At 41.0% G+C, this 71382-nt stretch overlaps 5 protein-coding genes across 8 annotated transcripts in view; 3 read left to right on the top strand and 2 right to left on the bottom strand.

Annotated features, from left to right (window-relative positions):
• Positions 1-510, bottom strand: part of LOC133915711 (GATA transcription factor 18-like) — a 4815-nt gene extending 4305 nt beyond the window's left edge. Inside the window, exon 1 of the mRNA XM_062358978.1 lies at positions 137-510. Within this exon, the coding sequence (XP_062214962.1) occupies positions 137-400 (264 nt within the window). The 5' untranslated portion in view covers positions 401-510. The remainder of the gene's footprint in view (positions 1-136) is intronic.
• A 3576-nt stretch (positions 511-4086) lies between these two features.
• LOC133915710 (uncharacterized) lies at positions 4087-11488 on the bottom strand. 2 transcript variants are annotated; one of them, XM_062358977.1, is made up of 11 exons: positions 11156-11488; positions 10811-10905; positions 10576-10717; positions 9327-9392; positions 9103-9242; positions 8229-8355; positions 5798-5946; positions 5169-5304; positions 4878-4962; positions 4532-4785; positions 4087-4366 (listed from the first exon to the last, which is right to left on the bottom strand). In XM_062358977.1, the coding sequence occupies exons 1-11, from the start codon at positions 11333-11335 to the stop codon at positions 4229-4231; spliced, it is 1512 nt and encodes a 503-aa protein (XP_062214961.1). In that variant the 5' UTR covers positions 11336-11488; the 3' UTR covers positions 4087-4228. The 2 variants fall into 2 exon arrangements, with proteins under 2 accessions (XP_062214961.1, XP_062214960.1); XM_062358976.1 differs by having other exon boundaries at positions 4520-4785; positions 11156-11485.
• Positions 11489-18687: 7199 nt separating this feature from the next.
• On the top strand, positions 18688-20819 carry LOC133914192 (uncharacterized). The gene is made up of 4 exons (XM_062357328.1): positions 18688-18915; positions 19007-19130; positions 19715-19782; positions 20515-20819. Exons 1-4 carry the CDS (start codon positions 18715-18717, stop codon positions 20632-20634), a joined length of 513 nt encoding a protein of 170 aa, XP_062213312.1. The 5' UTR covers positions 18688-18714; the 3' UTR covers positions 20635-20819.
• Positions 20820-40964: 20145 nt separating this feature from the next.
• On the top strand, positions 40965-47197 carry LOC133915707 (magnesium transporter MRS2-A, chloroplastic). Its single transcript, XM_062358971.1, has 13 exons — positions 40965-41448; positions 41655-41727; positions 41905-41975; positions 42547-42632; positions 42733-42823; positions 44091-44159; positions 45012-45092; positions 45177-45342; positions 45889-45934; positions 46019-46099; positions 46714-46796; positions 46915-46958; positions 47072-47197. The coding sequence occupies exons 1-13, from the start codon at positions 41080-41082 to the stop codon at positions 47165-47167; spliced, it is 1356 nt and encodes a 451-aa protein (XP_062214955.1). The 5' UTR covers positions 40965-41079; the 3' UTR covers positions 47168-47197.
• A 184-nt stretch (positions 47198-47381) lies between these two features.
• Positions 47382-50999, top strand: LOC133915709 (uncharacterized). 3 transcript variants are annotated; one of them, XM_062358974.1, is made up of 5 exons: positions 47382-48108; positions 49209-49499; positions 49570-49755; positions 49940-50046; positions 50666-50999. In XM_062358974.1, the coding sequence occupies exons 1-5, from the start codon at positions 47988-47990 to the stop codon at positions 50681-50683; spliced, it is 723 nt and encodes a 240-aa protein (XP_062214958.1). In that variant the 5' UTR covers positions 47382-47987; the 3' UTR covers positions 50684-50999. The 3 variants fall into 3 exon arrangements, with proteins under 3 accessions (XP_062214958.1, XP_062214957.1, XP_062214956.1); XM_062358973.1 differs by having other exon boundaries at positions 49570-49773; XM_062358972.1 differs by lacking the exon at positions 49940-50046.
• Positions 51000-71382: the final 20383 nt, after the last annotated feature.

Raw genomic sequence — 71382 nt, 5'->3', positions numbered from 1 at the left:
AACAAGATCAATCATATACCCAATCACCGCTGACTACTACTAAACACGTCAAAATTCAAATTCGCTCGCACGAATTCTCGAGCTACACTTTTCCATGTGAATTGCAAAACAGAACGAAATGAATCGAGGGGGAGACCTTGTCGGGGGTGACGGATTCGAACACGTAGACCTCGCCCTGGAAGAGCAGCGTCAGCTGGTTCGGGCTCCCGGGCAAGGCCGAGACCGGCGCCGGGGCGGGCGGCTCCTCGGCCGGCGCCGCCGCGGGCAGCTCCTCCTCGTCCTCGTCGACGTCGTCGTCGTCCTCCTGATCCTCGGTGTCTTCCTCGCCGTCGTCGTCCCCGGGTGCAGCAGCGTCGCGCATCTCGGCGTCGGCGTCCGGGGCGACTGCCGCGTCGGGCATGGCCGGCGGTGGCGGGGCGCTCGCAACCCTAGATTGGGGAATAGAAGGCGGAGATGCGGGGCGGGAGCTGTAGTGGTGCAACTGGGTTCCTGACTCGTGAAACGTGCGGTGATGCGAAGGAATAGGCGAGCCAGATATTCAGATTATTACCCTTTTTGCGTACACGACCTCCAAAAATAATGATTCTTGTAATACAAAATATTAAAAAAAGTAAGTGTGTCGATCGGATCAAATAATATCAGATATTACAGTTAGTAGATTTCATTGAGACAATTTATTTTGCTATTTAAATGTCTGATTTAGAGACCATGTGACACGTTGCGAGCTTAATAAATTTAAACCGTTAATTTTTTTAAAAAAAGATAAATTTGTGGATGGATTTGGCACCACCCCAATCCATCTAAACTCCTCCTGATCGAGCCGTCGGCTATCCCTAACTCCACATCACTGCTGCTCGCCTAGCCGTGCGCCGCTAGCTCGTTGCCGTCAGCCGCTACCGCGTCGCACCTCCCCCTCGCGATGCGTTGCCCTCCCCACCTCGCTGGCACCTCCCCTGCTACGTCGCTGCCCCGACTATGTGTCAGCATCGCTGTCCTAGCTGTGCTACCGCCGACCGTCATGCCATCTCTCTCCTAGCCCCTCTCTCTCTGTCTATGCTAATCGAGAGACAAAGAGATGTCGAAAGGGCAAGAACCAGAAAGAGAGGAGAGAAAAGAAGGAAAGAAAAAAGGAGAAAGAACATGGAAGAGGAGGTAGGAGATAGGGAGAAAAGGGGAAGAATTGTAATTCTTCTAATTTTGCTAAATTCCTCATCTCCTTTGAAGTTGATTCCTATGTAATCCCTAGACGTTTGTAGATGAGTTCAGTCAGTTAATTCTCGTCAGATATATGATCGGTAATCCGATTTGCTTACAATAACTATTGTTTGAGACAAAGATGTGACATCAGAAGTAATCTGTCCTTTCATTTTAATTGAGCAAGGACTAATTAGTATGGGAAGTCTAATTCGACCTTGAGATGGAGATGTCACATCCGTTCTTGCTGTATGAGTATTTTCTTTTGGCATACTTTTGAAGTAATGCCATATATCCCTTGCAAAAAAAAGAAGTAATGCCATATATGCGACATTTTTAGGTGAAAGAAGCGTCCTTATGTGCTATATGTGTTTCTGATGTGTTTTGGTACTAAAAATATACCTATGCAGGTGGTAGTACTTCTGAGCCTGTCTAAACGAGGTTCCTCAGTCGCCTTCGGTAAAAAGCAAGTAATATAGGGGATGTAATTCAGTGTTGTGTTTATATTCATGTCTTCTTTTATGAATAGATTGAAGTATTTGCCTTTTTCTATTTTACTCAAATCACAAACGATATTGCATTTGACGAATTAAATTTATGCTATTTTCATAGTTGTGATTATGTCGTTGGCATCATAGATTGGTAGTGGTGTTGTTCATCATGTGGAGTTATCAAAAGAAAAATTAAGAATTGATGTCAATTCACATGCATACATACGCACTTATGCATTTCATATAGCGATAAAGACCGATCATAGTCATCGTGCTGTGACTCGTACCGGTACATGGAGTTGTATGAGAGGTTGTCATTATCCAGCACAAAACTCTCAAATAGAGTTGTATCATGGCATTCATATATTTATCTAATATTTGAAGCATACAGAATATTGAAGAATCTAATGCTACGATATATGAGAGATTGTGTCAGAAATTGTTGTTGTTGTGTTGACAGATATATGTCATGTGAAAGAATACTCCCTTTAAATCCATATGTCTTGGCCTTTCTTTTACAATGGTTGTTTCTAAGTTTTGATCAGAGGTTGAATCGATCATCAGAAGAAGAATTAGGCTAAAAGTTAGGATACATTCTGGGAAAATGAAACTTTCATGGAGGAGAAGCAAATGAAACGCTTTCATAAAAATTCTCGTAGAATCGAGAATGAAGTTTTCATTCTGTACATGCCAGATCATGAATTAGTAACTGCATCCAATCTCCGAAAAGTCCCGATTGTTTTGATTTTTGGAATGAGATATTTACGGAATCGCCATGAATAGGATCAAACCTTATTCCATGCTATTTCCATAAGATTCCTCTTTCTTATTCTTAAGCAAGCCTCTGAGAGGGCTTAGTTGATCATGATTTCTGTTTTCTCTTTCTTTTTCTTTTTGTTTATTTTGAAAAAGATATCGTCCGATTCTCCTTCTATTGATTCTTTTTTAACTAGGTGAGATGTTTATATTCACAGTCGTTACTTGCTGAGTTTATCTTATCCCTATTAATTCTTTTGTAGGTACATTTATATCGTTTTGGTGAGCATAATGGACTTAGGGTTAGCTTACACGTTCCACACTATTTATATTCTGATTCACTTTATGAACTTAGCTAAAAGTGCTATGCTCGTTCTCGAAATAAGCTTTTGGTGTAAAGGAGCTTGGATCCTGTTTGCGTTGAAAAAGGCTATATAGCTTGATCGAGTCATAAGGAGTCTTGATATTGTTTGTATCATATTATGACTTGCTAGTGATATTTTACCAGTTATACCTCAAATTACAAAGGAGGCATTGCCAAAATTTTGTATTTTAGCTAAAATAAGCTTAAGTTGAAAAGTATGACGATACAATTCTCATCCAGTCCGACATAAGTGTCATTTTAGACATCAACACAATCCATAAAATATAACTTTGACTTATACTTTTTGTTATAATATATTGATAAAAATTAGCAAAAAATACTATTATAAAAATATTTTTCGAGATAAATCTACCCGTGTCATTTTTAAGTACTCAAACTCAAGTCATAAAAGGTAATTTGTAGCTAAAGTTTGAAATAATTAACTACGTGCAATCCAAAACAACACTTATTTTAGACTAATGAATATCCTACAAATCGATAATCTCAGCAAAAACAAGTCCTATGTGTAATAACATCTCTATACTTTGACCTCGTTTGTAACACAGCGATTATTTCAGCTTCGGCGCATCGTATTCTATCCATTTCGTACTAGTTAATTGATAATTTCATCAAGAAAAAAACAATCTTATATGTAATAAATCTTTGGTTCTTTCCTCTCTTTTTTCTCCTTTTGAATGGAATAGAGATAGAGCTCTGGTTCTGGTAGCGCTGTCAGGTCCGATCACTAGGCACCAGCGTTTGGGTTTAGGGTTTGGAGGATAAAAGCTTCTTCTTTGCGCAAAACCTTATCTCCTTTTTTATGCATATTTAAACATGATGTGCATGGATGACTTTCTTCAAAAAAAAAAATCTATGGGTAAGAATAGAATGAAAAGTAGGTGTACTTACACCTATGTGGCTGCATGCTATTCACAACCATACATTAATGCTAGATTTAAGTATGGCTAGAGAAGATATTATTACAGAAAACGGAAATATCTAAACCACTTATTCACAGTTTATCAAATTCAGCATATGAATATATTCATTGTACCCGATTCCCTGATGGAGTTGTTCTACCTCATTTTGCATCAGTAATCCTTTATGCTCAGCTGGGTTATATGTGCCAAAAAAAAAACAGTGAGTAATACTCCTGACTCCTCCCAAGCAGACAGCATGTTTCAGGAGGGAACTTGAAGTGTACCACGGTTAGCCATCAGCACGAGCTGCAGAATATACCCTCTACTACAGGAAAACAGCAATGCAAATTGACATATATAAGTTACAAACTAGCTTAGCAACTGATCTACTCCACAGCACTGTTGTTCTCTACAATAATATTATGCTTCAAAATACTTCTACGGTCCAGCAGCCGCACATTGCAGACTCACAGGTCAATTGTGTCCATTAAACTTGCAGAAAACTACAGATCATAATTCTGGCAGTAGCTCAGAATCTTTCTAGCATTTTCAATGGTGTTTTCAGTAAGTGAAGCGTCTTCTTTGCCCAGGGAGGTCTTCTCCGCAATCCATCTCTCCATGACACAGCAGATTGCCCTGAGCTGTCAAAAAAAAATTGAAGCATAGGAAAATCAATGTGGCGCTGCTACAATATGTTCAGCATGTTTGATGTGTTCATTTCGCAAAAGCAAATTGATATTTTTAAATCTCCACGAAGTTGCTATGATATCGAATTATTTTGTTGGGAAGGATACAGATGTAGATACCCCTTGCTTCAAGTAAGCATCCTCAGCTGACAAGTCCTCTTCTTTGTCAACTCTCTGACTCTCAAGGTCATCTTTGATGAGAGTGAACCTGCCTAAGAGCAGAGATACAAAATGCTCAAGAGATGAAGAGTTTGTGTCAATTCCTTGTGCTTGTGCCAGAAGATGTGATAAGATACACCAAAGTGCGTTTCGGGCTTGCTTATCATCAGAGATCAGTGGAAGAATATCAAACAGGCCCTCCAGGAAGGGTAAATCTGAAAGAACGAAAAGATCGAAGCATCGTAATAGTGCTAACAGGAACATGATTTTCAAATGTAAGATGGATTGCTCATAAAATGTGACCCACCGTGGGAGAGCATAGGCACAATATGCTTTCCATCTGCCAAAAGATTTGCTAATATGATCACCACAGAAGCGCAATAGCTTGGAACCTGAAGCAGGGTTTGAAAATATAACACGATTACGATGCTTGTATTACATATTATCTGAAGATATAGAACTTTTAGGTATCGCACTGACTTTACAAATTCAAGAAGCAAGAAATGCAGTACCAAAGAGGCAAGAGTAACCAAACTGTGTAGGCTGAATAGGATATTGCTTAATGGTCAAATAAATGAAATGGAAGCACAATGTTCACCTCAAATTTATCAGGTAATTTAACTATGCTATCGAGCACTTGAATCAGCTGGTCACTTGATGACATCTCTTCTGAACAGCTGTCTATGGCAGATAATTCCTCAATAAAATCAAGGATCAAATCAAGAGAAGCTGACCTGAATTGTGTTCATAAAACGTAAACTAATAATACTGCCTTCCTCTCCCAGGTTGTTAGCTCAAAGTTGAACTAATAAAGGTAATAACAAGGATAAATGACTACAACTAAGTTACAGATTAATGCAGCAAAACTAAAAGCAGGCATACAACTTACAAGAAACTAAATATTTCTCAGATCAATCTATTAGACAAAAAGAAATGCCTGCAACTCAGAAAACAGTAAAGGGTTTAAATTTTGCATTAGAAGACAGATCAAGAATTGCAAATGCTTCAAGTTTTAGATTTTGGTTGGAGCATAAATCCACATTTCTAGATCTTCGTAACATTGGATAATCAAATCAGCCATTCTTATTAACTAAAGAAAATCCCCTAAAATACATAGTGAAAACTTGAGGATGTCAAGAATAAATTCAAAATGTGTAACAGATAATGTTATATGAAATGAACATAACTTGAGGTTAGTTCAATTCATAGGAATACTGCTCAACATACCTGTCTAATTTGCTCTCATCTGATACTTTTTCAATCTCACTTGCTAACAAACTGATAGCATGATTAACCAAACCCATTTTTATCAAAGGCTGAAGAAGTACGGCAGTCACATCTTGATTATCAATGACAGTTGATAGAAAGTCAATGCTCTGCAACCAGCAATTTAGCCAAAAAATAAAAAAAAAGAGGAACCGAAGTGGTGAGTAAGTAAGCTCCATGGAGAACATAAAAAGTTAGATAATCTGAGATGGTTTCAGCTGAATCACATAAAAGAAGAAAGTAACAACAATTTTGCTCAATAACAACAACAACCTTTGTCCCAAACAAGTTAGGATAGACTAGAGATGAAATCCACAAGATCCAACTAAAAGATGATAAGAAAACAATAATGATAATAAAGGTACTAGTAATAGTACAAAAATAAAAGTAATAATGATACAAGGAGACTGATGCATAAGTTATGATTCTGACACGTGGATTGCTAACTTTCATACGCTTCTATCCGTGGATAGTTCTTTAGAGATATTCCATTTCTTCAAGTCTCTCTTTACAGACTCATCCCATGTTAGGTTTGGTTGACCCCTGTCTCTCTTCACATTATCAGCATGTCATAGTATCCCGTTATGAACAGGTGACTCTGGAGGCCTCCGTTGGTTATATCCAAACCATCTCAACCGATGTTGGATAAGCTTTTTTTCAATTAGCATTACCCTTATCCTATCACATATATCATTATTTCGGATCCGATCTTTTCTTATATGGCCACAAATCCATCGCAACATACGCATATCTGCTGCACTTAGTTGTTGGACATGCCACCTTTTAGTTGGCCAACATTCGGCGCCATACACCATCACGAATCGAATTGTCATTCTATAGATTTTACCTTTCAGCTTTTGTGACACCCTCTTGTCACAGAGGATGCTAAAAGCATGATGTCATTTCACCTATCCGTCTTTGATTCTATGACTAACATCTTCATCGATATCACCATCTTCTGTAGCATCGTTCCCAATATCGAAAGGTATCATTCTTGGGAACCACCTCTCCACCAAGACTAATATCTTCTCCTTCATGCCTAGTAACACTGAAATCGCACTTCATATACTCGGTTTTGGTCCTACTAAGTCTAAAATATTTTGATTCTAAAGTATATCTCAACAACTCCAATTTCCTATTAACCCCTATCCTACTCTCATCAACTAGCACCACATCGTCAGCAAAAAGCATACATCAAAGAATATCTCCCTAGATGTCCCTTGTGACCTCATCCATCACCAAAGCAAATAAAAAAAGGCTCAAAGCTGACCCTTATGTAATCCTATTTTAAGCGAAAAGTCATTGGTGTCACCTTCACTTGTCTAAACACTTGTCACAACGTTATTGTACATATCCTTAATGAAGGTAATGTATTTTGTTGGGACTTTGTGTTTCTCCCAGGCCTACCACATGACATTTTTCAGTATTTTGTCGTAAACCTTCTCCAAGTCAATGAAAACCATGTAGTCCTTTTGTTCCCTATATCTCTCCATAAGTTGCCTTATCAAGAAAATCGCTTCTATGGTCGACCTCCCAGGCATGAAACCAAATTGATTTTTGGTAATGCCCATCATTCTTCTTAGACGATGCTCAATAACTCTCCCCCATAACAATTTTGCTCAATGAAGTACAAAAATCAAATATGCAAATAAATACTAGTTCTAAGACTATAAACGGAACTTGTCTACAGTTACGAAGTTGAAATCACATTGCTAAATCTTTACACATTCTAGTATATAGTGTAATGGAATTATGGAAAGTATAATGAAAATGTTCACAGATCAAAACCACATTATTGACAATTACCAGTAATAATAATAAGAGTACTTCTAAATAAAGGGCAACTCCAACTTTGTTTGGATGCCCTGAACACAATATAACAATTGATCAAGAAGACTGGAATCTGGATTGTTGCGATTGGCAGGTGACAGGAATGAAATAGTCAATAGAAACTACTCCATAACGGCCTCCTTAATATTGCATCACGATATAGTAAACTCATAAAGAACTAAGATGACATACCTAATTGTCATTTAAAAAAAGATAAACTAAGAGAAATATAAAACAAATTAGGATCAAATGCCATACATATGTTCCAATTATAAGCACTTGTACATACTTTGGCTGCTAACCACCGCTTCTCCTGCAAGTGGAAGTGGGTGGAATGGAAAAAAAACATAGGGCGCCGGAAAGTTCTTTTTGTAGCTAAAAGTTGTGTGAACCATAGAGATTTCAAAATAAAATTTATCATGCAAAATATTAAAGGAATCATATCATATATCATCCTCACATATAAAAAAAATAAGTAAAAATGAATATATTGCTAAACTTTTTAGGATCAAACCGACTGATTAGTCACAAGCAGAGTGCATATATGAATTCAGTATTGTACCTTTTCTAGTAATGTAGAATTCAGTGTGTTTCCAACTATCCACAGAACACGTGAAAGAACTTCATCAGGTAAGAGAGCTTCAGCCCAAGAAGCAGACGCATTACTCCGAAGAACGGTGGCCAAAAACCTGTCATACAAAAAGTTTCAGCAACAAACTATTGTTCTAATTCACACTCTCTTGATAGGCTACATAGGAACAACAATACACAAATAGTCATCAATTAAAGCTAAAAGAAAAGGCACACGTAGATGAGGAGAAAAAGGCCACAAAAGCTCAATAACTTCAGGCAGAAATCATCATTATCTGCATTCACTGATTTTTTTCTCTATTATTTTCTTTTTAGATTGAAATGAGCAATTAGATAGACGGTTCTCGAGTACTAAACAGAAACCATGATCCAAAATTTTCAAAGATCTTATCCACAATTCAGCAAAAGGCAGTTAGTGGACTGTGTACATGCAAATGTATGTATACATAGAAGAAAGGTCATAAGCATGTCTATGCCTGTGTGGGGACATTTACATATTTCTATGGTAGAACCAAACTGGACTTTTTGCCTACTTAATACATATTGGACAAATTGATTGGAAATGTAAACACAAAACAATGTAAATAGTACTTATCAATCTAATAATAATGGCTCAGCTGAGATGCTAGATCTCTTTCACATGATATGTTTTCAGATGGCAGACCTTACAGCACAAAAAATAAAGGTGCCACAAACAATTTGCAGTGGGTTGAAGGACTGAATAAAGGAGAAGGGAAGCAATTAACAGTGTACAAGTTCTATTTTAGCAAAAAAGATACTAAGAAAGCACTACATGGTGACTATAATTAGTATAAGCTCTGCATCATAGTCCATGAAAACCCAACCTGAATGTTTCAGAAAGGCAAGCAGAGTCATCTAGAAATAGCTGATCCACAACTGTTGCAGTCAAACCATTTTGCAGACTGATTGTGTTAACTAGAGATTCATGACAAGCTAAGTTTCCCATGATTCCAAGACAGATTTCCTGTAGAGATCAGAAATCCATTTTTGTTTTAAAGATATGATTAGCAAAAATGTGGGGGCAAGTACAAGGTAAGCGCTACTTCACCTTCACTCTAGGAGATTGGGTAACATGGAAGTTTACCAAAATCACTTCAAGTACAAGATTATTCATCTACAAGAATTAAAGATCTGCATTGTTAGTAGCACTAGATCCATTTACACCAAAGCCTATAACAACATATATCCTTGATGGCAAAAATATAGTTTGAAAAGTACAACAAATTCAAGAAATCTTAGAAATCAATTGATCGACTTCAAGGTGTTAAGGAACAACACCTAATAAATTTTCTTATGAAGTTTTAATAATCAAATATTGCTATTTGAAAAATTGCTGCACGTACGCAATGAGTAGACTCTTCAGTATTAAACCATTCACCTTAGCTTGAAGTGGCAGAATATTGTATGATGCACCTCCAACTATGGTTCTAAAACTTTCAACATTACCAACAATATATGTTGGGGCTGGCACCCACCTACTGGACAAGGTGCAACTCTTTTTATTCAAATGTTGGTCAATACAAGCATATTTTGATGATATAAGCATTTCTTAGCATTTAAAACATGTACCGTTGGCATTAATTTACAATTTATCTAGCTCACAAGAGTACCATGTAATTTTGTAGAATAGATGGATACACTGCTTAAACCCAAGGACCCGATCTACCTCCACTATGGCCCTGTTTGGCACAACTTGTTGTTGGTTTCTGCTTCTCACAAACTATAAGCTGAAACAAACAGGCTAGCATATTGCTGACTTTTGAAAAGCTAAAAACTGACTTCTGATGAAATGAACTAAAAGCTGACTGAGGGTGGCTTTTCTGAAAAGCTAGTGTGCTGATAACTTAAATGTTTCTTGTAAAAGCCAACAACTTTTGACATAAGCCATATGCAGCTTTCAAGAAAAGCTGTTTTTCAGCAAAAGCTTATAAGTTCCAGCTGTGCCAAACAAGGCCATATATGAGTATAGGAGATAACATTATCCCACCTTCATCCTTCTCTTGGAGCAACAAAAAAGGCTGAAATAATAGCATTTACCTAAATGGCTTTTTTTCTTTCTCTAGTTTTGTGCATCAATCTAACAACATTATATGTTGAAATCCCTCCCCCCCCCCCCCCCCAAAAAAAATACATATATTAAAATTTCAGTGCAAGGTCCTTTAGTTTCTTTGCCTTTTCTTTTCTAAAGCCAGAAGTATATATGAGATAATCAAAATCTCACCAAAACATAGCAACGATAACAAGCTGCACAGAAGAACACATTGCAAACATATAGTAGAAAGATACTGATATCGTACCATCAGTTCTGCTTGTGGTTTACTAGCCGCAAGGTCCCATAGAATGCAACCACCCTCTTCCCATGGATCTTTATTCTCAGGTTGTGATGGTTCCCCATTATCAGGATTTGCATCATTCTCTTCTGGGACACCTTGCTTCACGCTGTTTTATTTGGTATCAGAAGGTATCAAAAAATAATACTAAAATCAGCTTGTTAGCTAGATATACCTTTCACTCCTAAAATCTAACACTCACCTAAACTCTTTCTCGACATTGGAACCCTGAGGTATTAGCTGTCTTATAAGCGAGATAGTGTAGCTGGGATCAACTGTTGTTGCATCATCAAGTAGCTGCAGGTCATACCAAGCAGGAGATCGAGCATCAATAGAGTAGCTAAATACCAGTGGAAGCTATTCATCACTTCTTTCAGATAATTCAGCTAAGCGAAAAGCAGCCATGGTTCCGCCATAGCCGCTGGCCACACGGCGGTCACTAACCGCTCGACGGAATGCCCGTGAGGCGCGCGGAGAACCCCGAGGCGAAACCCCTCGCCGCCATAGCAGCGGGACGTGAGCAGGAGAGCGGAAAGGGGGCACGCACCTCGGAAGAGGGCGCGAAGGGGAGGTGGGTAGGGGCCTCCTCCTCCTCTTCCGCCTCCTCGACGCCGTCGTCCTCTTCGAGCACCCCCGCTTCTTCCCGCTCTCGCTGTGGCTGCGGCACTTCGTCCTGCTCCGTTTCGCCCGCTCCGCGGGGACCCTCTTGTGGAGCTCCCGGGGCCATTGCAGCGTGGTGGGTGTGGTGGTGAGCGAACTGTCCGGGTCACCGGAGATTGGACAATGGACAGGGAAAACTTACCGGCGGTAAAGCCGGTTTATGGTTTTACCGGCGAACCCGGTAAAATAACCAACAGGACAAAAAACCGTGTCGCCCCAGTCGTCTACTCCACATCCTATAACCTAACAAACCAGATAATATACCCCATAAACTATCCAATCCCATCTAATTTACCCCGTAAGCTGATTTTTAGGTGATTTTGTCTCCCTGGTTTACCATAATAATATCTATTTTTTCTTTCTCCTCTCTTTTTCTACTCCTAGTGCCTCTCTCAATACCATTGTTGTTGAGTAGATGGCTAGTCACGGGCCCGTCAGCCTCTCTCGCTTCCCCTCCTCTGAGCTAGTGTTAGGGTAGGACTAATTATTTTCTAATGTTTGATCTTGAGTGGTGGATCATTACAAGTCATATAAGCTGTGAAATTTCGAGGTAAGATTGACGTTCTAATGTAGGTTTCTGATTCTTCCTTAATTTTCCTATGTTTTTCAGTTTATTGTATTTTTTTATCTATGTAATTTATCTTTAAAATCCAAGACATTTTTGAAGTTTAAGATATATTTTTGGGACACTACCAGCAAATTTTAGTACATGTACATGTAGTTTATTTTCTTCTGTAAAGCAAAATCCGCATTCAACTTTAGAGAATTATGTCATCCAATACATTTAGATAACTGATGAACATGCTACATTAGAGAAAGCCTGATTTATGAGTTAATGCACGCTAAGTAGGTGATATCATTGTGCATTGTGATGTTATTCTTTTAATTCATTAGATCATTATCTAACTGATTCAAAGTGATCATTGATTTTTATTAGTTTATTTCATCACTTGCATGGGCAGTATGATGAGCTATATCCTTTCATGTGTTCATGCGATAATTTCCTTTATGGTCATGTTAACATTGGTATTCTAAGAACATGATAGTTGTTCTAAGTTGTTGAAAATTAGCAAACTTGCTTGATTCCTTGTTGTTGGATTCCTTAATCACTCGGTTTGTAATTTTGTCCCTAAATAAGCTTTGAAGTTTTGTATCATTGAATTACATATTTGTTTCTTTTATCTCTTTTTTAATTTTTTTCTCAAGGTGTTTCCCACATGTTCTTAGCTATGGTCAAGTAGTTGAAGTTACAAAATCTTTGTAGTTCCCTTGTCTATGCGTCGTGATCCAGAGAAGCAATATTTGTGTAGTTATGAAAAACACCAAGGTGTTACATCTTAGTTATAGTATCCTTACCTACAAAGTAACTTGAAGTATATAAGCAACTTCAAAGCTTACATATTTTACTTGGGAAATTATAATGCAAGGTCCTCATTTGGTATTCATTTCTGATGAAATTGTGAAGAAGTATGACCACTAGGTGTAGATTACAATTTCTACTCTTTGTTTACTAGTTTGTTATTTATGTAAGCTTGATTGGTGGAAAAACAAAGCTTTTTGATCACATCCTTTCCAAATGTTTAGATTTAGCCATGCATGGCTTTTCAATTGTTGATTCCACTAACTGCTTTTACATGCTATCTCTATTTTAATTTTCTTCAATGAAGGACACACATGGGCAGCCAAAAAGTATGTCAAAAATGACGATGATATTGAGCGAGATCATGCAAACAGATATTTGATTCATTTAGTGCCATTGTTAAACTAAAAGTTGGATTCAGGGTTCAGTATTTTTGCTTTAAGTAGGTAGTCTTGGTCCAAAGTTTCTGTTAATATTAATTGGTTCGAATTTTCATGTAGCTGAAAGTCAATTCACAGCACACTGCTAGTGCTGTTGGATGGAAAGAAATGACAATGTGCTTCTGCAATTCTTCTATGCAGTAACTACTCTTTTTCTCCTCTGTCCCAATGCATATCCTCAGTGCATGACAGATAAACAGCTATAATGATTTGTTGTTATCCAAATAGCTAATCGCACTACTATAGAACACCACATATGTAGCGCTTCATCAGTACCGATTCAATAGTAATCGGTACTGAAGACGTATCAGTACCGGTTCTTAAACTCCCGCACGCGAACAACAACTGAGGAGATAAGAACCGGCACTGATAGTCACTGTCAGTACCGGTTCGTGGCTGAAACCGGTATTGACAGTGACTGTATCAGTGCCGGTTCTAACCACAAACCGGTACTAATAATCAGTATCAGTGTTGATTCTAGCCATGAACCGACACTAATAATCAGTATCAGTGTCGGTTCTAGTTACGAACCGGCACCGATGATTGCTACTGTCATAGCTCATCTTAAAAAATGCATAACTTTTTCACACGAAGTCGGATGAGGAAAACATTATATGAAAATTATAGCTCTCGATGAGATCTACAACTTTGTAGTTGATTTTTTTAATTTAAGGTCATCTAAATGCACAAATAATTATAATAAAGTTGCAGTAGTGGTCGATGACAGCTTATATTAAAAAATTCATAACTTTTTCAAACGAAGTCAGATGAGGAAAAACTTTATACGAAAATTGCAGCTCTCGATGAGACCTACAACTTTATAGTTGATCACTTTTTTATTTGAGATTATTTAGATATCCAAAAAGCTATTCAAATGTTCGGTCAGAAGATGTCAAAAAGATTTATTTTGCTACTATACTCACGAACGGACAATAGCTGAGATGGTTAGAGGGGTCATATATGCGCCCAGGCTGTGAGGTCTTGAGTTCGAGTCTTGGTTGCCGCATGCGAGTGAATATCACGTGACTTCGCGAATATTGGGCGTGGTCGGGTGGGCAGCCTTTGGTCAGGTGTCTCTGGTCGCAAAAAAAAGTTAAAACTTTTTTCGACCCGAAAAATGTTGAATCGAGACCAACTATTAGTGTTGATGGTGGCTCCAACTGGCAATGATAGTCCACTATCAGTACTGGTTGGAGCCACCAACCGGCACTGATACTGATTTTTAGTGCCGGTTCTATACCTGGCACTGATAGTCACTAACTATCAGTGCCAAGCAATCATTGTCGGTTCAAGATCCACCATTGATGACGATTTTGAACCGGCACTGATGAGGTATTTTGGTGTAGTGTCACTGCCGCAAAATGACTATAAGGCTTTTTAGACTTAAATACTCTGGTTCCAAGTTTGTGCTACATCGCTAGACTTAAATGTGATATTTTCGTAGAGAAATGATAAGCTTTCAGTTTGTTTGAAAACTAATTGTAAATATATGGGGGTATTTTTCAAGTATTGCCTTTTCTAGGATCATGAACCTTTGATTCTTATACTAATAACTACAGCAGACAGGGACTTTTGCACATCTTTTTTTCCTGTGCGATTTAATTAGAAGCTAATTAAGAAATCTGATATGAGTGTGCTCTCTGAATACGCCAGGCTTTATTGAATTCCAACTGCTTATCTGGTGGTATCCTAAAACTCCAAGCTTTATTGAGATACAGTTGGTTTTTACCTTACAAGAATGGTATGTTTATAAGCAAGGATTTTGAATATTTTTATGATTTATCATGCATCAATCTACATATTTCCCTTTGATTAGTGGCGTCCAACAGCTCTGTGAGAACCTATGACATTGTATTGTCCACCATTGTTTGTTTTAGATTGGGAAAAAAACATAATATTTCTCTTTTGTTGCTGGAGCATTTAGTTCTGTTGAGACAGGCTACTTCTTGTTATATTGAGATCAAGTGTGCATATTTGGTGTAACCTTGTAACTCTGTACAATCAAGTCTATATGTAAAATTTGAAATTTTCTAACTACCAAGAGTATGTTATGCATGGCCAAGTTCGTATGCTTCTGTTAGTTCTTTTGCCCATTTCAGCATGTATATTTTGGTGGTAGCCTACATACCAATGCCATTTCATATCTGCAATGTGCAGGTCAGCTAGAGGATACTTCTGGTTGCATAGAAAATGATTAGTTTTGAAGGAGGTTCTGAGGACTGTAATTAAAATCTGTACGAAGATGGTATAAAAAAGAATTAGTTCAAAAGAACTGCAATTTTAGTGGTATTAAAAAAGAGTTAGGTACAGAGGATCTGCAATTTTAGAATAAAGGCATGCTCTAATTGCTGTTGCAATGCTCCACCATAACCTTATGCAAATTTCCTTATCATAGTTGTGTCTGTTCAGAACTCTTGTAACTTGATTGTAGATAATATAGGTGGTTGTGCATGATCTATTTATTTTTCTGAATAAATCCATAACATATATTTGCTATTTCTATTGAAATATATTCCTTACGACAATACACTTATGTTTTATCTGGTTTGGGGCGTAGATGGTTTCTAATCCTTCATCTTTGCCATTCTTGAACAGTGTAAGTTTCAACTAATTTTAAAGCAGTGTGAGTATGAGGGGCTGCTATCAACATCTTCGATGAAATGAGTTCAGCTAAGCGTGTTCCTGGAGCCTTATTCATCTCAAATTAGATGCCTTGGCTACCTTGCCTCGTTAGAAGGAATGATGTGGTAATAGAATTGATGTATAATTGTTCACAAGACCTTTACCCTTACAGTATAGATGCAAATGTGTCTTTGTCATTATCATTGCTTTTGCTGGTTTTGTAGGTGCAGGAAATGTGACATTACCAGCCATGACATACACAAATTAGAAGCGTTTTGCAGGGCACAAAGACTAGATGTGGCATATCAACATATGGTTAATGTATGTAGGGGGAGAGGACAGTGGAAAAACGTGGAACAATGTGCAAATCAGGTTGAGAATAGAATGAGATTTCTTTCTTTTATATTCTGATGTAATTTGCTTACTGGAGATAATTTGTGGATATACTCGCTCTTGAACTTTCTTTCTTTTCTATTCTGATGTAATTTGCTTAATGGAGATTGTTTGTGGGTGTACTCGCTCTTACTAAGATCAAGTTTGTCATCATGTAATATCTACATTTCTCTGGTCTTGAACAGAACTACCGCTCTAATCTGTGTTTTGTTGACATTATGTGCAGTGTTTCACTGATGATTGACAGGCCCTAACTATCATGAAGATTTTGTTTAATACTCAGTGGCACACATGTATCCAATTCCCCAATATATGTTCTGAATGTATGCAAAGCAGTGTTCAGTATGTAGTCTCAAGCCATTTCTGTTTTAGAAATGTTACGATCTTTGGTTTCGAGGTTTAACTTCATTTGTAGACCTCCCCTCTAGATTAGTTTTTACTTTTGTGCTTAGTTAAGTTCAGCGGATTGCTCGCATCTCTTCCGAAGTAGAGCCTTGGTGCCATATATATATCCATAGCGTGGTGTGATATTACTACTGCTAATTGCAACGTCGGTTATTTTCTGCTATTTACACTGCTGCAGCAGTGGTTTATAGAGTTATTTGTTCTCTTTTCACACTTTAATCACAACACTGATGTCTCCAGCGATGTTAATGCTGTAATTTTTACATATTTGTGTGATTCAGTCTCTTTCTATGTGTTAAAGATCTAATGTTGTATTACATTCAATATTTATACAATTTTTTATATTCTCCCTGCGTGGCCATGATAAATCATATTCTAATATATGAAAAAAAAAGCCAATCTCTAATCAATGGTATTGAAATATATATTCTGCAGTATAACACTAGCTGATATACTATCATACTAAACCTTGCTTTTTATCAGCATCATTCTCTACTAGTGACACATAAGGATGCGTCGGTCTCCACTAGTATATTAATAACAGACGTATATATTTAAACGGGTGACATAAGTATAGGTGAGGAGCACGAACTGTTGTTGACGTTGTTCGAGTTCAAGGGAGCCGCAAAAACCGACCAATTGATCTTAGATGCGTCACCACTGGCAAATTTTTTATTTCTATATTTTTTATTCTTGAAATTTGCAAATATATGTGTTCATTTTTAAAATTTGCAAATTTATACTCCTGTCTCCCGTTCAGTGGACGACAGATTTAAAAAAATAAATCTATCGCTCTTGCAATGGGTGATAAGTAAAATAAAAAATAAAAATACAACGTTTCAATGCTCTTAAAATTCAAAATACTATCGAAATAGTCATGAAAGTTTTTGAAAATAAATTGTGGTGTAGATGATGCTATCATTTAGCTCTGCAAAAAATTTCAACTCAAATAATTACTTGTATAATAAGAAAAAAAGGACAAATTTTAGCATTAGTAAAATTTGTTCTTTTTTTTCTCATCTTATAGAATATATTTTTGTCTGAATTTTTTTAAGAATTAGATGATAGCATCCTCTACACTATAATTTTTGTTTTCAGAAGTTTTTATGACTATTTCGATAATATTTTGAACTTTAAGACATTGAAATCATGTATTTTTATTTTTTTTAAACCTGTCTCTAGTTGGAAAGGACATATTCATGTGGTCCACTGAACGGCCGACTGAAGTATAGATTTGCAAATTTTGAAAATAGACACATATATTTACAAATTTTAAGAATAAAAAATATAGAAATAAAAAAATCGCCAGACGGTGGCGCATCTAAGATAAGTCGGTTTGGTTCGGTTCCTCTACTGCGGCGCCCTCGAACTCAAAAGCTTCTAACAAAAGTTTGTGCTCCTCGCCTACCCTCTTGTCGCCCGTTCAAATATACTAGTCTGATTGGCGCGCATACGCCGCACCTATTTTTATTTTGCTGTGTAGGGCACAGTAAAAGAAGACTAAAAAATTAAGTTCACAAATTTCGTATATTTCAATATTTATTTATAAAATTATTAATGTTAACCACATTAAATTAATTATAGAGAAAATAATAGTACTTTTATGTATACACATAGTTTTAACATGTAGGTGAAAGTAATACTAACCTAAAAAATTGGTTTCATATTTTTTTTGAGTTTTAGATATTTTTCTTTGCATTTTAGATTTTTTCAGCTGATTTATTAATATAACTAATATTCATTTCAATATTTTTTAGAAGTTTTGAAAAAGAAAATTACATATGTATGTATATACACGTATATATATATATATATATATATATATACATATATACCCATACATATGCATGTACATATATACATATAAGATATATATGTATACATATATATATATATACATACAGTACTCAGCCCACTGCTACAGTAGCAGCGCCCCTGGATACCAATTCCTACACCGTTAGGATGTCCAATTCCTACACCGTTAGGATATAGTATTGATACGTCCGTTTTCAACATTCTTAGAAATTTTAAAAAAGCTCCCACCTGGCCCGGGTTTCCCTGGCTTTCAGCCCATCCGCCTAGCGTGTTCCTCTCAACCCATGGGCTTTTTAGGTGGAGCACAGACCGTTCTATTTGAACTCGGGGAGGAAAAACAGCCGGTTTCCCGGCCTGGCTCGGTCCAGCCCACCTATACGATGATTGAATAACTAACATCGTATTCGAAGCATGAAATGCATCAAGAGTGGCGACCCCAGCCCGTCAGGCGGCGGCGCGGCGCGACCTGCTACGGTCGCCATGGACTACACCCTCGCCGCACTGAAGGTCTTCGGCTCCCAGCTCGCGGGCTCCACTGAGGCGCCGTCCTTCGAGGGCTCCTCCGCCGCCCAGATGCTCTTCGGCATCCGCTACCAACGCGCCTGGATCCAGGTCCCCGAATTATCCCGCCTCTCCCTCCCTCCCTCCCTCCCCACATTTTCTTGGTCGGGGCCAAGTTCTGACGACTCGCTGCGGCAGGCAGGGCGTTCTCCTGTCGGCGGACTACAACGAGGCCGGCGAAGGACGCCTGGTGCTGGATGACGGGTCCTGCGTCGCTGACCTCTTCGTCTTGCCCAAAGAAGCCGAGGGACGTCTGTGGCGGGCAGGTTCGCCGGTTCTTGGATCTTTGTTTGGTCTTGCTTTCTCGGTATCTTGGATTTAATCTTGTGTGACAAATAACTTCACTTGTGAGAAATCGTGAATTACATATATAGTTCTCCCATTGTCCATGGATTACTCAATTATACTGGTTCTGTGAATTGTATTATTTGTAGCAACCCTGGAAAACCTGAGAGCTTAGGACCCCAGCAAGATGACCGTGCAAGGGTATAACAGAGCCCACCGTTAGTACCACCTTGAAAACCTGAATTCTTAGATTACAGGATCTTTACAATTAGCTTACCAACTTATTACCAGTGTGCTGTTAGTTTACAATTATATACATCAAACACAATGGCAGGTCATGTTTGATTCTGTATATGCCACACTGATCCCAGCGCCTAACTGTCACACCCATTCAATTACTTCCACTGCCATATATAGACTGGCAACTACTCTATGTGTCCGTCTTCTTAATTATCTTGAAGAGGTAGTATTTGCATATATGTTATGTTGTCTGTGCTCTAGCCTTGTTAGGTTACTTTCTGAGTTGTTTTATTTACGCTAGTTGATAGCATATCTTGTGCTGTAGGGATGTATGTAATGGTTATCGGGGCATATGTTGCAGCGGAGTCTAAGGACAATTATCCAGCTATCAAGGTGCCATCTCCCTCCCTCGCTCTCTTTGCGTGTCTCATGTCTGTCCTTGTCTTGCATGCCTTTTTCCATCCATTTACTGATAATTGAAGGTCCTCTACTTCTCTGTTTGCGATCTATTTATTGTTTCATCTGGTTGCATATTTCATTCTGAATAATTCAGGAAAATCAATTTAGCTAACACCTACAGTGTCAAGCCTGGCTGATGCTTCATTGAATAATTGGAAACAGAAAAGAAAGGCATATTAATTTAGACTTCATAGGTTGAGCTTATTGCAAAATATGCTGATACATGCCAGTGCTGAAGTAAAATCTTATTTGTTTCATGAATTTAGGACTTCATTAGTCATTATGTTAAGGGTGCTATCGGTTTTACTTTCATGACTCTTGACATAGCATGTCACTCCTAGATTTGTTAAGATATTTTATTAAAGCATGTTTATAAGAATTTCCTGCAATCTTTTGGGAAAAAATAAATATAATTAATACTTGTACACATTACATCATTTTATTTGTAAGCTCTATACAGTACAGAGAGGCTATTTGACATGTAATGTTTCCCATGCTTCTTTGAATCCACTAATCGAGTGCTCTGGTGGATCTTATTAGGGAAAACCGATACATGGGATGCTGATTTGCTAACTCAATTTTAGCCAATTCCCGTTCACCATGAACTATGCCTGCGAATCAAATATATTTTCGTTCAAAAGTGATCTGTGAAGTTGATTGTTGCAGGTGCATAAGATAGTCGATCTCTCTGCCCAGCCGGACCGTGAAGCGATGTGGTACATGGAAGTAGCTGAGGCGTACAACTTCTTTTACTTGCCATTCTCGGCTGCTAGTCCCCCGTCATGAGCACTGGTCTTGTTCCTCTCCAGTTGCCTGGTTTCATGTTTCCCCTCCCTCAGCAATTTAGTGACATGTATTCAACACCACATTATGGTTTGGATGTGCTACGGAGGATCTCTATGTAGTAATTGTAGACCATCTACTTTCTTAGAAACAATTTGAAATTATATCCCATGCGGGCTTGCGACTAAGCAGCAGGAGGACGCATTGGTTCGAGCTTGGGTGGACAGGGTGCTTGACAAACACCCTCTACCCCAAGCATGCTCCAAATCGCTCGCTCCCTATTTTTTTTTTTTCAAAATGTAAATTGCACTGCACTGCAACTCTTTAAACCTGCGTCTGGTTGACTGCCCGAGCACGCGGCTTCGTGACATCTGTCTTGCGCTCCTCTACGAGTGTAGACTCTGCGATTTCGTTGAGATGATAGGCTGCACAGAAATGCCATCAAGGCCGCCAATGGTTTTGGTTTCGGCGTGCTGCTTGCTCCTCGAGGTGGTTCAGTCACGGTCAGAAGCAAGGCAAGCGAATGGTCGCTGGTAAGCATGAATTTGTGCACGGCGGGGGCCAACAGCACGGAGATGAGCACTAATTAGACGGCAATGGTGGCTAATCAAGCGGCCCAGGCATCGAACCAGCAGGCCTCGGCGCCGCTCTGGGGCGGCGCGAGCGGTGAGCTCGGCTGCAAGGGGGGCACGGCGGCGCTCGAGCCAGCGACCTCGGCCGTCGGAACGGCGAGCTCGGTCTCAATGTCTCATGCGTAGGTAGTCACGGCCAGAAGCAATGCAAGAGAATGGTTGCTAGTGCGCATGAATTTGTGCAAGGCGGGGACCAACAGCACGGAGACGAGCACTAATTAGACTGCAATGGCGGCTGCTCAAGCTGCCCAGGCATCGAACCAGCACTCTCTTCTTCCCCTACTGTATGCCTTGTCACTGGTAGACTCTATGCCATGTCACTGGCCACTGCTACTTAACGGTGGGAGTGAGTGAGAGACCTGCTGTGCAAAGGGCTACAGCCTACAGGTTCAGGGGCCACTAGCTCCTGTGTGCCTCGCCGCTGCCGTCGGAGCCATGCCGAACATTGCATACCAATGGCTCCGCTTGCATGATCTCCTGCGGCATAGTCAGTGTAGTGACCGAAACCAAGAAAGCAAGACATGCTCATAATATGTTATCCGTGTGCTTGATTCTGCTTAATAGGAAGCAAAATTTGAGCGTCTCCCTCTCTCCCGAACAAACCTGAAAAAAAAATTGGAACGTTTTTTAGAAAATAAAAAAACATACTTATAAATGCTCAAAGATATCATTAACTCTTGCAAGAAATAGAGGCATTTACGAGCCTCGCCAACGTAAGGATCGGGGTGACGTCTTAAAAGGAGAGAAGAGTGAATTAGGACACTTAAAATTAATTGACTCTAAGAACTTTACAAGATAAATCTACATCAACTTCTAGCTAAATGTACTCTAGATTTATCTCATATATCTATTCTATCGCTCAAAAGATTTACAACCTATAGTCAATCATAACAAACTACTCTAAAAAGGTAAACATGCACAAGTAGATTGCAAGTATATAAATATGGAAACGTAAATAAGAAAGTGTAAACTCGGCACAAGAAATTTTTATCCCGTGGTATCGATAGCATAAACGCCAATTCTAGTTCACTAAGGATATGCTCCCGGTCGCCAAGACTCTTCTGGTCACGGCTCTTGAACTACCAAACCACCAGAGTAAGGACTCAAGTAGGTTGAGCCACCAAGCTACCAAGGTAAGGTCTCACCACAAGCCTCTCTCTCGACCACTTATCGCCATCTTCACTCGGAGCCTGAGCCGCAAAGGCAAGAGTCTTCGCGTCCATGTACAAACTTCTTGCCACCGCTCCACACCAAGTTAGAGAGTTAACAAGCTTGAGCCACCAAGATCCAAGGTGCCGACGAGTTGCAAAGACTCCAAGGTGTCGGCGTACTACTTGGTACAAGCTAGGATCACTCTTTATCCCCTCTCTAAGCCACATAACCTAACTACAACTCTCTCTAGGCCTAATAGCACTAATCACTCTCTTAATCTTGTGCTAATTGCCTTAGATGATAACTTTAAGCACTTTGGTGGCTTGGATGTCTTCTCAAGTGTCTATGAGGTTCCTTAGACTCCAGCACGCTGTCACACCTTCAAATGATCGAGTGGGGGGAGGGGTATTTATAACCTCAACTCCGCGGACTAGCCGTTGCCCCCAACAACTCAAATTTTATGTATACGTTGAGATCCGGTGTAAATAGATTGTACTCACCGGACCATTCAGCGTGTACATCCTCCACAAACTAGCTGTTGGATCCCCATTCAAACTCAATGTGAACACCGGATATTCCGATATATTCTTCAACTCCATCACTGGACTATCCGATGTGTAGACTTCTGCCAACCGAGCCACTCATCTCCTGGAAAATACTTTGGTGCAACAATCTGGTGTGCACAACACTAATCATCGGACCATCCGGTAGATACAACTTCTCACACCTCTGAAAACCTTCTGGAAAATCCTCCGGTGAAGTCTTCGGTGTATTCTTCTCTTCATCGTCGGACCATCCGGTTAGTTTAAAGCTCTTCTACACCGACAAACTTGCTCCTGGAAAATGCTCCGACGTAGCCAATTTTCATCATCGGACCATCTTGCATGTACAACCACACCAAACTAGCCATTGACCCCTTCTCTGGAAAAATCACTCTGGTGTAACCATCCAACATGTACAATATCCGATCACCTGACCATTTGACGTGTAGCATCTTCAACTCCTTCCTCTGGAAATGCTCCGGCGTGCACCATCATCATGCGCCAGACCTTTCGGCGTGTACAAGTACCATGAGCTGAAAAGCTCTGGCGTGTATAAACCTCTGAGCACCGGACCATCCGCGTGTACAATTTTCCTAGGACTTCTCCAATTCAATCAATCTTTGTCCCGGCTACGGTAACTTTTTAATGTATTGCATCCATAAGACTTACTAAAATATATACTTAACAAACATGTTAATCCTACTAACTATGTTATTATTAATCATCAAAATCACACACATACTCTAAAGATGGTAGCTACAATCACCTCAAGGGCATATTTGCTACAGCCAACACGCACGCCATCCGACCAAAATGCCAAATTGACTGATTTTTCATCTCCAGGAGACTCACCAACATGCATGCCATTTTGCCAGCCTCACCATCTGGTTCTTCCCGCACATCAAATTTGGCATGTCTCTCCCCCACGCCATCCTCCAACCGGGCGCAAGCGTTCGTTTTTCTTTGCCGAGTTGTTGTTCCATTCATCAGGTATTGCTTTTGTGTTGAGCTCAGCGGGTTTGTTCCTTGTTTGCAGTGCTTCGACATGCGACTGGTGCAGCCGGTTGGCCAGATGTTCATGCAAGTTGGGTTCACCTGGCATAGCCCAAGTGGCTTCTGCATCCCAGAGGATGTTCTTTCAGGTGTAGACTGAGAAATACTGCATCTCAATGGGGGAAGTATATGATGGAATGGAGAGAACAAGAAGTATATGATCGTAAGGTGTATGGACTGACATGGGTTCCGGATAAGCTCTCAATTGTTTCAGTTAGTTATATATACAATTCCTATCAAAGTTTATAGAAAGACGTCAAGAAGATGAAAACGATCTACCACTTTCAAGTTTCAGATGTACAAGCACTCTGAATAAGGACTTAACTTGCCAAATGCTGTGAATCAATATTAAAGAAGCTGGTTTCTCTTCATCTGAAAGTTTCAGATGTATAAGCACTCTGAATAAGGACTTAACTTGGCAGATGCTACGAATCAATATTAAAGAATCTGGTTTCTCTTCATCCTGCGGCACATATGTATGTGTCTGTTTGTTTGATATGCATTTTGATTAGACGATGCAAGCTAGGTGCTCGACGAAATTCCCAAGTGATTCTCAACTACTTGTGGTTGACGGAAGGGCAATTGAGCAGTAGTAGTCAATAACAGTTGTATTTGAATGATTTCTTCTTCAGAAAATATGTGTTGCTATGGCTACTTACCTTTTTATTGCTCTCGCTACTGATGCTGAATACCTGCGTGATCTGGTAGCTTTCGTAGTCACACAAATAGTCATATTAGCACTATATTACTGGTAATTGTTATCTTCATCTAATTGGTGATTTATGGGAAGTTTTTTACACCATCAACTGGCACTATTACAGAAATCCTCATCAGTGACGGTTCAAAATCACCATCAGTGATGAGTTTTGAACCGTCACTGATTACTCAGCACTAATAGTCTGTGACTATCAGTGTCAGGTATGGAACCGACACTGAAAATCAGCATAAATGCTGGTTTGTGGATCCAACTGGTACTGATAGGTATTTCCAACTCTTTTCAAAATCTGGCGGTTGCCGTCAATACCGTGCCAATTTTTAAATTTTGGCCGTTGCCAGCAATATATTTATAGACACACACATAAAAAATTAATTCAGAGACGTAAAGTTTCATTGCAGCATATATACATAAGCACATATAAATTTAAGTCATAAAACATCATATCTCATCACAGTATATATACACCGCGTACATGTCAAGTTTCATTACAACAACGATAAAGAGTTTAAGATTTCTTGCAAATCGAAGGGTCTGAACTCTGCCTTTTCTTATTGGATGAAGGTAACGAGAGAGAGGAGCCAATTTCATGGAACCTGACAAGTTGGACTGATGATTTGGTCATTGATGAACCCGATAAGTTGTTCTTGAAGTGCGTTGATTTTAATAAGCAATAGTCGATCTCTGGACAGCTCCAGAATACACTTCAATGCATAGTCCTCATTTTGTGTTGGATCGGTTCCAATCATTGTCGGGTTTACATGATGTGGGTCGATGAATCCCACATGGTGGATGTCGTCCATCCTGCATCTTTGTACCTTCATTCTACACAAGGAATAAGTTAAGATATTCAATCTAATGGTATAGAAATATAAACTGTGAATTATACGTATACGATACTTACAAAGTCCAACAACTCAAGATAGACACGCCGAGGGTATTTTGCCGGTACACTCGATACATTTTCTCAAATAATATATAAATAGTGTCATCCCTATGGAGGAAATCTCGATCCTTGTATCTGGCCTTAAACATTTCTCTACCCTCTCCCGACTCCTTCATGTACCACACATGGAATTTCTGAAGTTGATATGTTAGTTTATCCCACATGTCTGGCACGATCAACAGTTCATCCAGCTTAAATTTCCATCTCTCAGCTGCTTTTGGTGCCAAGGACTCGTCTATAAATTGCTCTCTTGTCATTTTGGATTCTCAAGAAATCTTTCTAAATTTTGTTCTTGTCGTATCTGTTCGATAGAAAATTCCTTTAAGTATTTCTTGCTTTTGATGCGCGCATAGTCTCATTTATGCTGAGGCTCAATAGGTGTGGCCACCTTCAAGAAAAACTTTTACATTTCTGCATGGATTGGCATTTACTTCTCAGGCTCTAGCTTTTGCATCCATTTCTTGACACTGGTGTCTACTATTGCTCTGGTTTCCTCTTCAGTTCGTTCATAAGGCAACTTCTCAGGGGCTACCATCTTCTTAGCCGACCTTTGCTTCTATGATAAAGTCGACTTCTGAGATGAACTCAAATTCTTAGATTGTGCACGTGTTGTCAACTTCAGAGGGGGAGGAGTTGGCTCTCTTGGTGGCAGTGGTGTTGACTTCGGAGGGGGAGGAGTTGGCTCTCTTGCTGGCAGTGGTGCTGACTTCAGAGGGGGAGGAGTTAACTCTCTTGGTGGTAGTGGTGGCGACATCCATGATGGAGGAGTTGGAGATCTTCTTGGTGACGGTGGCGATGGCAGCGACCGTGGAGTAGTTGGAGATATTCTGTGTGGTGGGTCCGACTCCACATCAGACTACTCGTCTGTCTCTTCTTCAAACACTATATAACGCTTGTGCCACAGAATGAAACCACCTACATTTGATCCGAGCCTTTTGGAACCCGTCTCTCCAGGGTAATCCATGTCAATCTTACAGTACAGCCTTCGCACAGAGTCCACATGGACTTTAGTGTATCCCCGCGGTATCGGGAGATCGTTGAAGAGAGCCCCTTCCACGCATCGGTCGACTTGCCCTATAGCCACCGTGGTGGTAATGTTCAAGGTGGGTACAATAAGCTTGCACACTTTGCTTTCTGTGATGTCGTCCACGGGGTAATGGGTCAATTCTTCTTCTGGAAACCCCACGGACGCGCAGCTGCTCCGACGACCACCAGGGATCAAGACATTATCTTCGGCTTGCTACTGCATGTTTCCTTGCTAAAATGCTTTTTTGATTTTGGCGTCTGTCATCTGTCGCTCTTGTACAAGTTCTTGTCGTACTAAAGCCAACAACTCTTCCAATTCTTCTCTTCTTCTCTTCCGACTCCTGTAACTTTTGGCGGCTTCTGGGGATCCCTCTTTCCAAGGCACCACACCCTTGCCTCTGGTGCGAGCTGGGTGCTCCTTGATTCGCAGTGCCAATATTAGCTAGTCTTTCTCCCTTTCGTGCCTGAAAGAGCCTTGGGAAGACTAGCGTGGGCATCAACAATTCTTTGAGTCACTTCTTGTTCTCTGTCACTTTTGAAGATCAGGTTGCCCTCTGTCGACAAAGTCACCCCTCTCGCGTACAAGTAGTGCTTCGTTCGTTCAATCCAGTCAGCTATCGCAGGTGTAGCACCACCGCGGGTTACTTGTTCTTCCATCTCTTTCCACTCGTCGTATTTCCTCACATACCCACGCGAGCCAGTTCTGTGGCGGTATAAGTTCTTGTGGGAGTTGGCCTTGTTTATCTCACTTAGCAATTATGCCTCCTCTGACAGCCTATGCTCTATGAAATCATTCCAAAATAGTTTCACCGTCGGATAATCATCCCATTTCGGTGTCTGACCCTTCAAGTAATAATTTCTCCACATCTTACCCTTGAAACTCCTGAATGCGGTGCCCATTGTTGATATGGCATGACTCTTCGATTTGGCCATGTTGCATCCTTCAGGATATTCGAACTTTGCCACCAACTTGCCCTACATAAGTTCCTTGATGTTATCGGGAACCACCCACTTCTATATGTGACTGCAAGATGGTCTCTCACGAGACACCCGATTGCTGTCTTGAATGGCCCCAGAACAACTTTAGATCTCATGGGCTCCCCGATTGAATTGACCTCCATGATGACGAAACGTCTATCGGGCATCCTGCTAGGACCTCGTCCACTCCTCTCTTCTTCGAACGTCTCACCCTGCGGAGCATCAACATCAGGATCGACTTGACCATCCGGAGCATCATCTTCGGCTATGCCCTGCACAACATCAGCAGATGTCTTCAACTCAAATTGATCTATGTTGAGATATGCACTCAGGCTACCGCATCTCATCTGGTCCATTTCCATGTTTGCAGGCTCATCTTGAACCGAGGTTGGACTCGAATCTAAGGAGGGGCCTTGTATCAGAGGGAGATGGGACGGGGCGTGCACGGCGGTTGAATTTTGTACGTGTCATTCCTAAATAAAAATTTTAGACACAAGAAGTACTTGATTTAGAGTTAAAATTAATGAGATATGAATTAAAATTCACAAGGTAATATAGTTAAATGCCCGTGCGTTGCAACGGGAGCAAAAATTTCCACGATGTAATATAGTTGACTAAATGTGACTTCCCAATCTATTTCACTTGCAGGCTTAACTACATCAATAAGAAAAGATAATAATTTTGTACTGGTTATTTACTACAATAAAAAAATGCAGTATCCCCTTTCAAAGATAAGGAGGAGCGTGGTGCTTAACCATTTCGCCCTTTAGTTGAACTGATCACTAACAATACATGCTGTCGGTGATATGGGATTCGGGGGTTTGCGAGTCCCGAGGCCAGGACAGCACGGTACCACATGGCGCCTTCCGTCGGGGACCACCTCCCCGAGGACCAGAGGGAAGCACGATCCGGGAGTGGGTGCTCGAGGTCAAGAACAGTTGGTCCCCGAGCACCTAGAGAGCCCCAGGCAGCCGGCAAGCCCCATGCCGGTGGACCTCACAGGGACTCCACGATGAGGTGTTGGTCGGTGGGAGGCCCGATGCCGCATTTAATAGGGAGCGTGGACGGTCACATCCAACCACTCTCCCCCACGCCTGCCGTTCAGAAAACGTTAGTCCCTGCCGCTGCCTGGCAGAAAGGCGTGGGCACAATTAATACGGCAAGTCCCATCGCATGTCCCCTCGTGGGGCCCATGAAGAAAGACGGCTTGAAGATATATTTGATGGGCTTGAAGCTTATCGCCCTGTTACATCAGACCGCGTCAGACCTATTCTGATCAAACGGGCATGAGAGAGTGCTCAGAAGCTGGCCGGTGGGCGCCCCTGCGCCTGCTAAAGCTGGAACGCGAAGACCGATGGAACCGTCCGAGGGATGTATTTTCGACCTTCTGTAACATCAACTGTAGACCAATGATGGTCACTTTACATTTATTGTTTATGGGAACTTGTGCCCTCGTTCTGGGCACTCCCTGAAGGGCCTCCCCCCGGTAGATAAAGGGGGGGATCACTTTGTAAAAGGAGAGTTGAAAAAAGAGGAAGTCCCCCCTTGGTAAGGAGAAGAAAGAAAGAGGAAAAAAAGAAAGAGACGAAAGGAGAGGAGCATTGATAACATACTGAACACATATGAGTAGGGTATTACGCCTCCGCGCGGCTTGAACCTGTCTAAATTCTTGGTGCATTCATTTCTACTAGTTGACGATCCATCCCGCCTAAGTCCCTCTTGCATTAATCTCGCGTACGAGGTAGTTCCAGGACCAGCCCCCCGGCTGAATCTCAAAGGGGATCCCTGCTCACGGTGTTCATCCACCGACACATGCCAAGACATTTTTCAAGAAATTACGATTACATTGTATAGGTTAGGAACAATATGTTACATAGAGGAGACAACATATAACATAGCATCTTGCAATCAACAACAGCTAATTGACAAATAGAAATCAACAGATGAGATTTTACAATTACACATCATCCAAAGACCACAGATGAATCTAGACTGTGGTACTCCTGAATAAGTTCACCATACCGAGTACCTTACGCCAAGGCCGTTGCAGGTAAGTATTAAACCCTTGTGCCGATTGAGGTAGTCCTGAGGTAAGAAAAAAACATAATGTGTGAGAGAACCAATTTTGAGAATGCAAAAGATGCAAAGAAAACAGTATAACAATAATTTGCAGTAGAACAATTCTTCACCACAAAAACAATTGACCATGCTAATCATTAAAACAAAATCGTTTATGGATGCTAACATATATGGTTATAACAGACCAAAGGAAAAAAACAAATGAGAGTGAGGAAAACAGATATTTCTTTACCAAAAATGCGCATTTTCCTTTTTTTATGGTCATCCCACTCAGCTTTTCCTTCTCTGAACTATGAATCTGTAATCATTTTCTTAGCTAGGCGAACATCAACTATCAGCTAGAAATAGAAATATGGATGCAATTACCGCATAAAGGGCTGCATTACGTGTTTCTATATGTTGGAATATATCGGATCATCCTCTCAGTGGAAAACAGCTTAATAACCACATGGTTGCTTACCATCGCTGTTTCATTTCGTTTAGTAATTGTCCAAACTGTTTTGCTTTTTATAATGTAAGTATGTAACTTAGTTTGTACCAAGTTAATAATGAAGTTATAGCCCTGTTATCAAAAGATTACAGTTTACTATGCGTTCAGTGGTAAACTACGCAATTTTTCATTGACTAGCCCTCTCATAGTTGACAGAAACCAAAACAACTTTTCTGTCACTCATGGTATAACTTTATGATATTTTCTAAAAAAAAATGACAAGTGACAATAGCTAACATTTCATATTTTTGTTTAAGCATGAAAACTAATAGATTCATGAGTGAACGTATTTTTATCAGAGAGTGTGTCATGCATGGGAATCAACAAAATTGGTTTTACCATTTTTGGACATTACATGATTTAAACGTGATTTATACAAGCTTAAAGTTATAAATTCTTGGGTGGGAATAAAATCATCAGATCACGAGCCTCTGGCATTTTTAACATATGAAGCATGGCAACAAGAGACTAACATTACTGAGTTTGTGATTTTTGGATATTTCTAGAGTGTTCAAAATTGAATGTGTGTTTGCTATCCATAGAGCAAAAAATAATATATACTTGAACATTATATCCACGGATCAAGAATTTAACTAGCTCAGTTCTAGAAATATTTAAAACTAGCTAAATTAGATAAAACCAAAAATTATAACTCCAAATATGGATCAAACCAAAAACGCAGAATTCAGATGACATCAATCATCCAATGTTTCACAACAATAAACTCTTGAGGTTGTACTGATATATTGTTTAAGTTAAATAACACTAACTCTTGAGGTTGATTCCATTTTATCACAACAATAAACTGTAAGCAGAAGACAAACACAAACATTTCTAAAAGGCATTTTCTATATAGATGTAGCAATAGAAATTCCTGATAATAGCAGCAGCCACAATAGGACACCACATGCATCTAGGAAACTGAAAATAGAACATTTTCAACTCATGGTTGACTTAGTGATCCAAAAAACAACCTATATTTTCCATATTACTCCTCAGAATTCCAGATATACGATTCCAAAATAAGAAATGACTGACAGCACAACACCATAAATATGAGTCAAAAGCGTCAATCCAAAGTATAGATATTATCACAATCTGGTTATGCAAACATGTTCAATATTGTCATACATGCAGTTTAAAGAGCTGATGTCCAAAGTATTGTGCAAGTAGTAGCTATATGATGCCAAATCTTAGGCAATTGAAGATTATGATACAAGCAGTTGATGAACCAGCCCAAAATTGATAAAATGACAACAAACATTATTTGTCATGCACACAAGCTGATTGCTCATACATCCTACACGTTTCCAATCATATAAAATGCACCAAGAAAATGCTCGTAGAGGTCCCTTTGCTCGACGGTCGGCACACAGGGGAGTTAGGGATGCCGACAACGAGGACCTCGCCACCATGGCACCCTCAGCCACTGGCCAAAACTGAGTTAACAATCGGCACACAGGGGAGTTAGGGCGGCATACATGCTTGTACTGCTATAGGGGCGGTGGAGGCTCACCTACAGGGATCCGGGCGGTCGACGGAGAGGGGGGGGGGGCTTGGGCGGCCGGTCGTGAGGAAGAAGACGGAGGAGGCTGCCGGGGAGGAGGTCGCGTGGAGGAGGTCGTCGGGGAGGAGGCCGCCGGCGTCGGGGTCATGTCGGGAGGAGGTGGCGGTCGGTTGCGGGGTGGCACGTCGAGGAGGAGTTGGCGGGGCAACGCGTCGGGAGGAGGCGGCGGCGCGTCGGGAGTCAGCGGGGCGATACGTTGGCATAGCGCAGAGGAGGCAGCGGCGAGCTAAAATGATGAATGGTGCGAGCGAGACTAGGGGGCTGTTTGGTAGAGCTCTGATTCTGTGGTGAGAGTGATTCTATAGTGGAAGTAGGGTGGGAGTGATTTTGTGGTGGAAGTGATTCTGTTTGTAAAGTCGTTTGATATGTTAGTGGTGGAAGTGATTCCTGAGAGGATATTGTGTTGAAATCGAGGAAAATCAGTCAGGAATCAGGTGGAAATTAGTTTTTTCAGCTCCCACCTCGCTATACAAAATGGGAAGTGATTCCCGAGCGGAATCACTCCCCGACCAACCCGTTTGGCAGCGCTGGGAGTGATTCCAGAGCGGAATCAGCTCCCAGAGCTCTACCAAACGGGGCCTAAGTGTTGCCTATATAGGTAAAGAATAATGCTGGTTTTTAATTAGAACCGGCATTAATACATGTATCAGTGCTGGTTCTAGTTACAAATCGGCAATGATACATATATCAGTGCCGGTTATTACTTATAACCGGCACTGATATTTTTTTTTACTTCTTTCACAGGAAATTTTTTCTATTACATATTAGGGAAAAATAAAAAAAAACCCCCAAAAATTTAGCTTTGTTGCAACCCCCCAAATAGTATATGATTTAAATAAATGTTTTAATAGGTTTTTAATTCTGTTTTAATTCTAAAAATAGTTTTAATGTTAGAATAAATGTTTTAATTTGTAAAATAGTTTTAAAAAATCCAGATTAATTATGATAGTGTTAATAAAGTGTTTTATTTGATAAAATAAATGCTTTTAATATGTTTTGTTGCATATAAAATTAGTTTAAATTCTAGAAAAATGCAAATAAATTCTATAAAATCATTTTAACTAGTTTTATGTTGAAACAATTCTATAAAATTTTAAATAAATGTTTTAGGCATATTAAAAATTAGGTTTAATTCCAAAAAAAGGGAATCTCAAAATTAGACTGACTTTGGGGGGGGGGGGGTTGCATTTTTCCCTACATATTAAGCTTCTTAATTAATACATGCCCTCGATATAAACTAACACATATTCTTACATCATCCATAAATTAAAGCATATTATTACTCCATACATACTCTCGATATAAACTAAAGCATATTCAATACATGCCATTGATATAAACTAAAGCATATTCTTACATCATTCATACATGTTCTCAATACAAATTAAATCTTATCCTAAATTTATACAAATTTCAGCAAATACATGAAAGCTGCTTTCATTAAACGATCAATGCTTCATTATGGTTGCGGTGTATGTAGATAGCTTCCTCAGTGTCATCAATGAGAGGTAGTTCGACATTCTCTCCAAAAGAAAGTAGGTCATCGAATTTATCGTAGTCTTCTTCATCGACAACATCCTTAACACTGATAATTTTTCTTTTTTCTTGAAGAACCACGTGACACTGCTCCTTGTTAGCTAGGTCCAGGTCCTTTACATAGAAAAATTGTGTAATATCATTGGCAAGCACGAATGGTTGTTCTCTATATCCAATGAGTTTGAGGTCCATGGTAGTCATGCAATACTTATCGACCTTGACTCAACCTAGGAGTCTGACCCATTGGCACCGAAATAGAGAGACCATCAACTCACCATATTCGAGCTCTCAAATCTCCTCTATGAATCCATAGTAGGTCTCCCTATTGCTAGCGCGGTCATAGGCATCAATACAAACACCGCTATTTTGGTTAGTGCTCTTGTTGTCTTATGCTCTTGTATAAAATGTATAGCCGTTAATCTCGTATGCTTGGAATGTGTGAATCATAGTTGACGGGCCATTAGCCACCAGTTCCAATAGAGCATCGTCGGTATCCTTACCCATCATGTATTGACGTAACCAATTACCAAAATTATCTCTGTACTCTCTTGCGATCCAATCCTTTGACTTCGTTGGACTTGTGGAGCGTAGCATGCTCACGTGCATATTGACATACGAGCCCACTACAAGTGATTGTTGCAGAACTGCGAAATATGCTTGAGTGAATGAAACACGATCTTTGATATGGATTGAAGTATGACCTATCGTCCCTTTCCCCTTTAGCCTCCCCTCATTGCGAGATATAGGTATACGAATCGCGTTTAGTTTTATGTAGTCAATGCAAAACTCAATGACCTCCTCTGTACTCCACCCTTGGGCAATGCAACCTTCCGGGCGACCTCGATTACAAACATATTTCTTCAGAACCCCATGAACCTTTCGAAAGGATACATCTGATGCAGAAACATGGGATCAATGCTCTTTATCTCATCCACAATGTGAACAATTAGATGGGCATTATATAAAAAAATGTCGGACCACGTCTTCCTGCAGCTTTGCCAGTTTGTTCGGATCAATGACCTTTTTTGAAATTGCGTTAAAAAATGGACACAACTTTATGATTGGGTCTCGGACTTTATCCAGCAGAATACCTCTAATTGCAACTGGAAGCATCTGCGTCATCATCACGTGACAATTATGAGACTTCATGCCAACTACGTTCTTATCTTTCATGTTTACCAAGCTCCTGATGTTGGAGGAGTAACCAATCGGAACTTTGACATCATGCAAGCAACCACACAAGCTGATCTTCTCTTTCTTGCTCATACTGTGGCAAGCTGTGGGAAATTTCTTTTTGCTATTGTCTAATTGTATGTAATGTAGGTCCTTCTTGAGATTCATTTCTTCCAAGTCTAGCCATGCATTTAGTTTATCTTTTGTTTTACCAGATATGTCTAGTAAGGTACCAATTAAGCTATCAAACACATTCTTCTCCATGTGCATGACGTCGATTGCGTGTCAGACCATAAGATACTTTCAATAAGGCAGCAACCAAAATATTGATATCTTTTTCCATATATGAACATGTTGTCCAGCCGGGATTTTTTGTACTGTTTGTCCCCTTTCCAAGTACAACTCTAAGTGTCTTTACCATCTTAAATACCTGTTCTCTAGTGCGAATCTTCGGAGCTTGACGATGCTCCACTGCCCAGTCAAAAGCTCTTTTATTCTTGCGGTATGGGTGATCCAGATGAAGGAACCTACGGTGACACATGAAGATCATTTTCCGACTGTTCGTCAGCCGCTGCCCGTCATTTTCTCCAAGCACTGAACACATCCATTATACCCTTTTACAGTATGCCCAGATAGGTTACCAAGAGTAGGCCGATCTGAGATCGTTACGGACAACATTGCGCGTCGGGTGAAATTCTCACGTCTGTACTCATCCCATACCCATACGCTATCTTTCCACAATACAAAAAAGATCTTCAACCAATGGGTTTAGGTACACATCGATATCGTTGTCTGGTTGATTCGGCCCACTAATCAACAAAGGCATCATAAGGTATTTCCGCTTCATGCACATCCAAGGTGGAAGGTTATAGATACAGAGGGTCATGGGCCAAGTGCTATGAGTACTTCTCGTATTGCCGAAAGGATTCATCCCATCAGTACTCAACTCAAACCTTATATTCCTCACTTCATCTCTGAATTCCTTGTATTTTGTATCGAATCTCCTCCATTGCATGCCATCAACAGTGTGTCTAAGCATTCTATCTTTCTTGCGCTGTTCAACATGCCATTGCATCAACTTATAATCATTAAGAAAAATCTAGAACAAATTCATTGAATTACCTCGCATCTTGATTGGTCCCTATTTAAGGGCTCATCTCCTTCCAGTACTTAGGCCGGGTCAGGGGACCTGTCTTCCAAAGGTTGTCATGTCTGACTACGACATGTGGGTGGACGTGACATCCCTACAATACATTATTATATCAATTGTGTTAAATTCATTATGTTGATTAATGAATAAAGGAAATCCATTAGATTATTATTTAAATTCAAGATTTTAAAAATATACGCAATCCACATACTAAAAAATTGGAGCTATATTTTAGGGGAATTTGCAAATACCTCCTTGATTTTTATTTTTTACAAGGATACCACTCGAATGGCAGTTCTATTGGTATTTTTGTAATTTTTTAATGGCAAATTTGCATTAATGGTTCAAGTAGTTGTAAATTTGCAATTGTCCCTATATTTTAACGTACGCACCCACATCTATTTACACGTGACTTAAATCTACTCCTTAAATCATCTACAATGACAAAATTATGATCTTTCTCTAAATTATATCTCAATTGGAGCTCTTGCTCCTTCCAAAATTCAACATCAAGGAACAACCACCTAAATTCAAACATAGAGCACTCTAGCAACTAAATCCAACTAAAAATGAAATGTAGATCATCTCTATACATCTAATAATGATAATTTTGCAAACTTTTCCTAATTTATATCTCAATTGGATCTCAAAATATTTTATCACTGCCGATTATTTTCTAATTGACAGTGAAAAGAGATAAGGATAATTTTTTCTGTGGTAGTGTTGATACCGCCCAGGAAGATCGGCCTCTTTCGAATGAGGAAAAGGATCTTCGAACGCAACTGAAAGAGAGATGTGTTGGCCTTGCGGCAATTGTCCCTTTCACTATTGGTTCAGTAATAGCCGGTTTGTAAGCTCAAGATGCACATAAAAAGCCGAGTTATCAAGAACCGGCAGTGATATTAGTTCATCAAAAGATGTGCCTTTAATAACCGGTAGTAATATCCAAAAACCCGCATGTCTTCACGCGCCCGCCTGCTCGCTTTTTCCTGAGCGCCTTTAAATATTTCACACCCGATCGCTCTCTCACTTTCACCCTCTGCCCCTTCACCGCCGCTGACTCCATCGTCACGTCCACTGACTCCATCGTCACCTCCACTGCCGCCTTCTCTGGCCACACCTCCCATACTCATGCCGTCATCCGGAGAGGAGGAGGAGGCCCCACCGACGCGATCATCGGACGAGGTGGAGACCTCGGACTCTAGCGACTCGACGGGGTCCCCCTCCGAGAACAAGGTGTGGCACTTCTTCCTCAACGAGCCGAAGGCAAAAAAGCCCCGATTGAGCTCGGATAAGGAGGAGGAGGCCTGTGATGATAGCGATGACGAAGAAGCTCCGACCAAACGACGATGAAGAGGACGACGGCAACAATGACAACAACGATGACGAGGACAACGATGACTACTTCTTCGTCGTGGCCGACGGCTGGTAGTCGCATTTAGGGTTTTTTTGCACGCATGAGTTTAGGTTTTTTTACGCGCAGCCATGCATGACTTTTTTGTGTGTACAATATTGGATTTAGTCAGTTAATTATAGATTAGTATAACGAACATGGCCCTTTTATGATATGTATGTGATTTTGGTGATTAATGACAATATAGTTAATATGACTAACATGTTTATCAAGTATATACTTTATTAGGTCTTATGAATGCAACACATGAAGAAGCCACTGAAACCGGGATAAAGATTAGATTAAATTGGACAAATCCCAGAAAAAATGTACACGCTGAATGGTTTGGCGCAGAGGCGTTTGTATACGTCGGAGCATTTTCCCCTGTTGTTTTGTACACGCTGGATGGTCCGGTAATGAAGAGTTGGCAACACTAGAGTATTCTAGAAGTTAAAATTCAAGGTTGTACACGTCGGGTAGTCTGACGTACACATCAGATGCTTCACTTGAGTAAAGTCCAGAGGAATTCCCATAGTTGACTGGAAAGAGGACTTCTACACACCGGATGGTCTGGTGTACATATCAGAGGAATAGCCAGAGGATTCATAGAGTTGCAATGACTAGTTTTAGCGTGGCTGTATATGCTAGATGTTCTAGCGGATTAAAGATCTACACGCTGGACAAATGCACAATGAAGAGAAGTGGCTCGGTTGGCTCAAGTCTATGCACCGGATGGTCCGGTGATGGAGTTTAAGGTAACACCGGAATATCTGGTGTTCACGATGAGATTGAGTGGGGATTCAACGGCTAGTTGCTGCTGCTGTACATGCCAGATGTTTTGGTGCTTGTACTACTTTTAGCGGCAGAACATTCGATGTTCACAAACTTTTTAAGCCGTTGGAATAACTTTTAGTTCACGGGGTTGAGGCTATAAATACCCATCCACTCGGTTATTTGAAGGTGCTAGAGTCCAAAGAAGCTTATATACACTTGAGAAGACATAGAAGCCACCAAAGTGTTAAAAGTGATCATCGAAGGTAATTAGCACAAGATTAGGAAGTAATTAGTGCTATTAGGCTTAGAGAGAGTTGTTGCTAGGTGTTGCTGCGTAGAGAGAGGATTGAGGAGTGATCCTACCTTGTATCAAGTGGTATGCCTGTACCTTGTAGTCTTGGTGACTCATTGGCACCGTGAGCCTTGGTGGCTCAAGCTTATTGACCCTCTGACTTTATGTAGAGAGACGAGAAGAAACTTGTACGGAGACGCGGAAACCCTTGCCTTGGTGGCTCAAGTTCCGAAGTGAAAACGGTGGCAAGTGATCGGAAGAGAGGCTTATGTGTCATGTCTTAGTAGCTTGATGGCTCAGCTTACTTGAGATCTAGGTGGCTTAAGGGTCATGATCAGGCACCGTCCGAAAGCAATAGTCTAGGTGGCTGCTCTAATATAGACTAGAGGTGACGTTTATACGATCGATACTGCGGGATAAAAATCTCTTATACTAAGGTTGCTCTCTCTACCTTCTTTATGTTTCGCATTTACATATATGCAACTTATCTTTACATGTTTACCTTTTTAAAGTAGTTTGCTAAGATTAACTATAGGTTGCAAACCTCTTTGAGCGCTAGAGTAGGCACACTAGATAAATCTAGAACATATTTAGATAGAAATTGATATAGGTTTATCTTGTGAAGTTTTTGAAACCGATTAGTTTTAGATGTTATAATTCATCCCCATCTTAAAACGTCACCGATTCTTACAATTAGTGTGATATAAACTCTAATATTATGATGCTTAGTAATATAAAGTTTAATTTAATTATTATCTGTCTGCTTAAATTTTTTATTTTTTTTATGGTAGATGGGATGGTTGTGGCATGATTGGGCGAACACCTTCAAGCCATGGATCGGAACTGAGCTTGCTTATGACGCCTCAAATATTAGTCTCTTTGAGGGTTCCATCTTTATTTCCATCGGCGATGGTAATAAGGCCAAAGTTTGGCATGATAAATGGCTGAATAGCACTGCTCCTAAACTTATTGACCCATCCCTTTTCAACCTAGTTAGGAGAAGAAAAAATATAGTATACACGGAAATATCAAAGTGGCGATGTATTAGGACGCTTCAGCACAGGATTATATCATCAACACATATAGTAGAGTTTGTTGACTCCAATTACGATAGATTAACCTCTACCGGGGCATCCGACTCCATCACACGGAGATGGTCCTCGAAAGGTATATACATAGAAAAATTAGCATATCTAGCCCAATTTTAAGGTTCAAATGTGCCTTTCAACTCAAATATAATCTGGAAAGCAAAAACCGAGAACAAGTGTCATTTCTTTGCTTGGACTTTCATCCAAAATAAAATCCTAACGACAGATAATTTGGCCATTTGAGAATAGCCACACCACTTTCAATGCTGGTTGTGCAAATCGTCATCAGAGACTGTCACACCTATGCCTTGAGTGCCCGTTTTCAACCTCTATCAGATCACAAGTGCTGTCCACCTTGCGCGTAAACCTCCCACAGATCATTGCGAGGCCTCACAACAATGTGGCAGCATGGTGGCACCAAGTTTCAAAGGCAACGTCAAAGGAGCAGCGTAGTGCGAGTGTGTGACAAACTGACAATGGTCTCATTTATATTTGGTGGAACTTATGAACGGAAAAAAATCGTCGCGTGTTTCAGAGCCTAACAAGGACTCCAACATAAGTAGCAAACCAAACGGTGGAAGACATCCTACAGAGAAGACGAGATGTGTTCATACAACTCTGACAGTGTGTCCGGGGTTGGCAGTTCTCTTTTTTTATATATGCTTTCTTTGTGTTTTTTGCCCCCATATAGCGTCTTCTTATATTATTTCTAACCATATTTCTTTCATTTCGTTTCCTTTTCGATTCCCCTTTTCATTCATATTCTTTTTATTTTTTTTCATCTTCAACAATTTCTTTTTGAAGGGATTTGTGAAGAAAAAAAAGAGACAATCTCGTTCTGAAGTGAATAACCTTAGGAATTCTTTTGTGATAGGAACCGTGAAGTAAAACCGTTGAAGTATTAAAGGGAACGAAAATCCTTTCGTGAAATTTTTTTGAGTTCTGACGAAAATCGGTTGGGAATAATCTTATTGCCCAGGGTTGGTCCTTTGTCTCTAAATACTTTCTATTTTCTCTCTTAATTCGGCAAAAAAAACACACAAGCAAACACACGTTGTTCGTAATCGTTGATCACACTTGCATGTCTAAGCGAAGCAGCGAGCTAGTCTATTACCACCAACATCCCCACCCACCCGGAACTAGATTCTTTTACGTTAGGCTTCTCTCATGCTGTTAAAGTGCCCCTCTGACTTCACAATGTTGTTGCTACAGTGGCAAAGCAAACAGCAAAATTGGTACGTACTGTGGCGAACCGTAAACAAAAATCACTGTTTAATACTGCTTGACACTGTAGCATAAGAGGATGCAACAGCTTGCATGAGCTAATTTATGATATTGATAAATAAATTTATTTGTATGAGCGAATGTAACAGACTGTATTACCGGGTTAAAATTATATGCATTCATGGTATCCATTTTTACAATCCATCGAGTGGGTATCCATTTTTACAGTGTCTGCGCATGGCCCTGTGAACGACACGACCCATCGGTTTCGCCGGCGTCCCCGGTCGAGCCCGGAGAAGAGAGCAAGGCGGCCAAGCGGGACAGTGACGCTCTGCCGCCCCCAACTAATCAGCACCACACACGTGTCCCTCCCTCCTGCACTGGGTCCCACCTGCCAACGTCAAACCCCACGTGAACACCGCATCCGCGGCCGTGCGATTGCGGATCGGACGGCCTGGGTCGCCCCGGGTATGAGCCCGCCCAGCCACCAGCTCAACCACTGGTCAGGATAGCGTCTTCCCGCTCCGCTCCCTCCGTCGCCTTCGAAATCGAGACCCGACGCGAAAAATAGCCATTACCAAAGCCGTAAGCCTTGGGGAATTTTCACGGTGCGCGATCCCGCGCTTGATGCCCCCACCATGGCGTCCGTATCGTTGTCCGCATCGTCGCAGGCCGGCCTCCTCCTCCTCCCGCTGCCGCTCCTGCATCCCGCCGCCGCCGCCGCCGGGGCCTGCCTCCGTTACCGCGTGCCCAGGCTCCCGCCGCTGGGGCTGTCGAGCGTGAGGAAGGGAGCGCTCCTGCCGCTTCCGGCGCCGCGGGCGGCTGAGGGGAAGGATGGGCGGGCCGTGACCAAGGAGGAGGAGGTGGTGGAGGAGGAGGAGGTGAGGAAGGACGGCGAGGAGGAGAGGGGAGTAGGTGGTGGGGAGGCGCGGGAGGAAGCGGCAAAGGGCTCGGGCCGGTTTGCCGCGGATTACATATCGCTCGGCATCAGGGAGCCCGTCTACGAGGTAGGCAGCGAGCAAGCTAAGCTTCCCTCAAGCCTGAAATGCCTTCTTACTAAATTCGTCACGCTCTGCTTCATATTGCATTGGCGCTCCATTCAACATCCGTAATCTGGTCATCACGTATCCAATTCATAATAAGCATGTGCACTTGGTGTTTTGCTCGTCATGATTTCTCATTGACCTTAATCACGATATCGAACTTTACCCAGGTGATAGAAGTGAGATCTAATGCGAGGGTGTCCACCAAGAAAATAAGCCGGCGGCAGCTACTGAAATCAAGTGGTATGTTAAAGGAATGTGTTTCTCAAGCACTGCGCAAAATACAACAACTTCATTTTGTACTACTTCATAATTGGCTGGTAGTAGCTGTAAAATGCTCAATCCGTGTAATTTACTATCTATCTTGCGATCTCCAAGCTGCAAAGGGTTTCTTCTGATTCTCAACTTTTGTGCTGCTAGGCCTCCGTCTACGAGATACTAGAAGCGTTGACCCATCACTATGGTTAATGAATTCAATGCCTTCACTGCTGGTAATAGGACACGTCCAATACTTATTATGCAGATATTTTTTTTACTTTTCTCTCTCTATATTTTCCAGTTGTACAGACAATCGTTGCTTCCATGATGTATACACAAGTGTCTGAAAGACAATATAATTTTTTTTTGTTTCCACTGGTTTTTTGTCCAAGCTACTTGATGTGATCAATTTTTATAGTAGATTATGGAGTGCACAAATACTTGAATTAGAGAAAAGAAAAAAAGTTAATTTGATCATACCATTTCGGTCACACTTTCAGCTCGCGTTGCGTGTAGCTGTCTGTTTCCAAGAAAATCCACAATATATTGAGTTGAGGATTAAGAGGAATTACTGTGGATTGATATCCAGAATATTTCTGCGAAATTTTATTTTGTAAATTTATGTATTAATGCATTCTAGTTGGGATGTCTGTAGCTCTGTATTGTTGTTATATCATCTCCACTGGAGGGATTAGTTTCTTTCCTGATATTGCATTTTGGTTGTTGTTTCCATTGTCTCCTTGCACTATCATTCATGTCGCTCCTAAACATCATGTAAAAATTATGTTTCATCATTTATTGTAGGTACGTGAACAAGCTATATTGGTCAATCTTGGTTCCTTGCGAGCAATTGCAATGCATGAGCGTGTTCTTATATTCAACTATAACAGGTCAGTTTGCACGTTTAGTAATAAAAAAGTTATTTTCTTTTGGTGAACTTACCATCAATTGTGTTACAAACTTATCAATTATTTTCTCTAACTTGAGTAGCCCAGGAGGAAAGGCCTTTTTAGAGTCATTACTACCTAGGTTAAATCCAAGAAACATCAATGGTGGGCCTGCAATGCCTTTTCAGCTTGAGGTAATGGATATATGGATATCCTTGTATTAATCAATATTTGTAGTCTGGGAACAGTCGTGATATAATTATATGTTATCACTTTAATGTGTTTTCTTCTCTGTTTTCCATCGAAAGTGTACTTTGAATTTAAGTTACATAGGATTCAGGAACCTCAGGATTGCTAAGAAGGGCTGCATATTTGTGTTTACATCTACATTGTACTTTCAAGTTTCAACAAATAACTTATGTATGACATCAATAAGTGCTTCTTATGAAAAATAATTTATTTGCATCACCACCCGAATTAGTTATTCACTCATGATTTTACTAAGTTCTCTAATCTGATATGTGGAATATTGAACAATAATAAGGGCATCATCCATTATTCACTAATCTATGGTTGTATACTATGTTGATTGATCTTGTTTAATATTATGAGCTGTGTTATGGTGCTTGGAAGGAACCTAGGGGTACCACAATTAAAAACTAACATACGTTGATTAACTGGGGGTTATTTTAGGGACAAACTTTTATTATTTCCCGGGTCATCCGCTCCACGTTCCTGTTTGGCCATTTCCTTGCCGTCATTGCCTCATCGTCCCTGCAGTCTGCACCTGATGCCCTGGTCATGGAGCGGCCGCCGTTGTCAGTTGTCATTGCCTTCCAGTCCATCCACGGTTCGTCTCTAATCGCGTGGCCAGTGGAGCCATTGCCGCTCCGGCGCCGGCTGCGGACCGCTGCCATCCATCCCTGTCGTCAGCCTCTAAATTCCATGATTTTGTTCCTCGGTGCTGCTACAGATTTTGACATATTCCTAATCGTGTTCTGAAGTTTGAAAGCATTGCAAATAGAAAACGGAAGCTAAGGAATCAGAAAGCAAGTTAGTGAACACATTTCATTCTCATTCTGTAACCATTGAGGTTTGATCCAACATCGAAGAACAGGAGTGGTTGCCGTGTTGTATTAGTCTGTCAGATCATAAATTCCAGCGGTTGTACCAATTTACCAACTTGACATTCTATCCTACTTTTAAGTTAGTACCTGCGGGTACCTTCACAGAGGTACCTTTGAATATTAAGCGTTTGATTACTACAAATGAACGGTTCTCATGATTTGGAAGTACCATAACACATCTCTAATATTATATTCAACTTTTGTTTAAAACATTGGTAGCAAAATATCGGTTTTATTGTCTTTCATCTGCATTCGAAAAAAATCATGGTATGCCAGTGTGTCAAATATTGGGGAAATACAATCTGATTTTTCATTGTGATTTCCTTATGTTCAGGTTGTCGAAGCTGCACTGCTTTCTAGAATACAAAGACTGGAGCAGAGATTAATGAATATTGAGCCTCGTGTGAGTACCATAAAAGTCCCTGCCTCCTTAAGCCGTTTATGTTTCATATGACTCCGTTGCTCTGCTTGTACAAAATTGTATATGAGGACGTTGTTAGTTGTTGTTTTCATTGTATACTCAATATAAGGATCATCACTAATATGTTCTCACTAAATGATTTCAGACATGTAAACTGCTGCTCCCATCCCCTATTTCCTTCAATGTTCAATTTAGACAACTTTCATAATAGTACATACAGTGGCATTCAAACGGTAACGCTGACACTTATTTCCATCTCTTGCACGCCTTTCAGAATGCCCAACTGCAAATTTGCAGACCCTACACTCTTTCCTATAACACATTTCCCATCTGAACAGATCACAGCTCCAGATCTTCAGCTAAATCAACTGGTACACAGCATAAGAGATTGTTTACTCTACTTTCCTAGTTTCGGCTCACTAAGTGACTAATTCTAGCGCTAAGAATCTTCTCTCAATTCCCAGTAGACCTGAGACATGATATGCTGTGCGATATGCTCATTGCAGCACTTTCGGAAAGTTAATCCATTAGTTTGTGGCTACCTCTTGACTCTACTTCTTTTTCAAGCAATACAGTAGGGGAGAGCCCTACCAAGCTGTGTCCACATTTTTTATGTGGTGATCTAGGTATGGTAGGATTGAAAAGTAGTAAACTACTGTACCATAGTTTTTTCTTTCATTTCTTATGAAATGAAGTATTTGAGCTCCTCCTCCTATATTGGTGGTTTAATATGCCACCAAAGGATTTTTGCATTTGTGTGTCAATCTTCTATTACTCAAGCGCCTAAATTTTGATGACCAAACATTGCTTTGGTTATCTGGGTCTGCATCTCAGGTGGCTGCATTGCTTGAAGTTCTACCAAATCGCTTGACAGCTAATGTGTTGGAGCAGCTTCGTCTAAGCAAACAAGCATTGGTATTAAAACTGAACTCTGGAATAATTTTCAGCGGTCATTTCTCGAGCTTGATTTTAATTTTGTGTCTGTATTCATGTGTCAAGGTTGAGCTGGGTTCACGAGCAGGTGACCTCAAACAAATGCTCATTGATCTCCTAGAAGATCCTCATGAAATTCGTCGAATATGCATAATGGGGAGAAATTGTACACTTGATAAGTTGAGTGATGACATGGAGTGCTCTGTTCCTTTAGAGAAGCAGATTGCTGAAGGTACATGTGTAATTTATCATTGTGACTTTACATATTTTTGGAGGTTATGATTGTTGCGTTCATCTTGCTGAAGCTTGCATCGTTAGCTGGATACTTAAATATTTCTCTTACATCTTTTGTTTATTTCCTAGATAAACAGTTGCCATGTGCAAACAAATATGACTAAGATCAGCAAGGACTTGCACATCTCTTAATCTATGAAATTCTGTGCTATTTATTTACCTGTACAATATCTTATAGCACCTGACTTGCATATTTATGGATTACTTCTTATAGATGTTTTAGGTGGCAAAGTACAATACTACAAATACCATGTGATAGTTTATAAAAAAATGATTTTAATGAAAGGAAGAAGGCAACTTGAATAAAAGTGGGAGTGACGTATAATGTTATTCAATTTGCAGTTTGTATTTCTCTAGGTTTTTGTGGACTGGATGAGATATTTTCTACAGCAATGAAGTTCCTTTGATGACCTGTTATCTATTATTTGATGGCAGAAACTGATCTATTTTTACTTGATTTCTGTGTCATTTTTTGTTTTAACAGAAGAAGAGGAAGAAATTGAAATGCTATTGGAAAATTATCTCCAAAGGTATTCCTCTCATTTCCTGCAAACGTTTTCTTTTCTTTTCCCCCCTTGCTTGGCATTGTCATTTCATCGTGCATTTTCTGTCAGATGTGAATCGTGCCATGGTCAAGCAGAAAGACTTCTGGATTCTGCAAGAGAAATGGAAGATTCAATTGCAGTGAACTTAAGGTCTGTCCATTCTCACCATGAGCTGATGAGCTCAAGAAATGTTGCATGTTTCACTTTCATCATTGCCTTTGTTACTAAAACATGGTTGACAATATGCACACCTTTGAGAACTTTTTGATCCTCAATATGATTTGATCATTACGATAAATATGACAATTAAATTCAATACAGCTAACAAAATTTGAATATAAATAAACGACCATCTGTCACATGCCCAATAAGTTAATATGCTTATTTCTTCAACCAGGACAACAAAGCAACCGTTGTCTTCCTTCTTTCTACTTCTTTCCCCTTTTTGAATTGAGTGTGGCCAACGTCGTATATTAAAGCATGCCTGTCAACTCTGAATTTGTCTAAATCATACAAAGATGTCAATTAAACTAAGACTATCTTAGTATCTACAGTCAAATTAAACAGCCACGTTGCATGTTACTTGTCAGCTTGCATCCTTTCTGCTGTTTTTGCCGGTTCCTGGCTGTTTTCTGATCCCTGCCTCCAACAATTGAGAATTATGAGATTTTGTTACTTTGGTGAATATAAACTCTTTGATGAGAAACATATTTTTTCTTGTAATGGATGATGTTTTTTCCTTACCATTGCTTGAAATCTTGCAGTTCCCGACGACTTGAAGTAAGTAGAGTGGAGCTGCTACTTCAAGTTGGAACATTTTGTGTTGCAGTAGGAGCATTAGTTGCAGGTATAGAAATCTCACGTTTTGTTCCTTTTGTAAATTATGTTTCATCTCAAGTTAGTTATTTTTCGGATCTATTTGCTATACCAATCTTAAAGTAAAGCCCTGGTATTTCCTTTTGTAGGAATATTTGGCATGAATCTTAAATCATATCTTGAGATGAACGCGGTATAGCCCTATACTCCTGATTTTTATTCTGGTTCTGTGCCATGTATCGGCTCTAGCTGTAGTCAACAGAGCATGCCTCTCCTATTGCTGACAATAAGTTTGTTTTCGAGCAGTGGGCATTTTGGGCGACGACCGGTGGAATAGTAGTTGGAGCAGTAGCTGGATTTTTCCTCATGTACTCGTACCTAAAGGCTAGGAAGATATTGTGAACCCTGTAGCGTATGTATTCTTAGTACTGTTTATCCAACAAAAACGGTCAAGGCTATGCTCACGTGCAGTCACAAGTCACACAGAGGTTAGGATAGGTGGGTTGGAGAGGTGGCGCTGAGGCGTGCGAGCCGGGTCACGAGTGATCAGCACGGCGATTTTTTATTTTTAAAATTTGTAAATCTATACTTCTGTCGCACATGCCCTTCCAACGAAGGACAGGTTTAAAAAATATAAAAATAATATGTATCATAATTTTTTTCAGAATTTTTCATAACTATTTTGATAGCGTTTTGAATTTTGAAGTATTGGAACACAATATTTTTATGTTGTTAAACCTGTCGCTAGTTGGAAAGTTGATGAGTATAGATTTACAAATTTTGAAAACGGACTTATATATTTGCAAATTTCAAAAATAAAAACATAGACATAAAAAAATTCCTCCACAGGCTAGAGAGATTCATTCAATACATCGAGATCCTCTCTTGTGAAGTCAGAGTCTTATAGTAATCTATAGGTGCTATAATAATATATATTTGGACACTGTTCACACAACGCCGAGTTTCACTGTTCGTGGGAATACGGTAGATCATATTGTTCGTTTACAGAAGTACTGTAGCGTCAAATCTTGTCCATCTGTTTTATATCGAACGACTAGTTTTTTTTTTATACAACGGTTAGGTTTTTGAAGTCACCGTGACAGAGGATCCTGATTCGTTTTGGTGGTGGGGCTAAAAGCGCTTTCCTCTCTTTTACCAACCAAGCCCGCAAGCAGGCTCAAAAAAAAAACCAAACCCGCAACCGCACGTAGACCACCCACCTATGGAGCGACTGGTTGTCTTCACCCATGGAGCGACTGTCTTCCTGGTTCTGGTTCTCGTCGCCGGAGCTGAGGGCAGAGGCCTCCGCGCCGGAGTCGCACATCTCGCCGTCGGCTTCAAAGGTAAAGCATCTCAACCTCAACCCTCCCTCTCTACGCGCGCGCATGCGCGTGCGGGTAGCTCGTGTCATTAGATGATACTTCGTCAAATAAGTAGGAAATACCATTCCGACGGGTGGGCAAGAGATAATTAAATTTGTTCTTCCCCCACCGACAAGGGAGCCTTGCTTGGATGCAATTTGTTCTGGGAGATAGATATGTTACCTGCTTTGTGACTTATGAGCTATCAAATCCAAATTGCCCAACGCAGCAACGCTAAGTCCGCCCCTGTAATTTTGCCTATGTAGGAGAGATTGGGGATTTTTAATAGTGAATGACTTGCTGCTTCTCAATGTTTAATAGTGATTCTGTACTTCGAATAAGTGTTCTTTATGCTAGATATGGTTGTACTTCGAATAAGTGTTGCCTTACTGATGTGATCAGACAAGAATAAATGATCTGGCAAGCTGCTAAATTTTGTGCATCGTTTCTCTTGAACCTGCTGTTCTTTTCCCATCCTGTCAATGAGTCATTTTTCAAATTTCAGTTGGAGATGAGCTGTGGATGTGCTGTATGATGTTCTGTATGTGAATACACCATGTGCCCCTGGATACCGTTTTCCCTTTGTCATTGTGGTCTTCTAATCTGAAACGCGTATTTCCAGTTTCTTGTGTAGTGGAAGCACAATTTGCTAGTGAAAAGATCATTTCTGTCAGGGTGTCCAAGCGTTCAGAGTTCGTAGGATTTCAGTGTTCTCTGTCAGTGATAAGTTCATAGGATTTCTGTGTGCCTTATGCCGTTGCATTCTGCTGCTCTTTCTCCTCATTGTTTCTATGTTCCAGTATAGCATTCGGTTTCAGAGTAGCTTGTACTGTCACTATGTTCTTCAGCCTGCGTTACTATGAGTTATCATGTTAATTTTGCAAGTGCGCCATGGAAGACTTGCTGTTCTGTTCTTGAACTGTAATAATATTGACTCATCTACAAATCTGCAGCATGTGTTCAAACCAATTTATTTTCCAGTCTCCAGTGATTTTTTACAGCAATTTATTTTTTCCAGTCTGTATCTTGTATTGTTTTCCAATAAAGCTGATGAATCCTGTTATTGTTGTTTATTTGTGTAGACACGGCTTCCCATCTGTCGCGGCGCCTGGTTCCCCCTCCCCCCATGATTGGACCTAGCTGCGACTCAACAAGCTTGGCCATGAAGATCATGGATTCGTGTGGGAGTGGGGAAGGTGCATCCAGTGACTGCTGTGAGGCTATAATCACAGCAGTTGACACAAGGGGTTGCCTTTGCAACGTGACCAGTGAGCGGTTTCTCATCGAGGCCGACATTTCCCTCATCGGAATCCTCCAGCTGTACAACAAGTGTGGCGGAGTCCGTACTCTGAGTGACGACTTACAATGCGAGGGTACGCACCTTGTCTCGTTTATGTTTGCTATATCTATTAGTCGACGATACTAACACGAATCATGGTGCAGATGTCCAGGACGGAGGGCCGCCCTGCTCCCAATGCCCCCCAACCCCAAGCAGTGGTTGGTTAAGTGGCTTACGCAGTGTAGGTGTGGTGACGCTGGTATTCACAGTCGTCATCTTTATCATCCTCATAGGGTTGGTAGGGTGGATCATCTATATGTTCTACGAGTTCAAGCTCAGGACAACCCTCGGTAACATGACAACCCTTGGTAACATACAATGATTGTGCTTCCCCAAATTTAGATTCATAATCCCTATTTTTGTATTAATTAGTGTTGTTTTTCATAAGTTTAGATAAGATCCTACACCTAGGATGAGTTTTAATCCTAAGTCCTAACAATCCTTACCCAGACGTTTGCTTGCTGTTGTCTGCAGCTCACATGCACAGTATCTCCAACACTAGGGCGCGGAACGTGATACTTCCATCAGACATTGCAAACATTGGCCTCCCCTATCAAAATCTTGGTGCCGAATCTGAATTGGTACGTGATCTTGGGCATCAGTAACACGTGTAGCGGCATCTTGCAATGATTTTCACTTCTGTAGAGTGTCTAGTACCTTAAAATGTTGGCAGGAAAAACAGGTGAGAGATGCCAAATCCAAATTCAAACTTTGCGCATAAACCTGTTGAAATTTCGAGTAAACTTGCTAAAAAGTCTGATGATTCCTCTCCTTCCCGAATGTTCTATAAAGCGAAGCTAAGAATGACATCTGATCAAATTCTCTTCTGAGGTCTTTTGACAAGCCCTCGCTCCTGAAATTTAGTTCAGTACTTAAGTGAAGCTAAAAAGTTGATGTCATGCTTTAAAACCCACTCAATTTCATCACCAAATTCATTGAAAATTAGAACTTTTAGTTGGTATTGATCATGAACTACTGCACAGTATACCCCTTTCTTTGATTTTCCAAGATGAAGTTGATCAAACACGCTCGAGTTAATACCTGTTGGTAGTTTAATTAAAGGCATGGCATGTTCAATAATCAAAGGCATGCAACTTATGTGATGCATTTCTCGCAATGTACTTATGCGATGCATTTCTCAGTGATCATCTACTTTCTCATTGAGCATCTTTTTAACAAATTACATATATTTATTGGCAGGAACTTGCAGCAAGATAGAAGACCTACCTGCAGTATTAACAAGCATTCGAAATAGCTTCTGCATGCTTAGGCAATGGAAGATCTGTCAAGGATGTGTTTTGGGATATTTGTACAAGTGCTATGCATTGCAATGGACCCCATCATTTTACAAGGGACCCCTGCTACTATATACTCTTATTTTTTTGACAATGCATCAACAAAGTGGTCTTTGTTGCGTGCTTGCTGATTAAATGCACCTATTCATGAATATTCAGAGTATGAGATGCTTGCTGAACGAAGTGTACCTGTTCATGAATTTTTCAAGTATGCGTGAATGCATCCATTGTTTGTGTGACTTGAAATGCATGGGCACTAACTTTCCGTTCATTCTTTTTTTTTTCTGAGCAAGGGTTAAACCCCTGTGTCTACTTTTATTATGGAAACACAACCGTTCATACATGATTTTAACAGTGGAAGTATTAAATAGTCCTGCTCTCACCACTGAAAGACAGGGATGAAAGGGAAAGTAAAAAACAGCCTGGTTGCTGTATATCTAAACAAAAAGCACTAAAAACCTCCTGGCTCCAGAAGCGCACCTCAGCTTCAAATTTTAGACATTCACTGTCAACTGAATCTTCGTACTTTCAAAACCGGCTCCCCACTGAACGTGGTGGCAACAACGCTCCACTTTTTGCTTGGTTTTCAGACGCTTTGCAATTCTTGTAGTCCACACTGCCCAACTGAGAGCTACAAAACAGATGCAATGAAGATGTTCCGAACCAGTAGAAGGGACTTAGTCCAGAGAATGAATTCACCAAGCTCCTGCCCATGTCATCTGCAGGTAGATGTTCTGATCCAGTCAATGAAGAGAATGTATTCATTAAATACAACGAGGAAGGAGGTTGAACCCATCATCTTCATAGCTTTTGCCATTCATCTACTACACAAGTACGCATTTTACATAAAAACTCGCCCCGTTCTGCGACAATAACCAGCTCTAAGAAAGTTATTACTGTGCACTGAACTTTCCAAGCTTATCTTTTCAAGGGCACCCATGAGGAATCCGCTGAATATAAGTCGATTATTCAGCTGCTGCAACACAAACAGGGCATTGAACCACTGAATCAAACTTCAGAATAAGATCAAAGTTTCAGTATAATTTGTTTCCTCTCTTAGTGTTGCCTAGATTGGGACTGGGAAATAAAAAATATCAAAGCATCTACTGCTACTGCTGCTTCAAGGTAGCTATTATAATAACCTGTAAAGGGCTATTGAAGTGTGAGAGAGGTGTGTTGCTCCTGCTGGCACAAAAAGCTGCTACAAGAACGTGCACTTTATTCCTTTTTTTTGGAAGATGCCAAATACATGAACCTTTTACATGGTTGAAATACATTTTTTTCCAATATCCAATAAGAACAAGAAATCATTTTGTAGAGCTCTCTACTACAATAATTCCATATATGCATGGTCAGTGATGATATGGGAAGGTTTCCCCGTATTGGTGGACACTTGCCTAAACGACTCCTAGTAGAATAGGAATTAATAATCCTAGTCCAGTTACATCTCTTAGCTTACATGATTTTCAAGAAACGACTCTCCCGAAGCCCCTATATAAAGGAGGCGAGAGGGCTCACATTGCACACACAAAAACATCACTGATCAATAAAGTTGAGAGACTCTGGACTACTATCTTGTGCATCATGTTCTTACCCTTCTTGTTCTTGTTTCACATTAGTACGCGGTAACGGGATATCACAACACTAAGGACAAATGTTGATAATTTAGGTAACTGATCTCTGTCTATGAAACATCTAGCAAGAGTATTAATTTTTACTAACCTGCACACTCATGGGCATCGGTAAGACGTCTAACGGCATCTTGCAATGATTTTCACTTCTGCAGTGTTCAGTCCCTTAAAATGCTTGGCAGGAAAAACAGGTGAGAGATGCCAAATCCAAATGCAAACTTTGCGCATTACATAGTGGTATAGAAACCTGTTGAAATTTCAAGTAAACTTGCTAAAAAGTCTGATGATTCCTCTCCTTCCGAATGTTCTAGAAAGTGAAGCTAAGAGTGACATCAAATTCTCTTCTGAGGTCCTTTGACGAGCCCTCACTCCTGAAATTCAGTTCAGTACTTCAGCGTTCAGATGCAGATTGATTTAAGCCGTTCTCGTGCATTTGTTTTTTTGATGGAAGTTCTAGTGTATCGTCATTGTTACATTCGAGTACTCTAGCTGTAAAGATCGATGATGTTTTAAGAGGAGGAGGAGGTAAATTAGGACACTTAAAACTATTTTGATTTTAAAACAATATAAGATAAACCTATATCAATACTATCTAAATATGCTCTAAGTTTATTTAGTGTGTTTATTCTATCGATTAAAGGAGCTTGAAAACTATCTAAGAAGGTAAATTGTAAGAATGTAAATGCGGAAACGTAAATAAGGTAGAGAGAGCAAACTCGATATAAAGATGTTTATCCCGTAGTATCGATGGTATGAATGTCACCCTTAGTCAACGTTGGAGCTCCACCAAGGATATGCTCTCGGTCGACACTCGATCACGGCTATTGAGCCACCAAGTCACAAAGACAAGGCCTCAAACCGGATGAGCCCCCAAGCCACCAAGGCAAGGCCTCACCACAAGCCTCTCTTTCAGTCCCTTGCCGCCGTGATCACTTTGGAGCTTGAGCCACAAAGGCAAAGGTCTCCGCGTTCCCGCACAATCGTCTTGCCGTCGCTCCACACCAAGTCGGAGGGTCAACAAGCTTACCGGTGACTCACCAAGACTCCAAGGTGCCGGCGCACCAAGAGGTACAAACTAAGATTACTCCTTGATCCACTCTCTAGGCAGCAATCACCTAGCAACATACTCTCTAGGCCTATAAGCACTAATCACTCTTTAATGGTGTGCTTAATCGCCTTGGATGATCACTTAAAGTACTTTGGTGGCTTTGATGTCTTTTTAGATGTATATGAACTTCTCTTGACTCTAACAGCATGCCACACCTTCAAATGACTAAGTGGAAGGGTATTTATAGTCTCAAATCCGCGCACTAGCCGTTAGCCCAGCGGCTCTGAAAAACTGATAGTACTAACACTGAATCATCCGGTGAGTACACTCTCACAAACTAGCCATTGGAACCCCACTCAAGCCTCTGTGAATACCGGACACTCCGGTGTATACTCCATCTTCATCATCATACTTTCCGGTGAGTTATCCTCAGCTAGTTGAGCTAATGCAACCCTCTCTGGAAATAATGCACCAGTGTATACTGTAGCATCTAGGTCCCTAGGTAACTAGTATGTGTTTCGGTGATTAATGACAACCGTATCATTGTGACTAACAATTTATTTTGAAGGGAATCAGAAAAGTTAGTATACAATGATATTTGGGTACTCTTGATCTCTAAAGCGATAATCTGGTCGATCAAAGGAAATGTGCATCGAGATTAAGGATCTTCTAGTTCTAAGTGTCACAAATAAGATGAAGGACACTTAGAGTAGTATATATTTTCTTTCTTAGTCTTTTGAGCGTACTATAAAGAGGGGCTAAGAGTAGTAGCTTGATCTACTTGAGTCTAAACTTGGTTTGATACACACTTGTGAAATTCTAGCACTAGGTAGCTCATAGAAGTCCATGGTTGAGATGTTGAGAAGTTGAGAAGTTAGAGCTCAAGAAAAGTTTGAATTGGATGCGCTCAGAAAAACTTGCCTCACCGGATAAGAAAAGTTTGAATAGGATGAGCTCAGAAAAACTTGCCTCACCAGATAAGAAAAGTTTGAATTGGATGAGCTCAGAAAAACTTACCTCACCGGATGATCCAGTGTTTGTGTTATTGGGCTCACCGGAGCATTATTTGCAAAAGTCAGAAAAGCACTTCTATGTTCAACGGATGCTCCGATGATCAAGGTCAGGGTATCACCGGATGTTTTTTTTTGACACGTGTCCAAAATTTTCAGAAATGTTACACCAGATGGTCCGGTGTTAGATTGTTTAAAGCACCGGACTAATTTCAGCAAAAGAGAATTTTTCTAGGAAAAATGAAGTTGAACTCACCGGATTATCCGGTGATGGGAAGATGTACTCACCGAACTAATTCTTGTAGAGAAGCTTTTCTGGTGACAAAGAGTTTGTACTCACCGGATTATCCAGTGATTGAAGGTTGAGATCACCGGACTAATTTCTGCAAAGAGGTTTCTTCAGGCAGTTTGAAGTGATCTACTCACCGGATTGCCCGGTGATAGATATGTATGAGCACTGGAGCATTTTCAGCAGAGAGGCTTGCAAAGTGAAGTTTGCCTTGGTTCAACTGATCGGATGGTCTGGTGTCAGTGTATTGAACATATGATGCTTATCACCGGACTAATTCTCAGTAGTAACGGCTAATGACAGCTGGCACTTGGGTATGAAAATTGTACTCACCGGATTGTCCGGTGTGAGTAAGAATATACTCACCGGACCATCCAGTAATAACAGAAAAAGTTGGTGGTTAGGCAACGGCTATAATTTGGATCTCTAGCCTATTAATACCCCTCCACTTGGTTTCATTCCTAGCTCTTGCCACCCAGAGGAGTTTATACACTGTGTGTGTCATCAGGAAGCAAGAGAGAGCACTTGAGTTGATTTCCAAGTCCTTAATTGAAGATGAAGGACATCATTAGTGCTTGAAGAGTAGCAAGTGTGCATCTAGCTGTAGTATAGGCTTGATCTTGGTCAAGTGAAGCTATTGGCTTATTACTCTTAGTGGTTGGCAACACCTAGCCGGTTTTGGTGATTGGAGGTATTCTTGGTGAGCTCTTGGAGTTCTTGTGAGAGATCCGAGAAGAGTTTGTACTTGATTTGATGCCCGCTAATCCGAAGATGGAGAAGTGACAATCATGAGGGAGCACTTGAGTCTTGGTGACTCAAAGGGGAGCGATATCCTTGGTGGATGCTCCAACGAGGACTAGGGGGAGCACTTGAGTTTTGGTTCCCTTTCTTTAGCTTGATTGTGTAGTCGTATTTCTTTGCATATAGATTAAGGTTGCTACTTGTTCTAGAAACCGGAAGAAGTTTTTTTTAATTTTTTTAATTGCCCAATTCAGCCCCCCTCCTGGTCCATTCGATCCTTTCAATTGGTATCAGAGCCTCGTGCTCTTGATAGGCTTAAAATCCTAGAGTAATGGTCATAGGGAATGGAAGTAGCGTGCCAAAGTTCGAGGGAAAGAACTTCGTCTATTGGAAAGTTCGCATGACGAGCTATCTTGAGGCTATTTCCCTCGAAGTTTGGCTAGCCGTCTTCATTGGATTTGATCAACCTTTTACCGGACAACAAGTTAGGTGGCATGCTAAAGCCAAAAATGCTATATTTGAGGGAATTAGCGAAGAGGTTTTCTCTAGAGTTAGGAGCAAGGAATTCGCTCATGAGATTTGGACCGCTCTTTGTGAAATTCATGAGGGTTCTAGGAGAATTCATGAAGAAAGATATCATGTGCTTATGAATGCTCTTAATCAATTCAAGATGCTTCCTAATGTGTTATGCAATGATATGTATTCTCACATGAATATACTTATTGAAGAAATTAATTCTCTTGAACTCACTCAATTATCTGAAGGAGATGTTATTCGTAGGATCTTGATGGTGCTTCCAAATCTACAATATAACATTGTCATCTCTCTTCTTCATGAAAGGGACATCAATGACATGACCGTCATCGATGCCGTTGAAAAAATATGTGCTCATGAGATGTTCTTGTTTGGAGACCAATAGTACTCATCCAAGAACAATCTTGCTCTCAAGGTGAAGATGGTTGACAAGAAGAAGAAGAAGATGAAGCTTCCATCATCAAGTGAAGGCGATGAAGATGATGATGACTCCGACACTGAGCTTGCTCTCCTCATGAGAAGAACCACAAGAATGATATCCATGTTCAACAAGAAGGGCTACAACTGTGATCCCAAGAAGAACAAATTTCGTCCAAGAAAATTTGACAAGTTCGGTGGCGAAGAAAAGAAGAAGTGCTACAATTATGGTAATCTTGGCCACATATCATATGATTTCCCTCATCCCGACAAGAGAAACAAGAGGATGGGGACAAGCACAAGAAGAAGGATCAAGACAAGAGGAAGAAGAAACTCTTCAACAAGAAGGGTGGAGGCCGCAAGGCCTACATTGTTGGTGAATGGGTCTCAGACGAAAGCTCAAGTGATGATTCAAGTGATGATGAAGACAACAATTTAGCGGGCCTCGCCATCATCAATGATGATCCACCTCTACCTTCACCACCTATGTGCATCATGGCAAAAGGTAACAACAAGGTGAGTAGCGAGGAAGATGATAGTAGTGATGATAATGGTCTTTCTCCTAATGATCTATCTAAGCTCATGAATGACTATGCTACTATCATCAAGAAATAAAATGATAAAATCAAGTCTCTTGAAAATGCTAATTCTATGCTTAGTTCTAGTCATGATGAGTTGCTTGCTAAATACAATGATGTGCTTAAGAAACATGATGAAGCAGTTGCATCTAGCAAGTCTCTTGAGGCTAGTAACAAGAAGTTAAGACTTGAGCATGTTGACTTGAAATGTAAATATCAAGAACTTGAGTTAGCTTATGATGTCATTGATCCTAGTATGAATGAATTGACTACTATTGATATTGTTAAGGTCAATGCATCTACTTCTTGTGATGATCTTCTTGATATACTACGCTCCTCTTCATGTGATAATATATCATCTTCTAAGACTAACCATGTAAGGGAGCAAGCGCTTGAAAATGAGATTGCAAGTCTCAAGTCATGTGTGACCCGGTTGACTAAGGGGGAGTATAAGCACAAGGAAATTCTCATGAAGAATGCATTTTACTATAACAAGAGAGGCCTTGGATGCTTCCCCAACCCAGTGAAAAATGTCATAAAGACACCAGAGATCAAGAATTGCTTCATTAAGAAAGTTGGTTCATATTGCCAACATTGCCAAGTCAGTGGTCACCACACGAGGGAGTGTCCAATTCCTACTAAATCCCTTCCTACTTTGCCTTCTAAATACAAGTCTACTTTCAATGATCATCATTTCTTGTTGCATAAGCTTAAGAGTGGTAAAATTATGATAAAATTCATTGGAACTCAAGCTAAGGGCAAGCTTCCTAGGCAACTTTGGGTGCCTAAAGCTCTTATGTCTCATATGAAAGGTACCAAACTTGGTTGGGTATCTAAACAAAAAGCTTGATCCCATGTGTGTAGGTGAACTATAAAGCTGGTGGAAAGTATTATGTGCTTGATAGTGGATGTACACAACATATGACCGGTAATGTAAAGATGTTCACCTCACTAGAAGATGATGTGGCCGATCATGACAAAGTCAGCTTTGGTGATAATTTTAAGGCAAATATGGTAGGTTTGGGTAAGATAGCAATCTTCAATGATCTCTCTATTTTCAATGTTCTTTTAGTAGAGTCGCTTAGCGTTAATTTACTTTCTGTAGCTCAACTATGTAATTTAGGCTTCACATGCTTATTTACTGATGTTGATGTTATCATAACTAGCAAAAGAAATAATGATATAATCTTTAAAGGTTTTAGACATGGACATATCTATTTTGTGGACTTTTCCTCTAATGAAGCTAGCTTGACTACATGCCTCTTCACCAAGACATATATAGGTTGGCTTTGGCATCGTCGACTTGCACACATTGGAATGAGTCAACTCAAGAAGGTGTTCAAAAATGGAATGGTAGTTGGTTTGAAGTATGTTGTATTCGAGAAGGACTAGTTGTGTAGCGCTTGCCAAGCTGGGAAACAAGTTGCAAGCCCTCATCCATACAAGTCCATGATGTCTACATCAAGACCCTTAGAGCTACTACACATAGACCTATTTGGGTCAACTACCTACAAAAGTCTTGGTGGTAATCTCTATTGCTTTGTTATTGTTGATGATTATACAAGATACACTTGAACTTTCTTTCTAGATGATAAGAGCAAGACCACTGGGATCTTAAGAAGTTCACAAAGATGTCTCAAACTGAGTTTGAGGCCACAATTGTGAAGGTCCGGAGTGACAATGGGACGGACTTCAAGAATACTCAAGTTGACGAGTATTGTGATGATAGAGGTATCACGTATGGGTTCTCATCAACCTACACTCCTCAATAAAATGGTATGGTGGAGAGTAAGAACAAGACCTTGATCACTCTTGTAAGAGCAATATTAGATGAGTATGGTACGCTGAAAAAGTTTTGGGTGGAAACAATCAACATGGCGTGGCATGCATCAAATAGAGTTTATCTCCACCGACTATTGAAGAAGACGTCATATGAGCTTATTATTGGGATGAAACCCAATATCTCCTACTTTCGGGTGTTCGGGTGTAAGTGCTTTATCTACAAGAAAAGAGAATGTCTAGGCAAGTTTGAAAAACGTTATGATATTGGTTATTTTTTTGGTTATGCATCTAACTCCAAAGCATATCGAGTATTCAACAATGCCACCGATTTTGTTGAAGAAACATGTGATGTGGAGTTTGATGAATCTAATGGCTCCGAAGGGGAAGGTGTTTGTTGTGATGATGTAGGTGATGAACCCTTGAGAGATGCAATGAAGAATATGACAATTGGGGATATCAAGCCTAAGGAGAGTGATGAAGATGTACCTTCTACTTCCACTCCACACACCTCCATGGCGCCCCAAGATGATGAAGATGAGGACAAGGATGATCACTACTTCCATCACATGATGTCCATATCTCTCAAGAGAAAACACAAGATCAAGCTCAAAATGTTGCACCATCGCAAGATACACCTCAAGAACCACAAGTGAAGCATAAGCATATTTCCAAAGATCACCCCTATTGACTTGATCATTGGGAGTCCATCTAGGGGAGTACAAACTCGCTCTCGTCAATATGCTTTATTTTGTAAATATTACTCATTTATCTCTTGTTTGGAACCCACACATATAGATGAGGCTTTTAAGGATCCGGATTGGGTGATGACTATGCAAAAAGAACTCAACAACTTCACTCGTAATGAAGTATGAGTTCTTGAATAGAGACCTCAAGACAAGAATATGATTGGAACCAAGTGAGTCTTCTGCAACAAGCAAAATGAACATGGTATGGTGGTACGCAACAAGGAAAGACTCGTCGCGCAAGGATTTGCACAAGTAGAAGTTTTGGATTTTGGTGAAACATTCACTCCCGTGACAAGGCTTGAGGCCATCCGTGTCCTTCTTGCATTTGCTTTATCAAATGGATGTGAAGAGTGCATTCTTAAATGGCTTTATTAATGAACTTGTTTATATTAAACAAACTCCCGGTTTTGAAGATCCTAGATATTCTAATCATGTGTATAGGTTGCACAAGGTGCTTTATGGACTCAAGCAAGCCCCAAGAGCTTGGTATGAATGCCTGCGTGACTTCCTCATCAACCAAGGATTCGAGATCGAGAGGGTGGATACTACACTGTTCACAAATATCATCAACAAAGAGCTTTTCTTATGTCAAATTTATGTTGATGATATAATTTTTAGTTCAACTAACAAAGAGTTTTGCAAGGAATTTGGTGACATGATGTCTAGAGAGTTCGAGATGTTGATGATTGGCAAGCTCAACTACTTCCTTGGATTTCAAATCAAGCAATTGAAGGAAGGGACGTTCATCCATCAAAAGAAGTACATGAGGGACATCCTCAAGAAATTCAAGATGGATGATTGCAAGCCAATCAAGACTCCAATGCCTACGAATGGACATCTCGACTTGGATGAAACGGGTAAACCGATTGATAAAAAGTTTTATCGTTCTATGATTGGATCACTTCTTTACCTTACCGCATCTAGGCCCGATATTATGTTTAGTGTATGCATGTGCGCTCGCTTTTAAGCTAATCCTAATGAATCACATATTAGCACGGTTAAAAGAATCCTTAGATACCTAAAGTATACACCTAGCATAGGCTTGTGGTACCCGAAAGGTGCTAGTTTCCTACTCTTGGTTTACTTGGATTCGGACTTTGCCGGATGTTGTGTGGATCATAAGAGTACTTCGGGTGGGTGCCACTTGCTAAGGCGATCCCTAGTTTCATGGAGTTCTAAAAAGCAAAACTCGGTAGCTTTATCCACCGCGGAAGCCGAATACATAGCCGCCATAGCATGTTGTTCTCAAATCCTTTATATGAAGCAAACCTTGTTAGACTTTGATGTTCATTTAGAGAAGGTTCCACTCCTTTGTGATAATGAGAGTGCCGTAAAAATTGCAAACAATCTCGTTCAACACTCTCGCAAAAAGCACATTGATATTCGCCATCACTTCCTTAGAGACCATGTGGCTAATGGTGATATCTCTCTTAGTGGTGTAAGGTCGGAAGATCAATTGACGGATATCTTCACAAAACCTTTAGATGAAGCCACCTTTTGTAGATTGCGAAGTGAGTTGAACGTGATAGATGCTTCTAACGTCATGTGATGCCTTATCATATAGATGCATTCATGATAGGTGCTTGTCTAACCTTCTCAAGATAGTGGTGAACATGGGTTTTACTTGATATGGTAGTCCCCTAGTTTCTCTCAAGACATGTTGATGGGTTCACCATGAAGAAGCTTGAGAAGGGAAGTAATATGACAAGATAGATTTATCTTATGCTATGCATTCACATGTCATATAACATGCACTCATGTTTACTTTCATGCATATGTTTTACATTGCATGTGAATTGGCGGTAGAGAGATCACAAAGAAGGATATCACTCTTTGATATTGTTGTTTGCTCTCGATGTGAACACACATATCTATAAGTGTGATTAGAAAGATATAAGTGCTCAATGCCTATTGAGTCATGTCCTAGCGAATTTAAAGTCTTAATCTTTAAATTCATAGGAAATATGGCTCATAAATTTCCTTTGGAGTTTTCTCCTTCCTTTTATTTGGTTCTTTTTGCCTATTTCAAAATTATGTATGCTATAGCCATTTTGGAAAATATTTGAAAATGAGTGTTTGAGAAGGTGAGAATTCACTCAAACTGGTCCAAACATGTGTTTTTGTTGAGTGGTCATTTGAAGTTTGGACTCAGTGAGATATTTTAGTTCAGCAGAAATTTTTCTTTTCTCACCGGATAGTCCGGTGCTCTTTCCTTCCTTCTCACCGGAGTATCTGGTGCTCTTTGTGTCAGATCAATCTTTCCTTCAGAAAAGGTCCGGTGTTTGCAAAGGGTTCATGACTGGACCTTCCGGTGTTCACTCAATGAAAGAAGAAATTCAGAAATGCTGAAAAATAGTCCGGTGATACTGTCCAGTGTTCTGTCTGGTGTTCAAAAGAGTATCACCGGAACATCCGGTGCTCGAAGTTGATCTTGGCCAATGTTTGGCCAATGTTTAACATGCTCTCTGGTGAAATTGGTCCGGTGGTTAAGTCTTAGCATCTCCGGACCTTCCTGTGCTTGAAATCGTTTTCGGCAGGGTTTGATATGCTTCTGGTGAATTTTGTCTGGTGCTCAGTATGAAGCATAACCGGACCTTCTGGTGCTTGGAATTTTTGCAGGACCCACATGTCATATATGTTGGGAAACAGGTAGGCTACGCTAGCACAAAATAAATTTTCTCTACCGCGTTCAACCAGGAAGCCATGCGAGTAGGGGATCATGAATCGTTACCACTTGACGAGCAGTGCAGCGGAAGAAGAGTTGGAGCTGACCAATCCAACGTCGTGCGCGTCAAGCAGTCGATCATCAGCCTCGTCCCGAGCACCTTCCGAGTACTCGCGAGTACGTCCCGAGTACTCCCGAGCACAAACCGAGTACCTCCGAGCAGGACCCGAGTACCCCTGAGCAGGACCCGAGTACCCCCGAGCACGTCCCGAGCACCCCCGAGGACGTCCCGAGCACCCCCGAGCACGTCCCGAGCACCCCGAGCACGTCCCGAGCACCCCCGAGGATGTCCCGAGCACCCCCGAGGACGTTCCGAGTACTCCCGAGCAGATCAGCACCGCAATAGTAGTAGCGCCTCTACGGTATCCACACGTACAAGGATGGAATCGCCGTGCGCCGGTGTGCTAGCACCACGCGCCCGGCTAGGGATTCGAAGGGAGTTCGGGAATAGGAGGCGGCCAGGGTTTTGGTGGTAAGATCTGTTTTTTCAGAAAAACTCTCTGTACGCCTTGGCCCCTGCCTATTCTTATATAGAGCACGCTAATGGGCTTTTAATCAACATTAAAACTCATTGTGACTCTAAACCCTAATGGACCTTTAATCAACATTAAAGCCCATTAGCAGATCCAATCTGCAAACTCGATCACCTCTAGGGCATATCACCAACAATCTCCCACTTGCACTAGAGTCAGTACAAGTTTTATATTCCATCCCCTTAAGTGTGTGACCCGTTAGGTTCATGTGTAAACGGCCGCTACCCGGAAACCCTTTTTCCGAATTGCAAGTCAATAGCGGTACCTAGCAGGACATATTGACTCCCGAATGCACACAAAGATCATATCGGCTGAACCTTGATATACTCATGCACCAATCCCTTTACCACACGATACCAGTCAAGCTCAAGGCGAGATTCGTGCCACCCTTGTGATAGCTCGACCATTCACTCGATCAAGTAGTGGATTCACCATGATTAACTCTTTAATCACATTGGCATGGCCATGCACTTTCCAATCCAACTACCTCGAGGGGCCCAGAGATATCTCTCCCGTTATTTGGGAGGGGTAAATTACATCTTGATCACTCACATCCTACGACATGTTTCATAACATACCTGAAAGCAACCTTTATAACTACCCAGTTACGGAATAGCGTTTGGAAGCCCCTAAGTGTGTTACTACACATTCTGGAATCAATGATGATCTCAGGTCAAAGGATTCTATAGGTACACCATTTGAGATAACAACTGATGGTACATTAAAAATAACAATCCCAGCAGTATCTCAGGGTGGGTCTATCCAACATCATGTTCTCTAACATGTGTCCACATTACTGATTTGATATCTCCATATCTATGATCCGTGAAACATGATCATCATTCAGTCAAATGTGCTAATCTATAAATCATTATTGTCCCACACAATGATATGAGATTAGGTACTATTTAGAATAACATCATAAAAACAAAGAGTTTCACAAACAAGTCACATACTTGCTGATCAATGTAAATGATAATTATTCATGGAACCAGATAACAATTATCTAAAAGTACATTAGCATAGACAGAACACATTCTCTCACATGCACTAGAGCCTATCCCGCAAGTATCTAATACCCATAGAGCTCAAGTGTGCCTCATGCTTGGGCTGTGGGAGAGGCTTCGTCAACGGATCGGCAATATTCAAATCCGTGTGCAACCTGCATATCTTTACATCACCTCTATCAATAATCTCTCGAATGAGGTGATAGCGCCGAAGTATGTGCTTGGACTTCTGGTGCGACCTAGGCTCCTTGGCTTGTGCAATAGCACCACTATTGTCGCAATAGAGGTCAATTGGACTGGACGCACTAGGGACCACACCCAACTCAGAAATAAATTTTCTGATCCAAACAGCCTCTTTTGCAGCTTCCGAAGCTGCGATATACTCGGCCTCTGTCGTGGAATCGGCAACCGTTTCTTGCTTGGAACTCTTCCAACTCACCGCACCTCCATTGAGGCAAAACACAAAACCAGACTGCGATCTCGAATCGTTCTTGTCGGTTTGGAAGCTAGCATCGGTGTAACCATTTACAACGAGCTCCTCCTCACCTCCATAGACTAGGAACATATCCTTAGTTCTTCTCATGTACTTGAGGATACTCTTTACTATAGCCCAGTGACATTCACCTGGGTTCGATTGATATCTGCTCGTAACACTTAGAGCATAGGAGACATATGGGCGTGTACAAAATATAGCATACATGATGGACCCGATAGCAGAAGCATACGGGATCGCACTCATCCTCTCGTGCTCATCAGATGTCAAAGGACATTGATTCTTGCTGAGAGTGATGCCATGTGACATTAGCAAGAAACCTTTCTTGGAATCCTGCATATTGAACCGATTCAATACCTTGTCAATGTACGTGCTTTGGCTTAATTCGATTAGCCTTCTTGACCTATTTATATAGATCTTTATGCCCAATATATATGCTGCCTCTCCTAAATCTTTCATTGAAAAACTCTTTTGCAATGAAGATTTGACAGCATCGAGCATTGGAATATTATTTCCGATCAATAATATGTCATCCACATATAAGACCAGAAACACAAGTGCGCTCCCACTAGTCCTTTTGTAAACACAAGGCTCTTCTTCATTCTTGATGAAACCAAACCCTTTGATCACTTCATCAAAACGAAGATTCCAACTCCGAGAAGCTTGCTTTAGTCCATAGATGGACTTTTGCAGCTTGCAAATCTTCCCAGCATTTTTCGGATCGACAAAACCTTCAGGCTGTGTCATGTACACATCCTCACTTAGGTTTCCATTAAGGAAAGCCATTTTGATATCCATTTGCCATATCTCATAGTCGAAATATGCAGCAATTGTTAGGAGAATCCGAATAGACTATAGCATTGCGACGGGCGAAAATATTTCATCATAATCAACACCTTGAATTTGCCTGAAACCTTTCGCCACCAATCGCGCTTTATAGATGTGAACATTTCCATCAACGTCTATCTTTTTCTTAAAAACCCATTTACACTCGATAGTTTTCACACCATCAGGTGGATCGACCAAGTTCCAAACTTGGTTTTCTCGCATGGATTCTAACTCGGATCTCATGGCTCCAAGCCATTTTTCAGAGTCTGGTCCCACCATTGCTTCCGAGTAAGTCTTAGGTTCATCATTGTCCAACAATGATATGTCGCGCTGCTCCGTGGTTAGGAACATAAACCGCTCGGGTGCACGACTGAACCTTTCCGACCGACGTGGGGCTGGTGTCTCGACAACAGGTTCTGCAACATCTTGCATACCGAGTTGTGGTTCAATAGGAGCTGAAACACTTTCACGTGGTTCCCGAATTTCTTCGAGTTGCATCGTGCTCCCACTAACTCTCTTCGCGAGAAATTCTTTCTGAAGAAAGACACCATTCCGGGCGACAAACACTTTGCCTTCTTCCCGGTTATATAAATAATATCCTTTGGTTTCCCTAGGATACCCCACAAAGAAGCATTTATCAGATTTGGGAGTGAGCTTATCGGACGACAAACATTTTACATAAGCCTCACAACCCCATATCTTAAGGAAAGACAATCCGGGACGCTTCCCGGTCCATATCTCATATGGTGTCCTCTCTACAGCCTTAGATGGAACCCTGTTTAACGTGAAAGCAGCAGTTTCTAGAGCGTATCCCCAGAAGGACAACGGAAGATCAGATTGGCTCATCATCGACCGAACCATGTCTAACAAAGTTCGGTTCCTCCGCTCGGACACCCCATTCCATTGTGGCGTACCCGGTGGAGTCAATTGTGGAACGATTCCACATTGCCTTAGATGATCACCAAATTCATGGCTCAAATATTCACCTCCATGATCTGATCGCAGAAATTTAATTGTCTTGCCTATATGATTTTGTACTTCATTCTGGAACTTCTTGAACTTTTCAAAGGATTCAGACTTGTGCCTCATTAGGTAGATGTAACCATATCTACTAAAGTCATCGGTGAAAGTAATGAAGTACTGAAAACCACCTCTAGCTGTAGAACTCATCGGTCCACATACATCTGTATGTACTAGGGCCAATAATTCATTTGTCCTCTCACTTTGACCAGTGAAAGGCGTCTTAGTCATCTTGCCAAGTAAACAAGACTCGCATGTATCAAATGATTCGAAATCAAATGAATGTAGAAGACCATCTTTATGGAGCTTCTGCATACGCTTCTCATTTATATGACCTAATCGACAATGCCAAACAAAAGTGGGTTTCAAATCATCAAGCCGAGGCTTCTTTGTATCAATGTTATAAATAGTTATATCCTCAAGATTCAATATATATAATCCATTTACTAATGGACAATTACCATAGAGCATACCATTCAAAAATATCGAACAACACTTGTTCTTTATTATGAATTCATAACCATCTTCTTCCAAACATGAAGAAGAGATAATGTTTTTGCCCAAGGCAGGAATATAATAACAATTATTTAATTCCAAAACTAATCCTGAGGGTAGCGATAAGGAGTAAACGCCAACGGCCAACGCAACAACTTTTGCACCATTGCCGACGCGAGCATCCAATTCGCCTCTTGCACACTTCCTAGTCCTTTTCAGTCCCTGCAACGATTTGCAAGTATGAATCATTGATCCGGTATCAAATACCCATGAATCATCAGGACGAGTAGCAAGATTAATTTCAATAACATTTATACCTGAAGAGGAAGTCTTACTTCCCTTTTTCCTTTTGAGTTCTTCCAAGTACAATTTGCAGTTCCTCCGCCAATGACTAGTCTTATGGCAGTGGTGGCAAGTGTCAGAAGCAGCAGGGTTAGCCTTGGGTTTTCCAACAGATTTAGGCTTAGAACTCGAGATCTCATCCAAAGTTTTAGCCTTGCCCCTGTGCTTTCTCTTCTTGCTATCCTTTTGAACCATCATCACATGACTAGAGCTCTTCTTAACGCTTTCCTCAGCAGTTTTTAGCATCCCATGCAATTCAGCCATGCTTTTCTCCATGCTGTTCATATGAAAGTTCAAAATGAACGGCTCGAAGCTCGCAGGGAGTGACTGGAGAATTACATCCGTAGCCAACTCAGGGCTAAGGGGAAAACCAAGTTTTTCCAGGCTCTCAATGTAACCAATCATTTTGATCACATGAGGACTGACTGGACTGCCTTCTGTTAACCTGCACGCAAACAAGGACTTTGAAGTGTTGTACCTCTCGGCCCGAGCTTGGTTCTCAAACATGCCTCGGAGTCCCACAATCATATCATGGGCATCCCTGTTCTCATATTGCTTCTGAAGCTCAGAGGACGTACAGGCAAGTATGAGGCAGCTAACATCCAGTGAATCGTTAGTGTGCTTCTCATAAGCCCTCCGATCCGCGGCAGGTGCATTATCAGCTGGTTCATCAGGATAGGGGACCTCTAGAACATATTCCTTTTTCTCTTGTTTGAGAACAATTCTCAGATTTCTATACCAATCAATAAAGTTTGTTCTAGAAAGCTTCTCTTTCTCAAGAATCGATCGCAAATTAAAACTGGAAGTGTTACTAGCGGCCGGTGCCATAATCTACAACAGAAAATGCAGGTTCAGCACTATGCCTATGTGAATCTTCTATTAAACAATTTAACAAAAGATACTCCACTATATGTGTTTTCCCTCTAACAACATATAGAGGATCAAGATCCATATTCAACTAAGTTCTAGTGAGCTTTGGCATCACTGCTAGAAACTTAGTGACATAGGTAAGCAACGCTTTGCTAATCACATCCCTATGTGACTCTTGTTTGTTGGGTGGCATCGAATGCCCCGGCGCCCAACACCATGCCTCAAAGCCCAAAACCGTTTTGATAGCTTTATGCGTGTGGATGTCCGACATCCACTCTAACTGGTTAAGATAAATGATGGCACCCTGCTTTGGCAGACCTACCACACAATGATCAAAACCTTTGTAGGTGCAGCTATTGGAAGGGCATCAATTACTCTTGATTTTTCTGAGGGAAACTACTCTATCATGAAAATCATATTCACCACATATAAAATATGAAAGAATAGTATGACAGGAACACAAAAACATCACAGGCAATCATATTAACTATGACATAGTATGGCCCCTTCACATGGTGATCTTCATCGCCACGGTTCCTGTCCTCCGGGTCATCATGCTTCAAATCTCCATGTTCTTGTTCTAGTCTATTACACCTAATAGCACTAGATAAATTACATGAGAAGAAGCATCACAAGTCGACACACAGGCCGTTATACAATAACGTGACAGCCTTGGGCTGCAATTAACCATGACACGCAGGCCATGAAAATTACGCGCATGCATCACATATCACAAGGCCATACCAGTCACAACATTCTCTGCAAAAACGAGTTAAGCATAGAATCGAATTCTAATGTCGTGATGGGATCATGTTATTCATAATGCCTCAATTTCCATTAGATCAATCCCATTGATCATCGCGTGAGGTTTTTCCAGAAACGATGACAGCACACACAACCTCGATCTGCTGTTCTCCTGACCATGTCGCGATGCACGCAGTTAGCCCCGATGGTGATTCCAGCCGGTAGGGGCAAGTCGCACGCAAGACTAGGTGGGAGATCGAGCTAATCTTTTTGGCTATGTGGTTCCATCGACTGGCATCTCATCTGATTTCTAATTCATCAAACCAACCGTGCATTGATCAATCCATCATATGAACTGATCAGAAAAATAATAGATCTAATCTATTTCTATTACATATCTTCTATATGTGACTGATCCAGATCGAAAACTACGCAGGATGGCTCTGATACCACTGTTGGGGAACGGGTAGGCTACGCTAGCACAAAATAAATTTTCTCTACCGCGTTCAACCAGGAAGCCATGCGAGTAGGGGATCATGAATCGTTACCACTTGACGAGCAGTGCAGCGGAAGAAGAGTTGGAGCAGACCAATCCAACGTCGTGCGCGTCAAGCAGTCGATCGTCAGCCTCATCCCGAGCACGTCCCGAGCACCTTCCGAGTACTCCCGAGCACAAACCGAGTACCTCTGAGCAGGACCCGAGTACCCCCGAGCAGGACCCGAGTACCCCCGAGCACGTCCCGAGCACCCCTGAGGACGTCCCGAGCACCCCCGAGCATGTCCCGAGTACCCCCGAGCACGTCCTGAGCACCCCCGAGCACGTCCCGAGCACCCCCTAGGACGTCCCGAGCACCCTCGAGGATGTCCCGAGTAGTCCCGAGCAGATCAGCACCGCAATAGTAGCAGCGCCTCTACGGTATCCACACGTACAAGGATGGAATCGCCGTGCGCCGGTGTGCTAGCACCACGCGCCCGGCTAGTGATTCGAAGGGAGTTCGGGAATAGGAGGCGGCCAGGGTTTTGGTGGCAAGATCTGTTTTTCAGAAAAACTCTCTGTACGCCTTGGCCCCTGCCTATTCTTATATAGAGCACGCTAATGGGCCTTTAATCAACATTAAAGCCCATTGTAACTCTAAACCCTAATGGACCTTTAATATACATTAAAGCCCATTAGCAGATCCAATCTGCAAACTCGATCACCTCTAGGGCATATCACCAACAATATAAGCTTTCTCTCTCAGTCGCCTCTCTCACTTTTTTGCGTCGCCGCTCGTACTTGCCTCACCCCGCCGTCTCACCACCGTCCGGCTCCACCTCTCCTTCGCGCCGCCGTCCTGCTCCACCTCCTGTACCACGCCGCGCCGCGCCGCGCCGCGCCCGAGAAGGCCAGCGCCGCCGCCCTACACCGTCCTCCGCCTTCTGTGCCGCCATCCAGGTCTTCGGCAGCCACTCGTCTCTCCAGATCATAGTGGTGAGAATCATCTTCGGCCAGATATTCAATTTTTCCCTAGATCAGATTCTTGAATTTTGTTTCAAATTCATGCGAATTCATGTAAATTTTGTTCAATCCAACACAAGATTAGTTCAATTCCATGCAATTTGAGGGCATGTCCATCCATATATGCGCTTAATTGCTCATATTCGTCAAATTCATGATGAATTCGTTCAATTTTGCTCAAATTTCACTCAAATTCAAGCAAAATCCAAGCAAATTCATGATCATTTGTTCAATATAGAACCATATCATTCACATTGATCATGTTTTATGGCATGTTGATCTACATTGCACTGAATTTTTTTCATATCCTTCATATGTAGAGCAAATTTCCTGCAAATTTGCTCAAAATTTAAATGCCTTTGATAAATTTGCTAAAATTCAAGTCATATCTTTTGAAATTGATCTTTTCCTCTGTCTAGCTTGAATCCTTAGCATGTTTGTGTCAATTCATATCCAAATCATGTTTTAGGGTTCAATTCGGGTCAAAATCATGTCTCCTTCTTATACTCGTTGCAATCGCTCATCGAGTTATCATTTCTTTATCTGTCAGATGGGTCGTGAGTGCAGTGACAAGGGCAAGGGCAAGGGCAAGGCCGTTGAGCAGTTGAAGAAGAAGACAAAGTCTCAGATGGAGTGGGACAGAGCTCTTGCTGCTGTAGGTGCAGCAAATGCACAACGAGGCTTTGCGATCAGAGACGACACCACTCCTTCTCAGGTCGGTCCACCCGCACCCGTCCTGCCACAGGGTTGCGCTCGACGCCTTCCAGCCAGTCAGGAAGCCGGAAGGGGGCTCGTCTGGAGCTAGAGTCCAAGGAGGAGCAGACTGAGCAGCAGCAAACAGAGCAGCCACAACCACAGGCAGAGCTTAGACTACGTGACTTGACATCTTACAAGAGACCAAGGATCAAGAAGCTAAGGTTCATCCCTATAGATGAGTGGTTTACTGAGGTCAGAGAGGAGGGGGTTGATCCCCGGTTCTGGACACTGATGCAGGAGAGTTTGTTTCACTCCTATGAGAGGAAGAAGGTCAGCTTATACAGAAGCTGCTTGCTCGAGGCTTTGGGGGTTCAGACGAGTACCAGGTTTCTGCACGAGGTCATTCATCCGAATGCCGAGCCCCCTCATCGTCATCTGGTTGGTGGTATCTTCCCTACAGATGATGAGATCAGGTTGCTATTCAGAGCACCCTTCACTCTAGGTTCGCCGAGACTGCCAGACATGTTGACACCTGTGGCGAAGGCCATCCACTTGGCCTTGAGACGCAGTCTGCTGCCGAGGATTGGCTATGGAG

The sequence above is a fragment of the Phragmites australis genome, chromosome 4 (genome assembly GCF_958298935.1).
Source record: "Phragmites australis chromosome 4, lpPhrAust1.1, whole genome shotgun sequence".
Classification (NCBI taxonomy): Eukaryota; Viridiplantae; Streptophyta; class Magnoliopsida; order Poales; family Poaceae; genus Phragmites; species Phragmites australis.
The sequence above is the reverse complement of the archived record's forward strand: the minus strand, read 5'-3'. Positions and strand labels throughout refer to the sequence as shown.

What these genes read in the sequence shown, in the direction of transcription:
- LOC133915710 (XM_062358976.1), bottom strand. Translation starts at nt 11,335, where the DNA reads ATGGCCCCGGGAGCTCCACAAGAGGGTCCCCGCGGAGCGGGCGAAACG. An exon ending in AACCACAAGCAGAACTGATG is followed by an intron (nt 9,393 to 10,575) that starts GTACGATATCAG and finishes TAATTCTTGTAG; the next exon opens with ATGAATAATCTTGTACTTGA. An exon ending in GATGAGAGCAAATTAGACAG is followed by an intron (nt 5,305 to 5,797) that starts GTATGTTGAGCA and finishes AACACAATTCAG; the next exon opens with GTCAGCTTCTCTTGATTTGA.
- LOC133914192 (XM_062357328.1), top strand. Translation starts at nt 18,715, where the DNA reads ATGAAATGCATCAAGAGTGGCGACCCCAGCCCGTCAGGCGGCGGCGCG. An exon ending in ACCAACGCGCCTGGATCCAG is followed by an intron (nt 18,916 to 19,006) that starts GTCCCCGAATTA and finishes TGCGGCAGGCAG; the next exon opens with GGCGTTCTCCTGTCGGCGGA. An exon ending in ACAATTATCCAGCTATCAAG is followed by an intron (nt 19,783 to 20,514) that starts GTGCCATCTCCC and finishes TGATTGTTGCAG; the next exon opens with GTGCATAAGATAGTCGATCT.
- LOC133915707 (XM_062358971.1), top strand. Translation starts at nt 41,080, where the DNA reads ATGGCGTCCGTATCGTTGTCCGCATCGTCGCAGGCCGGCCTCCTCCTC. An exon ending in CAATGCCTTTTCAGCTTGAG is followed by an intron (nt 42,824 to 44,090) that starts GTAATGGATATA and finishes CCTTATGTTCAG; the next exon opens with GTTGTCGAAGCTGCACTGCT. An exon ending in TAATGAATATTGAGCCTCGT is followed by an intron (nt 44,160 to 45,011) that starts GTGAGTACCATA and finishes TCTGCATCTCAG; the next exon opens with GTGGCTGCATTGCTTGAAGT.
- LOC133915709 (XM_062358972.1), top strand. Translation starts at nt 47,988, where the DNA reads ATGGAGCGACTGGTTGTCTTCACCCATGGAGCGACTGTCTTCCTGGTT. An exon ending in TCTCGCCGTCGGCTTCAAAG is followed by an intron (nt 48,109 to 49,208) that starts GTAAAGCATCTC and finishes TTATTTGTGTAG; the next exon opens with ACACGGCTTCCCATCTGTCG. An exon ending in TGACGACTTACAATGCGAGG is followed by an intron (nt 49,500 to 49,569) that starts GTACGCACCTTG and finishes ATCATGGTGCAG; the next exon opens with ATGTCCAGGACGGAGGGCCG.